This window comes from Schistocerca americana, chromosome 3 (genome assembly GCF_021461395.2).
Source record: "Schistocerca americana isolate TAMUIC-IGC-003095 chromosome 3, iqSchAmer2.1, whole genome shotgun sequence".
NCBI classification, from domain to species: Eukaryota; Metazoa; Arthropoda; class Insecta; order Orthoptera; family Acrididae; genus Schistocerca; species Schistocerca americana.
In genome coordinates this window covers 92,700,701-92,772,789 of record NC_060121.1, presented here as the reverse complement: position 1 = coordinate 92,772,789, position 72,089 = coordinate 92,700,701, and positions in this window count along the sequence as shown.

Below are 72,089 nucleotides of genomic sequence, written 5' to 3'. Positions count from 1 at the left end.
TCACTGTTCGGCAGAGAGAAGCTGGCCATACCACGTATGTTGATTCTAAAGGGAAAAGTTACGTGGCTCACGGAAGGAGGTGCTTGAGCTTTGTCTTATACACAGGGGCACTGAATTGTGTGCAAAGTGCAAACTAGTTCGTTGCATGGACGGGTAGCAGCAAAAGAGCAGTGGTTTTCGAATGTTTTTATTTTGTGCAAAAGCAAAGCTAAGGTACTAGATACTAGATAAGTGAGACCTGGCCTTGAAGTTATAACAAATGGCTCTGACCACTATGGGACTTAACATCTGAGGTCATCAGTCCCCTAGAACTTAGATTGGTTCAAATGACTCTGAGCACTATGGGACTCAACTGCTGAGGTCATTAGTCCCTTAGAACTTAGAACTACTTAAACCTAACTAACCTAAGGACATCACACACAGCCATGCCCAAGGCAGGATTCGAATCTGCGACCGTAGCGGTCACGCGGTTCCAGACTGAAGCGCCTAGAACCGTACGGCCACACCGGCTGGCGGTTATAACAAGATGACACGTATTTAACCTCTGATGCGAGGCACTGGAGGCATCCGCATTAAGGAGCCGATGAACTAACGCAGCGTGTGACAGTCACATAGATTGTCTGACCGATACCATTCCAACTGGCTGTATGAAACACTAAACTAAACTCCGTTCTAACAGGCCAGTAGTACCGACCGACAGCCGTCTCATCCTCAGACGACAGGTGGTGTTGGATGCGGATACGGAGGGCATGTGGTCAGCACATCGCTCTATCGGCCATTGACAGTTTTTGTGGCGGGAGCCGCTTATCCTCAAAAATGGCTCTGAGCACTATGGGACTTAACATCTGTGGTCATCAGTCCCCTAGAACTTAGAACTACTTAGGCCTAACTAACCTAAGGACATCACACACGTCCATGCCCGAGGCAGGATTAGAACCTGCGACCGTAGCGGTTACGCGGTTCCAGACTGTAGCGCCTAGAACCGCACGGCCACACCGGCCGGCGCGCTTATCCTCAATCAGTTAGCTCCTCAGTCGGCCTCACAAGGGCTAAGTGCAACACGCTTGCAAACAGCGCTCTGCGCACTCTATGGTCACCCATCCAAGTCCTAGCCAAGTCCGACATCGCTAAAATTAGGCGACGGGAACAGGTATTACCACGGCGACAAGGCCGTTGGCGGGTGTATGAGACACATAGTGGGTTGTTTCGGAATGACACACACGAGCATTGATCGTTAGTTCTAGCAATCTAGGGCAGTGATTCTCAAACTTTCCGATATTGCGGACCATCTGTTTATTGGGGAAGTGATCTGTTAACCCTTTGGAATATTGTCTGAAAGTTCACATTGTATTTAAGAAAGAATTACCAGTGACAACAAAAACGTCAAGAAAAATAGTGCAATAGTAGTTTATTCTAAAGATTCATGATTATCGCCCAATGAACGAAATTACAGTTTGCAAATGCAGAAACTTACAGTAATATGGTAACAGTACAGTAATCCAGAAAAACAGAAAACGCAGTAATGCAGTACTGTACAGTACAGTGCAGTGCAGTAAGTACAGTAACTGAAAATGGATTTTTGTAAATTTTTTGATAAAGAATGTTCTCAAATGTGGTGCCACTAATGTGAGGAATGAAGTTCTTCGTGTTTTTCCTTAATTCCATTACTATCTGGAATAAGACTCGTCACCATCAAACTTAGGTCCGACTCCACATTAAAATGATTTCGCTTTAAGGTTTTAATACAGGAAAGACTAGAAAAGGTCTGCTCACGTAAAAGATAGGGAAAGGCATCAAATGGTGCAGAGCCTTTTCGGACAACTCTTTATAGTCACAGCACACACGGAACAAAAAATGACTCAGTTCAGTTTCTTTGAAAACATTTTTCCGTGAAGTATCGTAGAATAGTTTCAATAGCTGTTCTTGTTCTGTGTCAGAGAAATTCACACCTTACATGTCATGGATTTCTATACTAGTGAAGTGATTTTGAATCCAACAATTATCAGGTTGTGAGACAGGGAAATATTCTCTAAAACTTGCAGCTAATTCTCCCAAGTGTCAGAGTGTTTTGTGCACTTCAGCAGAGAGTTTTCACTTCAGAAATGAATGGAGGCCTTTAGCACTGGCAATGTTGAAAGTTATTATCTTGTACTCGTACTGGTCACAGTTGCAGTGCCTTAGTTGTGGCTTCAACTGTACTCTCAATCGGTAGAGTATTAACGCTTCATTCTTGAAGGCCTTCTTAAGTTCGTAGAGAAAGGAGAAAATACCCAACACATAGGCCACTTTATACAACCTACGAAAAATTACACAATTTCTCGCGTGAAAAAAACGTCGTTTGTCTAAAAGAAACATGCACACATATCCAGGCAGCCCAAAGAAACCTTCCCTCTTCACAACCAATCCACTTCAGTTTGTAAGAAAATTTGAGTGTGTTCACTGCCAAGTTCTTTTCATAAAACTGTGAAAGGACTGGAATTTAGAGGAAGTGATTCAATGAAATTAACGAGTTTCGTAAACTTCTTTTGAAACACATTTAAAATCCTAAGCATTTTTCTCGCTGCTATAACCTCTCTGTGTATGAAGCAATGTGTACACAGTAATTTCGGTGCTAAAGCTTTCATTCGAGTCGTTAGGCCCGTCTTCAAACCTGTAAAAGAACATGCTCCGTCCGCAGTGACAGCTACACATTTATCCCACATAATATCGTTGTTTATCATGAACTCGTTAAGGTCACAAAACACATCTTCTGTCGTAGTTCGAAGAATCTTCGTACATAAAAAAAGCTTCTCGTAAATTGTCTCTTTACACTCAAAACGGATGAAAACCAGCAATTCTGCTTTTCCGTCTGTCAGCACTTTCATCAAGCTGTAAGGAGCAATGGGATACTTTGAATTTTTGAAATTAATTGGTTTTTCACATTGGAAGGTACATTGTCAATTCTTCTTTTAACTGTATCGTTGGAAATGGGAAACGAGTTCATTTCCCTAGCAGCTCCATCACTTGCCATAATTTCCTGGTAGGATTAAACTTCGCGCAACTGTGTGGCGTTTCCAAGATTTAGCGATTAGCAATGAACATGACATGATGCTAAAGCAGCTGTCGCGTTAGTATTACCTACAATCGTAGTCTTTGATATTGCACTTTTACTGCGTGTCAGCTCCCTGAGTTTGTTTATAAAAAAATCTATCTACTTGCCAACGTGTCATTCATGTTCCTTCCCCAAATGTCTTCGAACATTAACTGGTTTCATGCTTTCGTTTGTCAGTACGTCGTAACACAAGACGCACTGTGGGTGCTGGTTGTCGTCATTGCGTACGTATGTAAATCCATAACGAAGATAGTCACCACAATATCTGAGTAGTTTTCTCTTCTTCCGTCAAGTTCACTTGCAGTATCTTGAGAATATGAAGACTCACTTTTAAAAGAATTACCAGGCATAACATCACCAATATTCTCCCGTTTCATTGCAGACGATTGCAGGCATCGATCCATTGTGATCTTAACAAATATCGCCCCACAAAAGAACACAGACCAGCTCAGGAAACGAGTGGCTGATGACAAATCAGTGTGTGCTCATCTACTGTTTACCCTCTCTATTCACGTACTGTGTGCCATGCCGTGAAAACGTGACATGTATGACTGTCTCCAATAACCATTTTCCCCAGTAAAACTTTTTCCCTCGCCTGTTGTTTCATGGGATGTTGAAGGGAGTGAAACATGCCTAACGCCATTCGTTGGGGCTGGAGATGTGTGTGGTGACGTCATACTTAAATTCCGCTCTAGCTACACTGACAAAGAAAATGCATGTGACAAAGTCTATTATTATGTCTAGCTTGGAAAACCCAGGGTTTAAAACTGTAAGTGGCGATAAAAACTTGAAAAGATTAACGGCAGCTCAACCGTGTGTTTTTCTTATCTAACCACAACAATCTTGCTACTGAAGAAAGAACAGATAGTGTAGTTTTTGTCTGTTGCTTAACAATACAGCATGTCCCTATTTTGATTGTTTTTTATTTTTAAATTCTCATTCACGGAAAATTAAAGGACGAGAAAAATTTTGCTCCAAGAACAACAATAACACAGCAGTGCAGTATTATTGCTTCAGAGTTGTTCTTACCTTTGCTGGAAAGGAAGCGGTTAAAAACCAGTGATGGGTGTTTGTCGCTTTGATATTTGTAATCTCTCCACAGATTGATTGAATGGAAGCACCTTTCAAATTTCTCTGTTTGTATATACCTTGCAAGACAGTTTTACATTAACCACACCGAATTTGGGTCAAGAGTTACTCGCAGCCAGGAATATATTTTGGGAGGTGTTTCTTACTGTTTTTAGGAAATCCTAGAATTGATGTTTATACGCATGGGAATGAGTAACATTTACTTTAAAAAAAATGCTGGATTAGGGAATAATAGCGGGAGTTTGCTGCCACTTAATGATGAAATCCGTGAAATCCCGAAGCGTTGTGCAGTTAATGTACGATTGCTTCAAGAAGTGCCCTAGCAAAGAAGAAATTTCTCTCACTTGAAGTAGACCTACATAATGGTTGACCAGCTTCAGGGCAGAAACTTAGTGAAGTAGGAAAACAGTTAAATTTACAAACGTATGCATGATTTCTAATTGCTTTCCTTTTAGTATCTGAAAAAAGAAAACTTGTTGCAAAACAAAATGGTTCAAATGGCTCTGAGCACTATGCGACTTAAGTTCTGAGGTCATCAGTCACCTAGTACTTAGAACTAATTAAACCTAACTAACCTAAGGACATCACACACTTCCATGCCCGAGGCAGGATTCGAACCTGCGACCGTAGCGGTTACGCGGTTCCAAACTGTAGCGCCTAGAACCTCACGGCCACTCCGGCCGGCTCTGTCGTGTCTTGACACAGGATATGACAGAGTGTTAGAGATCAGTCTGCAATTTTCTGGCGGTGAGGAGAAAATGCAGAAAGACAAATTCCCAGTTAAGCCAAGCTGATGACTTAGATCAGCGCCAAACACTGTCACTTGGAACCTACGAAAGACGCGGATTTTAAAGAGTCGACAGGATGCGTGCAGCAGGAAACTGATGGAATTCAGCACATTAAGTCCAACCTTGAGAGCAACATTCCAAGCGAGGAAAACAGACATATCGGACCTTACCGAGGCTGGCCACGAGCGACACGGAGTCGGTGCCCCAGCAATCTGTCTGAGAACTCCTCTTGAATACGAGAAATGGGTTTTAAAAGAATCACTGCGGCGTACTACTCCTCTCTTCCTATGGTCGACCCACCAATCCGCCGGCACTTAACAAGCTTCGGTCAATCTGTCTAGGCGTTCTGCACCTCCAGCCACATTTAGATTCCTCCCCTACTCCTGCTTGGTAGGCAATGACACTTCTGGATTTTACGTCAATAAATTCCAAGTTTTGGCATCAACAGCTTTCAGCTGAACGTTAATCGTCACTGCCACTCCTACTACAGCCAGCAACAACAGTGTTCCACAGCACTTAATCCCCACCCTTCGTCGTTCTGTGGGCGGCAGCTGTTGTAGTGGCGATCTAACCTTGCCGGCCGGGATGGCCGAGCGGTTCTAGGCGTTACAGTCTGGAACCGTGCGACCGCTACGGTCTCAGGTTCGAATCCTGCCTCGGGCATGGATCGGTGTGATGTCCTTAGGTTAGTTAGATTTAAGTAGTTCTAAGTTATAGGGGACTGCTGACCTTAGAAGTTCAGTCCCATAGTGTTCAGAGCCATTTTTGATCTAACCTGTGTAACCCTGCTGACGTTGCAGTTATCGGAACAAATACCAAACTTGTTGCCTCTGCTAAGACGTGCTTTTTCCTGGCCAACTTCTACAGTGACGTCTTGCTACTACGTCAAGGCGATGGATGGAGTCTGGAGTTGTCAGTTAATTCTCTGAAGTGAAACTTCTCCCCTGGGACATCTGCCCAGAGCGTTTGCAGTTTACAGTGCTCTAGTGTACTATATATATACGGTAACCTAAACACTATCAATTTGGATTTTGTCTGTGATTTACTACCTTGGAGTGCCGCTGATAACTTCCAACATTCTTAAGCGTAACAATTTACAGGTCACTATGTTGTCAGTACATGAAAACTTCACGACGGCACAGAGGCAAAAGGAATTCCTTCCGTACGTGGTGACACTATTCTCTCCCCAGTTGAGATAAACATCCAATGTTACGCCACCGTATTCACCGTCTTGTAGCTTGATACTGGGATGGCGTCGAGAAGACTAGGATGAAAGCGGTCGTGGAATTCTGAACCAATTATTTTTTAAGTGCATGCAAAAAGTAAGTGGAAAATCTTCGCATTAAGTTTGTCCTAGTTTTTGCGTCCATTTGACCACTGAATAAAGATCCTCGTTAACATGGACTAAGGCGATAAGGCTGTCTGGAACTTTACTAAAGCTGTAGTCTTTCAGCATAGAAATGATATTTGCTGGAAAATATCGACGAAATCGAGAACAATAGCTCGTATAGAATTCAGCCCTGCTCCACTTCTGAAAATCATTCAGAGACGATTATTCATTTGCAAAAGGAACACACTGGTTTGTTGTTTCTTACGCCGCTTTCAAACCACTTCTCCACACTATCTGAACACAACGTCAAAGATGTCGTAATCAAATATTTTAACGAAACCTAGTGACTTCAATATTATGGTCTTACGGTTGTCTATGATACATTGCAGGTCATCAGTTACCTTAAGTAGTCCAGGTTTTGTGCTATAGTGTTTACGAAAACTGGACTTACATCTGTCACACAAGATAAATTTACATAAGTGTTCAGCGAGTGATTGCAAAAAGACACATTCCTGAGTGACGGATACAGCAGTTAGGATGCCGATTGGCCGATGATCAAAACGTGATTGCAGGTTTTCGTTCTTAGGAATGTTTCGGAGTGCGCTGCTTTTCCATAAGTGAGATGCATCGTATTAAATGTATTCCGAAACTGGTACTACTGTAACTAGAACATCCTCGATTGTGATAAAGGCTGCTTTTCATGTTGTGTAAAGCAATTTCCGTTGAAATTGTTTGGTTTATAGGAACGTGTTTGTCATACAAATTAGTGAGCTTATCAATAAGTTAACGAGTTTTTCTACGTTTTGTGTGTCCACTGGTTATTTGGTCCTTTATATTTCCGAGCAGTTCACTGTTTGTTTCACGATCTATACGTTTCGTGTTGTTTCAAGTTATGTAGCGCAGTTTGAACTTTGGTGGCCGTGAGGGGAACGTGTGTTCATAGACCACGGCTTTGTTGTAACATGACAGGAAACGCATAGAACGTCATAATAGACAAAATAAGTGATAATTAATTGAAAGCCACAGCTGGCGACAGGTGCTATACTTCGATGGGGACAGCTGAAAATGTGTGCACCGACCGGGACTCGAACCCAGGATCTCCTGCTTACATCGCAGACGCTCTATCCATCCTTTTTTTTTTTGCATTTTGTTCGTTTTTCATCATTGTGTTTGGTCGTTGCGGACGTCACATGACATCCGGTAAAGTTCGTATTTTGATCCTTCCACTCAGTATTTTACTACAGAGGTCAACCAGCTCTCTGACAGAACACGCTGAGCTACCGTGCCGGCTGTCCATCTGAGCCACCGACGACACAGATGAATAGCGCGACTACTGGGCGGCTTCGAGTCCCGGTAATGTAAAAATTTTCATTGTCATTCCCTTACACAGCTCATGGTTGTTCGTATTTGCAACTAAGAGTACATTTCGTGTATAATATACGCAGATGTCAGCATTTCAGACGATGATGTTGGCATGAATGGGTGAACCAGGGCCGAGAACAGCGTTAGGAAGGAAGCCGTCGACCTAGATAGACAACAGAACGTGAATTATCATCGATCCGACGAGTAACTACCGCTTCAGTGACCATGAGGACCATTAATAGGAGATTCACAAAAAGAGGGCTGAGATAGCGCCCCTTGCACCGACCACCATTGACCTCTGTACACCAACAAGCCCGACAGCAGTGGCATCGGGCATATTCGCCCTGGAGTCTCATTGACTGGAGTAGAATTGCCGTCAGTCACGAGTCCCACTTCGAGCTGACCTCCAACGAGCGGCGGAGTCGTGTCTCGAGATGCCCTGGACGGTGGTGGGATACATATCTGACTGCTGCCTACCAGGACTGTGGTCTGGGGTGCCGCTTCATTTCATACTGGGACCCTTTGGTTATCAGCGGTTGTCATCCTTACATCACAGCGTTACGTCGTCGATGTTCTACGCCACGTCTTGTTGCCCTTCATGGTAAAGCAAATCGAGCTTATATTTCAGCAAGATAACACCCGCCCGCACAAGGCGAAAGTTTCTGCTGCTTCTCTTCGTGCTTGCTAAACCCTGCCTTGACCAACAAGGTCGCCTGATCTCTCCCCAGCTCAGAACTTCAGGAGCATTATGGGCAGGGCCCGCCGACCAGCTCGGGATGTTCACGATCCAACGGGCCCGTTTGAAGATTTAAGCACGGTATCCCTCAGGAGGACATCCAACAAGTCTGTCAATCAATACCAAGCCTAGGAACCGTTCGCATAAGGGCCAGAGGTGGATCAGTTCGTCACTGACATCCTCATTTTGTGAAGCTCTTTCTTTTCAATAAATCATCCAATTTTTCTGAAATTGTAATCAACTCTCTCTGTGCATGTTCATCACACCTATCGGTTTCCACCCATTGAGATGATTTCTTCGTGATGCGTCGTTTCTGTCTGCCTAAGATTTCTAGAACTCGTTAAGCAACAAAAAATAATAGTAAAAAAAAAACAATTTGGTAATGGTGCGGAAGAGGGACGAACAGGCCAAGTTGCCACTGCACCAAGCAGTTCTTCTGCGTTGGATAGATGCACTGCTAGCAGCGTTTTACATGTTAAAGGGAGATCATCCATCCACTGGATGACGAAAACCTGGTCACACTAAGTAACTGAAATACTTCAGAATGCGGAAGACTATATGTCTCCGCCACGAAAGCGTATTACGGATTTTTGGCAAGAGAAATGGTAAGATATTGCTTCTTGCCAAATGTAAAGCAGAGACTCCTACCGTTCTCTGACAACAGGGTAAGGTCCATACCCAGAGTATTTATTTGGAATTAAAGGTAAATGTCAGACAAACGTGTGGGTCCTGAAGATGGACAGAAGCCTTTTCAGTAGTTTCAGGGGCTACAGTCTGGATGGTTAACTGATCTGGACTTGAAACATCAACCAAAACGGCCTTCTATGCTGATACTGTGAACTGCTGAAAGAAAGGGTAACAACAGCCGTAATTTTCCCCGAGGGCATCAAGCTCTACTGTGGGTTAAATGATGGAATCCTCTTGGGTAAAATATTCCGGAGGTAAAATAATCGCCCATTTGGATCTCTAGGCGGGGACTACTTAGGAGTATGTCGTAATAAGGGCAAACAAAAAAAGAATCGAAGCGTGGAATGTCAGATACCTTAATAGAGCCGGTATGTTAGAAAATTTAAAAACGGAACTGGATATGTTGAAGTTATACTGGGACTTCTGATCCGGTGAATACATGGTTGCAAATACACAAGCAAATATGGGCAACCCAGGAATGGTTTAATAATGAATAAGAAAATAGGAGCACGGGTAGGCTACTATGAACAACATAGTGTAAGCATTACTGTAGCCAAAGTAGACACGAAGCCCATACCCTACAAGTTTATATAACAACGAGTTCCGCAGACGACGAAGAGATTGAAGAAATGTGTGATAAGATAAAAGAAATCATTCTGAAAGTGAAGACAGATAGAAAATTTTATATTCTTAGACGACATTAGGAAAACGAAGAGAAGGAAAGGTAGTATGCGGATATGGACTGGCGGAAAGAAACGACAGAGGAAGTCGCCTGGTAGGATTTTGCAAAGAGCATAATTTAATCATCGCTAATACTTGATTTGAGAAGCGTGAAAGAAGGTTGTATACGTGGAAGAGACCTGGGAGACACCGGAATGTTGCAGACTGGTTACATCATGGTAAGATTGAGATTTAGGAACCAGGTTTTAAATTGCAGGACATTTCCAGGGGCAGATGTGGCCTGTGACCACATTTCATTGGTTATAAACTGACATTAAAACTGAAGAAATTGCAAAAAATGTAGGTAATTAAAAAGATGGGATCCGGCTAGTAGTAAAGCCAGCAGAGGATTAAATGGGTAAAGAGACAATGTGCAGCCGAAATCCTTTGGTAACACAAGAGATATTCAGTTTAATTCATGAAATGAGAAAATATAAAAGTTCAGTAAATCAAGCATCGGAAAGAGAATACAAACGTCTAAAAATGTGATTGACACCAAGTACAAAATGGCTAAGCAAGGCGGCTAGAAGACAAACGTAAGGATTTAGAAGCATATAAAAATAGAGGAAAGAATAGACACTGCCTACAGAAATATTAAAGAGGCCTTTGGAGAAAAGAGATCCATCTGTATGAATATCAAGAGCTCATATGGAAAACTAGTCCTAGGTAAGGAAGGTGAAGCTGAAAGCTGGAAGGAGTACGTGGAGGTTCTACACAAGGGAGATGTATTTGAGGGAAGAAATGGAAGATTACGTAGATGTAGATGAGATGGGAGGTATAATAATGCGAGAAAAATTTGACAGATAACTGAAAGACCTAAGTAGACACAAGGACACGGGAGTAGACAACATTCCGTTAGTAATACTGATAAATGGTTCAAATGGCTCTGAGCATTATGGGACTTAACATCTTAGGTCATCAGTCCCCTAGAACTTAGAACTACTTAAACCTAACTAACCTAAAGACATCACACACATCCATGCCCGAGGCAGGATTCGAACCTGCGACCGTATCAGTCCCGCGGTTCCGGACTGAAGCGCCTAGAACTGCACGGCCACCGCGGCCGGCCAGTAATACCGATAGCTAGCCATGACAAAACTCTCCCATCTAGTCAGCAATGTGTATGAGACAAGCGAAACACCATCAGACTTCAAGATGAAAATAATAATTAAAATTCTAAAGAAAGCAGTTGCGTCAGGTGTGAATATTATGGCAATATCAGTTTAATAAATCCTAGTTGCAAAATACTAACACGAATAATTTACAGAAAAATTCAGAAACTGGCGGAAGCCGAATTCAAAGAAAACCAGTTTGAATTGCGGAGAACTATAGAAACACGGGAGGCAGTACTGCCCATACGACTTCTCTTTGAAGAGAGGTTGCGGAAATGCAAACCTACATTTATAACGTTTGTAGACTTACGGAAAAATACTTACACGAATTCTCTACAGGCGAATGGAAAAAGTGGTAGGAGCCCTCTGGGAAAGATCCGTAGAAATGTTGGAACACGTTAGGCAATACTGACCCAATGACTTATCTTAGAAGATAGATTAAGGGATGCCAAACCAACGTTTATAGCATTTGTAGACATAAAGAAAGCTTTTGACAATGTTGACTAGAATACTCTCTTTCAGATTCTAAAAGTGGTAGGGGTAAAATACAGAGATCGAAAGGCTATTTCAATATGTACAGAAACCAGATGGCAGTAATGAGTAGAGGTGCATGAGAGGGAAGCAGTGGTTAAGAAGGGTGAGAGACAGGATTGTAGCCTATCCCCTATATTATCCAATTTGTTCACTGAACAAGCAATAAAGAAAACAAAAGGAAAAATTAGTGTAGGAATTAAAGTTCGGAAGAAGAAATACGAACTTTGAGGTTGGCTTATGACATTGTAATTCTGTCAGAGACAGAAAAGGATTTGGAAGAGCAGTTGAACGGAGTGGGCATTATCTTGAAAGGAGCGTAGGAGATGAACATCATCAAAACAAAACGCGGAGGCCGAGCGGTTCTAGGCGTTTCAGTCCGGAACCGCGCGAATGCTACGGTCGCAGGTTCGAATCCTGCCTCGGGCATGGATGTGTGTGATGCCCTTAGTTAGGTTTAAGTAGTTCTAAGTTATAGGGGACTGATGACCTCAGATATTAAGTCCCATAGTGCTCAGAGCCACTTGAGCCAAAACGCAGATAATAGAATGTAGCTGAATTAAATCAGGTGATGCTAAAGGAATTAGTTTAAGAGGCAAGTCCCTTTAAAAGTAGTAGATAATTGTTGCTATTTGGACAGCAAAATAACTCATGATGGCAGAAGTAGAGACAATATAATATCCAGAAAGGCAATGGCAAGAAAAGTGTTTCTGAAGAAGATAAGTTTGCTAACATCGAGTATAGATTTAAGTGTCGCGAAGTCCTTTCTGAAATTATTTGTGTGGAGTGCAGCCATGTGTGGAGGTGAAACATGGATGATAAACACATTAGAGAAGAAGGGAATAGAGGATTTTGAAATGCGACGTTACAGAAGAATGCTGAAGATTAGATGAGTAGATCATGTAACTAATGAGAAGGCACTGAATAGAATTAGTGGGGAGCAAAGAAATTTGTGGCATAACCTGACTAGAAGGAGTTGGTAGGACGCACTCTGATGGTTTAGTATTGGACGGAAGTATGGGGGTACACAGACTGAAGACCACAACAACAACAACAACAAAAAGGGAAAAGAGTAATCCATCTGCGTTGTTGTGTCATTAGTACACCTGCCCAGTATAATGTCTTTGGTGATGGAAAATTCAACCGCTGATGTAGCCCTAAATGCTGCCCAGGGTACACCCGACTGTTTTGCAATCCTCAAAGAGACATGTTGTGTGGAGGGACTCTGCATATGCTAATCATGTTAATGTGGGTTTTGATAAGACAGTTTACATTTGTCACGGGGTGCCTAAGACCAACTATACTCATTAAGATGTTTCCACTCATGGGAGTATCAATTCAAGATGCAAGTAGACAGTTAACAGCAGTGATTGAAAAGAAGCAAGAAACAGTTCAAAGGTATCCATTGTTTGGAACTCATGTTTACCCTTCGCGACTGATATCAAGGAAAAGCTTCGTCCTAACAATAGCCCCAGTTCTAACTTCAGCAGAAGCCTGCTGAACCCAGCTGTGGAGAACATGTCTCCTGGAGGATTATGGACAACAAAATAGAAGCTACAATCAGGCTGCCGTCTCCATTCCAGAATCTGAAAGACCGTAAACAGAATGAGAACAGGGATTACAAGGTGAAAGTCTATACAGTGAGGGAGTTTTGGCAGGACGTGACAAACTTTTAGTTTGCAGTAATCTGAACGAGCCCGGCAACAGGCAAGACTTGTTTACAGAGAATAGCCGTCCTGTTATGGCTGGTGAACATTGGACTCCGAAAGTGTGAAACACTCTGTCATGAATATTAGATTGTTGTTTTAGGATTGTATTGTATTTAAAATTTTTGTACTCGAATAAATAAAAGTATAACCGTAGGAGATGTATAAAATTAGTAAAAGTAATAAAATAGAAGAAATCCTCTATAAGGATGCTCAATTTGGTTCAGATAATGAAAGAATGACAAGATTACATAATTTTGTACAACAAACATTGTATAAACACAATTTTAGCCAAAGCTATTTAAATATTGTGCTCCTGTGAAGCTAAACTGGTCGACGTCCCACAGAATATAATATTACGTACGACCACAGCCTGTCCGAAAACTGTAGTAGTTAGTGACTCCGAACTCTGTGCCATATCTCTCGACGAACTCAGATACCAAGAGGCTTTGTTATATGGGCACAAGAAGATACTGGAAATTTCAGAGCTCCCCCTTCATGAATATATCCTGAGTGACACATCTGACAGGCTAAAGTCCAAACAACCAGCATTAGACATGAACACAAGTAATTGACAGTGTTTGTTATGTACCACGAATGAGATCTAGAACGCACCAGCAGGAGCACAAAAAGTCACGACTCGCAAATGAACCAGCAGCTTCGCTTTGCTTCGATGTACGCGGGAAACAAATAATAGCACCCGCACAAGCCATGGAGTATGCAAGGACTTTCTTTGCAGAATGTCAAAAATGTCCGACTCGGCTTGCAGTTCAGACGTTTTGTTTAACATCGTATCCAGGCAATGCACAGGACTTCCAGTCACCGACCACGGACAGTGTTGACTGTACTGCGAAAGTAAATTTTTAAACAGTTGTCATCCGACTCCACAGTCACATCTACACTCAGGGTTCTACCTTATGTAGTGTGGGTGCGAGTACTTTGTGTGCTCTACTATTCACACACATACACATGCCCTTTTCATGTACCACTCACGAGTAGGGCGCTGGGAGAACGGCTGTCGTTGGCGAGATATCTGCTGGAGAAAGTATTACGGTGGCCGACTCTTCCTGTACCATACATTTTCAGAATCTACCGGTAAGCCTCGTCGTGATGGTCTGCCACTGGAGTTAGACGAAAATGTCCATGACGCTCCACCGCATACTAAAGGATCGGGATTAGCAGAGCAGTCTAAGGCGCTGCAGTCATGGACTGTGTGGCTGCTCCCCCTGGAGGTTCGAGTCCTCCCCCGGGCATGGGTGTGTGTGTTTTTCCTTAGGATAATTTAGGTTAGGTAGAGTGTAAGCTTAGGGACTGATGACTTTAGCAGTTAAATCCTATTTCACACACATTTGAACATTTTAAGCGCCGGCACGGTAGTTCAGTATTGTTAGGGCACCGGCTAAAACTCACAAACCCGTTGCAGGAGAACTACGTGTTCCTGAGTGAATTACTAGTACACTTCCATAGGGTCTATTACTTGAATTTGTCTGGCTTCTTCCATATCTACGACTAGTTTTTTGTATTCATTTGGTATTGTTTCGCTCATTGCGTATAATTCTACTTAATTAACGATTGAGGAAGATTTGTGCAGTGAATTATAGTTGGTTTTTACAATTTTTTGCATTAATTTTTTTACGGTCGGTTGTCAACTGGCACCAATTTCATCATGATGGAATACCGTGGCTTCGATGTTGACGCCTTTGGGCTCTTCTGCGCTGACATGAGCAACGCTACTGAATGACAGTGCAATCTGGGCATAATTAAAGACTGACGAACAGAAGCTCCATACAATAGAAATGCTCGTGTTATGACTTGAGGGTGGGGGGGTCTAGAAGCGAAATGCTGTTGAAAGGCAAAGTGCGCGATGTGGAGGGGGGGAAGGGGGGGAGGGGGAATGTGGTGGAGAAACACTAAAAGATGAAGTTCGTAATGAATTCATAAGAGATAGTTTTAAAGTCGTCCCCGTATGTCGGAAACGGTATGGACGCAACACGAAGACTTGATGGCTGTGTCGTCAAACAGTGCCTCTTCATGGCTACAATTGGGGGAGAGGGCGAGGATGACTTTCAAACCAGCTGGTTGACGAATATCCAAAGATATGAAGAACTAAGCCTTAGTGAAGACCATGCCTAAAAACAGAATAGAACACGCCACACGATTACAGAAGAGGACCCCGAGTTACTGGAAAAGGAGAGGACAAAGAATTTACAGTCGTTTATGATGAGGGCCAACAGCTAGTTGTGGCACCAAACTTCGTCCATTTGTAGACCTTCCCATACTTCACTGCAATTTTCTGGTGTTACGACTTCGTTATATTCAGTCTCATTGTGCGAACAACTTCATTAGACTTCCGCCATCGTGCAAAATGGTATGTTTCTATATAACATGAACAGGAATGGCTGCATAACATGATCCTGGGCACACATCTTTCCACGTCCGGAGATGTCTCTGTGTTAACAACAACGTGCTAAGTTCTGTTTGCTGGGAAGAATTCGAAGGTGGTGCAGCGTTACAGAAGATCATAATTTATTTAGTGGGCGATAGTGCGAATGTAGGTTCAACGCTTTCCGGAACTCAGAGAAAAAAATCAACTTGGGTGCCACTGTCGACTCCTACTTGATCTCGTGAGCGCATAGGGCGAATCTAGTTCGCAAGATCTCTGAGTATGAAATTCAGGTTAACGAGTACAGAGATAACTTTGTGTATTCAAAAGGTCGATAATGCACGTGGATAAAACACTTTACAACATACTGCCATCGGCGAAATAGGCCTATAGTTGTGGTTATCCGTCAGACCACCCTTTAGTGCAACCGAAATGTCATGAAAACACTTTTCATTTTAACGAAACTAAAATTAGAACTTCTTAGACCCATTTCATCTTCTTGTTTGTTTTAAGATATTAACAAAATATTATCAAAATGAAAATGAGTGCAGTGGATTAGTTTCTATATTTTGCTAGTAAGGCTACTGTTGCTTAATATTGTTTTGTTTGATAGAAGAGCATTGTTTTGGAGTGTGAAATATTTGTATGGAGACTGTTGGATTATCTCACTGCAGTCCTAACCCTATCGTCGCATGACTATTCATACCTTCATTAATATTTATGCAATGCCCAGGAGGAATGTTACCAAAGCCTACTGTATTAATAAACGAGGCACACAATTAAAGCCGATAAACACAAACCACTGCTTCTGTTTCCTTCGGCATCTAAGTCTGAGTTTAATTGTCTTCAGTCTGCGAGTAGCCTGCATCTCAGTTCCATAGATTAAAGATGCCTCATCGCTGTTCGACCAAGTAGGCTTTCCTAACTGTTTCCGTTTGTAAACTGTCGACTGCCTTACTACTCCCAAACACACAGTTCTTCAGTTTTTACTGGTCACGCAGATGGACCGCAGCACCTTTACATGTGAATATTCTATGTATCTGCATTACGGTGACATCGTAGTGAACTGTGTCAATTTCTCTGATTCCTCTAGTTGGCTGTTAATCTGTGTTTAACATTTTTTTCCTAATTTGTTGGAAACAGTTTATTTATATGTGTGGGATTTTCGGCTCTCTTGATGCTAATGTCTGTGTTTGTTATATTCGAACTAATTTTAGAGAGATTGCGCCATCATCAGTGGACTTATATTTCTCTCTATCTCGATTTATTTGTCAGCCAGTTCCAAATTTCACGATTATGCGTAAACGTGTAACTACCCAGTCCACTGAAATTTTAGGCCGTATGTTTGCGTAACCTGTAGCTTGGATATCGTGCCTGTCTGTCGAATTCTGGCCCTGGTGCATGTCACAAGTGCACAATGTTTCACTGACGGTGAACATCTATCAGCAACGTTTGTCTGTGAATCTACCGTGCAGTGAAACGTTGCGTCACATGAGCAGATTTTCGCCAGCCAGATGCGATTGCAAGGTTGCAGCTAACGCGCACTAACAGCAACAATGATCTGGGGAACTATGTGTTTCAAACAATAGTGTAGATGCAGGTTTGTTGCCAAATAAATAGACCAATTCTGTAACATGACTATGAAATGCCTCTTGCGGAACTTCACTGAAAATAGTTTGGATGCAGCAAACGAAGTGTGTTGCATTAAGCAGGTCCCACAAGTCCCACAATATTTTTGAAGTCAAGGATCAGTTAGAAGAAAGGAAATTGTTTAAAGATTGCATTTTAATTAAAATTAAATTTTCGATCCCTCTTCCTGATAGCTGGAATTAGTCTAGCGCAATGATCAACTTGCTGGTAAATAATTTGCAATAAACCTACATTGAGTTCATCTGCGACTTGCCTCAGTGTCTAGACGTAAGTCCGCAGCAGTCTGAGGGTTGCGCGAAAGTTGGTGGGAAAGTGGCAAATTCATGATGATATCTGTAAGGGAGAATCTACTAATATAAACTAATGAGGAAAAAATGAAAGAACGGATCAGACAGCGATCTCATTGCCAGTATATTATTGTTATCTCACATAAGACTTGAGTTGTACAGCAGCACTATTTAACCACTCTTAAGTAATGTGTGTTTCGAGCCATAGTACAGAATAAAACTCTAACGCTAATCTGTTTGTTGTTGTGGTCGTGTGGCTGATTGGATGAGTATTTCTACGCTAGTCTATCCTGTCCAATCCTCTTCATATCTGCGTAAACACAATTTATATCCACTTGAACCGCAAACTGTAGTCAAGTCTTGCTCTTTGTATGCAATTTTTATCACCTCCTCTTCCCCCCCCCCCTCCACACACACTTCTCTTTATTATCAACGTAAATGACTTCAGTCTAGATCATACGTCCCACAAACCGATCGCTTGTTTTCGTGAAGTTGAGCCACGAAACTTTCTCCGCTATTCGATTCACTACCACACCTCATTGGTCATTGTATCTTCTAAACAAATCATCATTACGAAAGCCTCAATTCACTTCTTTTGCGTGCTGTTTATCGTCGACGTTTCAGCTCCATATAAGGCACTGCTCCATACATATACTTCCAGAAAAGACTTTCGAACGTTTAAATTTATATTGGATTGTGAAACATTTCTCATTTTTCGGAATCACTTCCCTTGCTATTACCAGTTTACATTTTAATACCATTCTGCGTCGACAATCATCTGTTGCTTTGTGCCCACATAGCAGAATACATCTACTACGTCCAGAGTCATTTCCTAATATATTTCCCTCAGCGTTATACGGTTAAATTCGACTACACATTGTTCCTGTTGTACAAGTCTCTTTGAAATTTATTTTACAACACAATCCTTTCCGTTCAACTAACCTCCCAGGTCCTTCATTCTCTGACGTACTTACAGTTCAATTAGCAAACTTCGATATTCTTATTTCCTCTTCTTGAACTCTGATTTCCATTCCAGCTTCTTCTTTGGTTTCCTTCACTGCTTCTTGAAACTGCTGACTGAAGGACATTGCGAAATTGCTACGATTCTTTATCACTTCCTTCTCAACTGCTGCTTTCTTTGCATGCCCTTCGACACCTGGTTTCTGTAGGCACCCTGCCGAGCTATCTGCCCCTGCTAGTTTCGGTTTCGGCATCTGCAAATACTATTAGCGTAAATTTACATTTCTTCACTCTGTCTTCTAAGATAAAGCCGTAGTGTCGGTGCTGCCTCACTTGGTCCTACATTTTTCCAAAACCCAAACTGAGCTTTCCCCGAGGTTTGCCCATTCTTCCGTAAATAATTCATGGCAGTATGTTGCAACCATGACTTAATGAACGGATAATTCCATAATATTCATAAATATCAGCACCTGCCTATTTTGGCATTGGATTTCCTACACTACTCTTGAAATATGAGGCTGTTTCGCCTGTCTTAAACAGGGCGAGTACGATAACTGTTTACCACGTACCACAATGGTGTCGGGGAAGTCGAGATGAACACTTGATGTCTATCAACCTCGGAAATAAACTCAGTGCCCAGTGCACGAGATTTTCAGTATCCTCTTACGCTATCGGCGTTAACATAATGAATTTAAACTTTCCTATGAGGATAATGAAAGAAACGTTATGCAAAAACTAATTATGTTTAGAACTCGATCTAAACATAACCCTTACAAATGGCTCAAATGGTTCAAATGGCTCTGAGCACTATGGGACTCAACTGCTGAGGTCATTAGTCCCCTAGAACTTAGAACTAGTTAAACCTAACTAACCTAAGGACATCACAAACATCCATGCCCGAGGCAGGATTCGAACCTGCGACCGTAGCGGTCTTGCGGTTCCAGACTGCAGCGCCTTTAACCGCACGGCCACTTCGGCCGGCATAACCCTTACAAGAAAGGTACTTTTGTAGTAAGAAGGTAAAACACACAGTCAGTTTTATATGGTTAAAATTCACAATATTTTGAGATAAAATTTACACAAACTTCAATTTTCATCTTGTAAACACAAGAACTAAGGATTCTTAATATTCAAGGAGGATTTCAGCCAGAATCTCGCGCAGCGCACATGCTTAGGCGGCTTTTGCAGGCCAATGTGTGTCTACTTCCTTGCTTGACAGACGGCAAGTGTCCCACATACATTTGTGGTACGTCGTTAACAGGTATCATTTCCAACTTGTATATGCGGCGTGTCAGGAGGAATAGAGCTGTCAAGGTTGGTTCTTCAGGGATCCTAATAATTCTGAAAGAGTGTCGCCTACATCAGATACATTATTTCGTGTTATGTCGTTCACTGCTCAGTCAAAGACTTCTAGCACTATGACATCATGCCTCGCATCTTCATCTATTTTATCATCTCTGTCTACAATAATGTCTTCAAGTTTGTCCTCATTGCATAGGCTTTCTATATGTTCCTTCCACATTCGAGCTTCTCTTCTTTGTTAATACTGGCTTACCATCAGAGTTTTCGATGTTTATGCAATTACTTCTTTAATCATGAAAGGATCCCTTATTTTTCCTGTGTATGACATCTAGCTTTTCCTTAATTACACATCTGTCTGACAGATATTAATAAACAATCTCTCACATAACTGCCCCTTTCTCTCTCTAAGACATTTGAACCGTGATTTATTTTTCAAAGAATATTCTTAAGAATTTATTTTATTTACTAGCGATTCATCACGAACATTAACACATTTAATTACACTATGTAAGCGTGGAAGTAGTTGCCAGGGAGTAACTGATGAAATCATAACCAAATTCCTTTTAGCAAATGGGAATTTTATTCACTTCAATAGCACCTAAATGCATTATTTAAAAGAAACTGTTTTAAAATTATAATCGGAAAGCACCCTCTAAATATCAAGTTACAATTTATTCAGAGGCAGAAAGAAACAAGTTTTGAATGTATGAGCTTTCGGGCAGAGAACCTTGCCGCTCCCTTTTCACACGGCCGTAGTTACGACCGCACACAACAGACTCTGAAAGACTACACTGGTGCAAATCTGCAACACACCAGAAAACTTTAAACTACAAGTTTTAACAATTTACACAAGCACACAAACTATGCACCCCCGTAGGAGGGATGGAAATGATACAAAACACTAAAAATTAAAATATTAACTTTACCATCGAAGGTGCAACTTGGTTTTAACTTCTAAGAAAAGTCTTAAGGTGAAAGGGTGGCAACTGTATATACTAAAATGATCATTTAAATTAAAGCTCATTAAATGAAATCTTATATAAAATTCTACAAGGTTGGCCAAACAAGTTAAGATGCTCTACAGTACACAGATACCGCCTCTCAAGATGATAGACAAGATCAAAACATATTTCAGGAATTAGGCCGTTACACTCCAAGCAATAAATTCGTTAACACCAAATCCGGCAGACATGACAGAGGCAGCTCCAAACGACAGACAGACACTAACTGTCTAACCAACGCGGACGAAAGGCTGACCAAGAAAACAAGTAGAATTTAAGAAGTGTAAATCACACAACATATCACCAATCACTTAACTTCTAATAAACTGCGATTTCTCGAGAAGACCTGGCGCAGCGCCCCCAAATCGCTCTCACGAAACGTCCGCTGCCAGCCGCTTCAACGGACGCAGGGAGGCACGCCGATCTCCCGTCTCTCGGCGTCGCAGCTCGCGCCGGCCAGACTGATGTCGTGGGTTTACTCCTGTTGCTCTCGTGTCGACCGCGAAGCCACTACCCCCCGCTATACGGCGCGGCCCACTGGACTCACGTGGCGACCTCACATGCGCCGACGCTCAAGACGGACAAGTCATCTCGTGTCTCAGTGCGCGATCGACCAACCGATCGATCCAACAGCCAATGACCATTGCCTGAGCAAACTCGAGCAGACTGGCGGCCTAACGCGCAGACTGAGGTGCAGGAACTAAGCCCCGGCCGGGCGACCACTCGCTGAGTTCTCTTACTGGCGGAGTGGAAAGACACTCATGTTGCCGGCTCTAAAGGTTGATCCGAACGACAGACATACTAGCACTCCGGCCGACAGACAGACACAAACTGCCTAACAAATGCGGACGAGAGCCAGACTAGCAAGATGGGGACGAGAGACTGACCCCAGACTGACTCACTGGCGAGCTCATTAGTGCCCCTTAAATGCACGTGAACAGGCAACCTTTCACCTCTTCCACCAGAGGGAGACACCAAAGCTGCGATTACCACAACGGCGCCACCGCCAGAAACGGAGGGCGACTGCTTCACACCACGCGCTGCGGCGCGCTCTCCAAAACAGCAATTTTTACCACGGCTCAGCATTGTAATGTATCATACATACAGGGTCATACCGCTACTGATGGGCTTTATGCAACCCACAATGTCTTCAAAAACCACACGTGAGATTTTCATATTCTCTCACTTGCTACATGCACGTTGTTAGTCGTACAGAAGAAATCTGAACCAAACTGTGTTGTAGGAGATCTGATGTTGTTAAATTTTGTACTGGGATATGTTTTCTCTGGAGGTCACGGTTTTTGAGTTACTCAAAAAAACTTTTTTCAACGTCACTTTTGTGCGTTTTTCTTGAATAATTGGAAAAGTACGCCTTCTAGCGAAAACATATTCATTAAATTTCTTACAAAAACGTACTAATCATAATTCCTGTAGAACTAATAGTTTTCATGCAGTGAGCGAAAGGCTCTGAGCACTATGGGACTTAACATCTATGGTCATCAGTCCCCTAGAACTTAGAAATACTTAAACCTAACTAACCTAAGGACAGCACACAACACCCAGCCATCACGAGGCAGAGAAGATCCCTGACCCCGCCGGGAATCGAACCCGGGAATCTAACCCGGGAACCCGGGCGTGGGAAGCGAGAACGCTACCGCACGACCACGAGATGCGGGCAGTGAGCGAAAGAATGTGAAAATCTCGCGTGTAGTATTTCAAGGTTTTGTGGGTTGCATAATACTCATCGCTAGGGGCAGGTGAACTACCCTGTATGTAGAAACGAGAGCGTAACACTGGGAAAACGCCGAGGAGTGAGTTGAACTACAGTGTGGGTCACACGTGGCCGCATGGCTACCTGGTGAAGGCGCGGCGTCGCCCCTGAAGGCGCCGCGGAGTTGTTTGTTTGCTGCACTCTCGAGGGAGACGTCGGGATGTATGCGTCCCACAGTCGTCGACTGAGCGGCAGACCCCACAATATAGAGTTCCCCTGTCTTCGCCCGAGACCGATGACTCACGGGGGAAAAGGCTGTTCGTGGTGTGAAGAGAGCCGGCGCGGCGTGGGGAGCATGAATTTTTCACTGTCTTGTAGATACTGTTTTCCCGGGTCCTGTACACCTTGACGTGATGTGTGTGTGTGAATGCTAACACTATTTGCTTGTACTGGTGATCGTGATGAGTGAGTTTTTGCATCTTGAAGGGTGTTCAAGACGTCATTATAATTAGCGTTCAAGTGAAATGTCATGGGATAGCGATATGCACATATAGGAATGGCGATGGTATGGCGTACAAAAAGAAAAAAAGGGCAGTGCATTTGCAGAAATGTCATTTGGACATTTGCATGTGAGATGATTTCCGACCCTTTTATGGCCTCACGACGGGAGTTAAGAACTCTGAACATGGAACGCTAGTTGGAGCTAGACGCCTAGGACATTCCATTTCGAAAATCGTTAGAGGATCCAATATTCCGAGATCCACAGCGTCAGGAGTGTGTGGAGAATATCAGATTCCAGGCATTACATCTCACCACGGACAACGCAGTGGCCGAGGGCCTTCACTTAAAGGCAGAAAGCAGCATAGAGTTGGCAGAGCTAACAGACAAGCAAGTGAAGTAACCGCAGAAATCAATGTGGGACGTACGACTTACGTATCCATTAGGACAGTGTGGCGAATCCCGGCGTTAATGGGCTATGGCAGCAGACGACCGACGCAAGTGCCTTTGCTAACAGCGTGACATCGCCTGCCGCTCATCTCTTGAGCTCGTGACCATATCGGATGGAGCCTAGGTGACTGGGATATTGTGGCAGATAAATCCTGATTTCAGTTGATAAAAGCACAGAAGAGAGACACAAGAAGTGTGTAGCTCATGTAAACGCTAAAGTGTAACGAAGCGCCACTGGTAAGAAAATTACACTCACAGAACATAGGTTAGCAACGACTACAGATTAGCAGCGAAAAGACTTTTCTTACATGCTTACAGTGCGAGAGGCATTGAGTGCGGACAATTTTACGATGGATAATTGTGGTGAATGAACTTTTAACGTATGAGGAGCCTTGTAATTTTTGTTCGCTCCATGTGCACTACGGCGTAGTGCAACGGCACGACCTGGTGTGGGCCCAAGTCCTTGGAAGTCCCCTGCAGAAAAACTGAGCCACGCTGCCTCTATAAGCCGTCCATAGCTGCGAAAGTGTTGCCGGTGTAGGATTTTGTTCACGAATTGACTTCTCCATTATGCCCCGTATATGTTCGGTAGGATCTATGTCGGGCGATTTGGGTGGCCAAAGCATTCGTTCGAGCTGTCCAGAATGTTCTTCATACGAATCGCAAACAGTTGTGGTCAGGGACATGGCGCATTGCCATCCCTAGCAATTCCACAGTTATTGGCCAAACGCAACCACTTCTGTTCAGTGATCTGTTTACATTCCATGTAAACAAATTCGACTCCATTATAGAGAGAGGTACCACCAGGCTGCACGGTGCCTTGTTGACAACTTTGCTCCTTGGATTCGTCGCGGTCTGCTCCACAGTTGAACCCTACCATCAGCTCTTAGCAAGTGAAATCCGAACTTACGTCAACCTGCCGCGGTATTACTGTCGTCTAGGATCCAACACACGAGGTCAGGCGGCCAGGAGAGGCGCTGCAGGCGATGCCGTGCCGTTTGGAACCGCACTCGCGTCGGTCGCCTTCTCCCACAGCCCATTATCGCCAAATTTCGGCACACTGTCCTAATGGATTCGTTCGTAGTACGTCCTACGTTGATTTCTGTGGTTAATCCACTTGCTACTGCTTGTTTATTAGCACTGACAAGACTACCCAAACGCCGCGGCTCTCGGTCGTTAAGTGAAGACTGGCGGCTACTGCGTTGTCGGTGGTGAGAGGTAACGCCTGACATTTGGTACTCCTGGCACACTCTTGACGCTGTGTATCTCTAAATATTGAATTCCGTATGTTCTACGCGTCTCGCTCCTACTACCATTCCGCGTTCAAACTGTGTTAACTCCCTTCGTGCGGCCATAAACGCGTCTGAAAACTTTACACGTGAATCACGTGACTACAAATGACAGCTCCACCAATGCACTGCCGTTTTTTACCTCTTGCACTCGATACTACCGCCATCTGTATATGTGAATAACGCTATGACTTTTGTCACCCCAATGTAAGAATTTTTAATAGAAGCAACACAAATCTCAAGTCCTTGCATTAGATACACTTCAATGGAAAAATATACATCTGAATTACATACTTAGTGTTCTAATGGACACTACGCATATCCTACTTTTGGAATCAGACTTTAAATACTTATCTCACTTTATTTCGAAGCCGAGTATCCTGATTAGCGTACGGCCTCAACATTAGCTAATTCAATAATGCTCCATCACAACACGTAACTCTGTTCGAGACCTCTAATGGCGCTAAAATATGCACGTGGCATTGTGCAGTGTGGAGTGTGATTCATTAAGCTGATGGACGCCGAAAGGTTTTCTACGTTTCGTCGTAATGCGCAGTGCTCGCATTGTCCGTGGGAGAATCCATCACATTTGATGAAGCGGTGTACAGTGTGTATTTAATTAACGAGAAACACCTCCCTGTGCCGACACTGCGTACTGTCTCACTCGTCAGAGCCCGCAGGATTTCTACGAATCACATCGAGTAAGTGGTGAGGCTGGGAAAGTTTGACATACACAGGACGACCCCACAAAAAATTAAAAACGCCAAAGGTGAAATAATCTTGGCGGAACAGATTTCTCACAGAACAAAGTACGCACTAAGCACCCTGAATGTGTCGACCAGTTTTTTTCCTTGGGATTCACCATTCGTTGAGCGTTAAGTATGGCTCACGAAAAAGTACAGAAGTAGTGCGACAGGTTTGATGAATATAGAAAAATTATTCGGTAGACTCGGTGTGCAGAGGACATGGAAAAGCCATAGATTTCTGCAAGCCTTATCTTTTGTATATGTTCGATCACTTGTGTAGCGCACATACTGTTCTCAGATGTATTTTTATGGGTATTACAATTCTTGTACTTGTTCCCCAACGGGTTTACTCCATAATGATTCTTTTCTCTTCTTTTTTTCTTTTCTTTTCTTTGCTGCCAGTAAAAATAAGTTTCAGCTGAACTCTGACGTACACAGTCACCATACGAAACACAAAAATAACTTTCGAGTACATTTAGGTCCTTCTTCTCAGGTTAAGAATGAAGTTTTGTATCCTGGTACGAAGATATTCAACAAGCTCATGTCTCACATAAACAGGAAATGGGGAACATCAAGTTCAAAAAAAAAAATCATTCCTCGTTAGCCACTCGTTCTACAATTTGTTTTAATGTTTACACTGAAGTGACATGCCATGGAGTACATCCTGATATCGTGTCGGACGCCCTGTTGCCCGGCGTGATCAAGCAGCTCGACGTGGCATGTACTCAACAGGTCGGTGGAAGTCCCTGCTGAAATACTCAGCTATGCTGCCTCTATAGTCATCCATGATTGAGACAGCATTGCCAGTGCAGGATTCTGTGCACGAACTTATCTCTCGATTATGTTGTATAAATGTGCGATATACAATTCATGTCTGGCGATCTGGGTGGGCAAATCATTCATCTGAATTATCCAGAGCGTTCTTCAAACCAATTGTGGAACATTCTGGTCCAGTGGATGGCGTATTGTTCGTTAACACGGAGTCCATGAAAGGCTGAAAATGGTCTCCAAGTAGCAAACATAGCAATTTCCAGTCAGTGATCCGTTCAGTTGCACGAGAAGACGCAGTCCATTCCATGTAAACACAGTGCACCCCATTATGGACACACCCCTAGCTTACTCAGTGCCTTTTTCACAACTTGGGTCCACGGCTTCCTAGGGTCTGAGCCGAACTGTAACATTACTGCCAGGTCTTACCAACTGAAATCGGTACTCGTTTGATGAGGTCACGGTTTTACCGCCGTCTGGAGCCAAACCTGTGTGGTCACGAGCCCAGGAGCCTCGCTGCAAGCGATGTCGTGCTGTTAGCAAAGGCACTCGAGTACATCGTCTGCTGCCATTGCCCAATAGCGCCAAATTTCGCTGCAATCTCCTGACGAATACGTCGTCGTACGTCCCACTTTCATTTCTGTGCTTATTTCACCAAGCGTCGCGTGTCGATTATCACCCAGATGGCGCTGCTCTCGGTCGTTAAATGAGGCCGTCGCCCACTGTGTTTTCCATTGCGAGACGTAATGCCCAACATTTGGTATTCTCGGCTTCTCAGCACAGCCTTGACGCTTTGGATCTCAGATTACTGAGTTCCTTAACGAGTCCCGAAATAGAACGTACCAATTGTCTAGCTCCAACTACCTTTCGGCGTTCAAAGTCTGTTACTTGCCGTGGTGCGGTCATATCACGCCGCAAACCTTTTCACATTAATCATCCGAGAACAAGTAAAAACTCCGTCAGTTCATCACTCTTTCATACCTCGTGTGTGGGACACTAGCGCCGTCTGTGTATGTGGCTATCGCTGACCCCCGACTTTTGTCACCTCAGTGTGTATTCTACGACTGTAAAGTTGTGTCAGCTGCAAGTAGCAGTCAAATGATAACGAGACAGATAGGAAAAAGTTAGTAAATTGCGCATTATTTTAAAGCTAATCGCCATAAGTGGTAACATATTTATCGCACTGAGAGACAAGACGCCGTTTTCACAAGTCACCATTGTTGTTTCGAGTACCTTGCAGAAGTTTTGCTGAGAATCCCGACGCATGCTGCATACAGTCCCGATGCCTCCCCATGAGATTTCCATGTTTTTGGAGGCCTGAAGAAAGACCTTCTCGGCCATCGAGTTGATCCAGAGGAAGAGGTCCACCGCTGGGTGTAATGCATGGCAGCATCGTACGTCTTGTTACAGCGGGATAAATTTATTAAGAGTTAGAGTGATTGCTTTTGAAATAACAAACGGCTTGCTTACTTTTTTCATCTGTCTCGTTTTTATTTGACTGCTTGTTATGCATGACAAGCATCAACGATTATTTTAAATCCCCATGACTAGTAGTAATGTACTGTATAAAGCACTCAGCATATACAGTTCAATACGCTTTCAAAAATATAAACGTAAAGAGCAAAGTGTTGGACTGTGAATAAGAGATAACAGAAGCGGTACAGTATAGCTGGGCAGTCAGCAGGTGATTTGAAAGTATCAGCTTCCTTTCCAATTCACGTAATAAAATTTAGCTGTCATTAGCGAGAGTAGCATCAAGCAGTAAATTCTTTCTAGCATACTCTTTCATTTGTCAATGTGTCCTTGACTTATTTCACATCCCTGAATACTCTCATTTCGTGACGGAATCTACGGAACGGGATGAATGAATGAATGAATGAATGAATGAATGAATGAATGAATGAGTGGTCGAATTGCTGACTCTCCTAAAGATTCACGTTTCATTGCCATTAGCCGTCCGGAGTGGAGCTCGTGGCCGGAGGCTGTGCGTACCAGCAGCGCTCTGTGGAAGGGCCATGTCACGGCCGAGGGTTGGTCGTGCTTATCAATTTCATAGCTCCTCCAAATAAAATGACGTGATGATTCCTTTCGAGTTATTGGTCGGTTAGCGTTTATTCTGCTCCACTGTACTACAGTGGTACCTCTGACTCAACGAAACATGCACATTAGCTCGCACTACACAAATACTTGTGTTCATTGCAGTCATAGTTCAGTGCAATTACCCATCTGACACATCGCAGTCGGGCCGAAAGGAAGCAAAGTACGTAAGTGCTTCATTGTTAAAGAACGGCATCATGGAACGATGAAAAGTTGTAGTTGCATGCAATTGTTCGGAGTGTCGGTTTTGGTGTTTATTGCGCAAAGTAGCACTTAAAGTACTACGTAGGTCCACATTCGACAATTGAAACAAATTGTTAGCACATGCATAAACACGTAAAGATTGATAACAGATCACAGTAACACATTGTATAACATACAACAGATGCCTTTAGATCCGTCAAGAAAAATAAGGTAGGTGTAGTGGAAATAGACGGTGTCGCGGAAGTTATCCATATGAAAGGACGACCTGTACTAAGTGCGGGCTATAATCCCTTACAAACTCTAATATAATTCTGTAAGTCTTATTTTCTGATGCAAGGAAAGTACGTGGCAGTTCAAAGATGAGGAAGAGGAGGTGAATAAGAATCAGTCCCTTCCGGGAGTTGTTACTCTGTGTGTGAAATTAATCGACCTGCAAGAAGAATAAATCATTTGTACTTCGCACAAGCAATACAGTCCTTTTTCCCACCTAATTGCACGTGCGATCACGTCCTTTATCTTTTATGACCCAGTCGGGTGTGATCTAAAGGAACCACCCAGGCCTGTTGCTTTGCACGAGCCAACGGGAAACATGTCCCACACTTGGTGAGACGCGGCCGCACAGCGCCGAAAGCAGCATACGTGCCCTCGGTGAGTGCTGTGCCTCTGACACCAGGCTGGCGAATAACGTGGCATTCCTGCGCCATACGGACGGAATCTGAGCCGTTCTTCCCGTTCCACAGCCTTCCCATACTTATTTGCAGCATTAATGGACAAAAGCAGGAGAAGAGAACTGTTCAGACTGTTCAGTGAAGTGACCAGCTCTTCTTGTAACCTGGTCACCACAATTCATAGGCACACTAAACTTTGACATTCGATGGTTCAAATGGCTCTGAGCACTATGGGACTCAACATCTGAGGTCATCAGTCCCCTAGAACGTAGAACTACTTGAACTAACTAACCTAAGGACTTCACACACATCCATGCCCGAGGCAGGATTCGAACCTGCGACCGTAGCGATGCCGCGGTTCCAAACTGAAGCGCCTAGAACCGCACAGCCACACAGGCCGGCGACATTCGAAGGGATAAACTACTTTTATTCGAGCCTCTCGCATTCGTCATACACCAAATATTCATTCCTTGGAGTGGCAGATTTCCTACTAATTTGAGTATTTTACCTATAATTTTTTAAAGAGACGAGCGTTGCTGCAGCGTCTCGCGCCATTTTTGGAAACGACGTGCTGCTGGTGGTGGTACATAATCAGATTTGCATTGTACCTAATCTTTTACCAACTTAGTAAATACGGTATTTTTCACAAGTACACAACATGTTTGCGATGCTGCAGTGATGAAACAGTTTCATTCATTATTTACGTACTTTGCACATGGTAGAACACACATTGTTTAACATATGATACTAACCAAAAACAGATAAAACGCTGGGCAAATATCTTCCATACATGATTCAGTCGTCAACTGAAACTGCACTTGTAATATTAAATTTAATTATTCTATCCAGTAAACAGGATGTGAAGCCAGTGCTACGAAATACGTAACATTTCTTGGATATGATGTTAAAGTATACTACTATACAATATGTTGTATTGTTTAGGTTATCTCACGTGAATTGCAAGACAAGGCAGCCACATTCCTCCGCTTCAAGGGCAAAATCGTTTCACAGTCCAGAGTTTGTGCAGAATTTATTCGTAATCTTCTATGCAAGTCAAGGCAAATCAAAACTTGCTGGTTTAGCGCAGGTCTCTAAGTCCGTTTGAAGTTTTGTTGCTGCCTGCTGAGCCGATATTTGCTCCTGTTTACTGAGTGTATCTAATCCTTCGCCAAAAGGTTTTTATTGTTGATTGTTTTTGGCTCTGAGCACTATGGGACTTAACATCTGAGGTCATCAGTCCCCTAGAACTTAGAACTACTTACAAGGGAACCTCCCCATCGCACCCCCCTCAGATTTAGTTATAAGTTGGCACAGTGGATAGGACTTGAAAAACTGAACACAGATCAATCGAGAAAACAGGAAGAAATTGTGTGGAACTATGAAAAAAAAGCAGAATATACAAATTTAGTAGTCCATGCCCAAGATAGGCAACATCCAGAGTAATGTGAGCTCGGGAGCGTCGTGGTCCCGTGGTTAGCGTGAGCATCTACGGAACGAGAGGTCCTTGGTTCAAGTCTTTCCTCGAGTGAAAAGTTTAGTTTGTTTATTTTCGCAAAGTTATGATCTGTCCGTTCGTTCATTGACGTCTCTGTTCACTGTAATAAGTTTAGTGTCTGTGTTTTGCGACCGCACCGCAAAACCGTGCGATTAGTAGACGAAAGGACGTGCCTCTCCAATGGGAACCAAAACATTTGATTGCAAGGTCATACGTCAACCGATTCCTCCCCAGGAAAACACGTCTGATATATTCTATACGACACTGGTGACGCCATGTGCGTCACATGACAGGAATGTGTTGTCGACCTACCTAACTTGTACACTTGGCGAATGGGTAAAAAGATTCTTCTACCTTGCCCGATTTAGGTTTTCTTGTGGATGTGATAATCACTCCCAAAAAAGCGATGAAAACATAAGAGTTTGTCACATAAACTGCAACAAATGAATGCAACAGTTTCACAGGCACCCAGTTTTCCCTGTGCTCTGTCAAAACATGTTTTTAACGTTTTCAAATTTTTCCGTGTGTAGACTGTCAAATCCTCTAATGTCGAAGCAAATCTGGACATGTCCTGGAATTTTGGAGAGCGAAGTTTATTATGTGTGAGTGCCTGAACTTTGATAATTGTCTGAAAATAAAAAATTAAAATTTTTTACGCGAGGGAAGACTTGAAACAAGGACTTCTCGTTCCGCAGCTGCTCACGCCAACCACGGGACCACGGCAAACCCTTAACTCTCACTGTCCCTGATGTTGCATATGTTGCACATGGACTACTCAGTTTGTATATTTTGCTTATTTTTTTCATAGTTCCACACAACTTCTTCCTCTTTTCTCGATTGATCTGTGTTCAGTTTTTCAAGGCCTATCCACTGTGCCAACTTATAACTAAATCTGAGATGGGTGCGATGGGGAGGTTCCCTTGTTAGACGTAACTAACTTAAGGACATCAGACACATCCATGCCCGAGACAGGATTCGAACCTGCGACGTAGCGGTCGCGCGGTTACAGACTGAAGCGTCTAGAACCGCTCGGTCACACCGGCCGGCTGATTGTTTTTGGGTTGTAGCCTGTCACATGGGACGCTTAGAGTTGCCTAGTATCTTCTTGGACTCAAGTAACAAAGCGAAGTACTTTCTGAGTTCAGGTAGAGAGTTGAGACCCAGTAAGTCGGTGAAGTATGTGACTGTGAGGACTGCTGTATTGAATCGGGTGCCGAGCCTGCTCATGTAGTACCCGTTCATCCACACGGGAGCAGAGTACTTTTCAGTGCTATACATACCAATGTTGAGAAGCGGAGCATTACATCTGTTGGTCCCCTTGTTGTGCAGCACAGAATTTCGAGAATATTACATCGGGTGCAAGATCTGGCTGTAGAATTAGTCACGTGTGATCGGTAGTTCAAGGATCTACGTGACATAACACCCAAATTGTTTTAGATTTGCAACTGACAGTTGACCAGTCTGTTACAGAAGCAAAAGCATTCTATTTCACTTGAGCTGATTTGGAATCGCCATTTGCAATAATCATCTGTCTAAATGAATTTCTTCATCTCAGAATGAGGAGTACCGGCAGGTTAAAAATAATTGGCGCGAGTACGGAGCTCTGTGGGAGTGTAGTCTTCAGAGTTCATCGGTTCCTAAGAGAAGCTGGAAATATTCATCGCATCTCTGGGTGAGGGCCAATGAGGCAATATTACGTAATAATAGATGTAGGTGTCAAATAGTCAACAGACTGAGCGAGAGAGGTACACAGGTACTACGTGATGCACTTTTAATTTTGTCTTCAAAGTCTTCGAAGTAAGTCTTCGAAGTAAACACTCCAAAAACGAATTCGCGGAATTCAGATATGGATGGCTCCAGTTACGAAAGTATCGATGTGTCTGATTGTCCATACATTTAGACCTCTGAATATTATTTCCCTAACAATTTCCGAAATGGAATGTCTCATGCATCTAGCTCCCACTACCATTCCGCGTTAAAAGTCTGTTATTCCAGTCGTGCGGCCATACACTGAATGAAAACAAGGAACTGGTCGTTAGCTCAGAGTGTACGGCAAAATGTCCTTTTTGTCTGCCTGAAATGTTACGATTAATCGTAACTTTAGCTAGCAGTAATCACCAATCAGCAGTGTTTCCATGACAAATAGTGAACACGCCATATGCACCTGCATGCGTTCCGCCACCACTGTCGCGCGCCAGATGCCAGAATGCACGCACTTCTGATACTGAAAAGAACAGGTGCAAGTACAGAACCCTGTGGGAGTGTGTTCTTCGTATTGTTGCGCAATCGTCAAGTGACACTAATCTGGCGACCGTCTGTCATTGCCTTACCTCAGTGAGGAACATAGGTGCAGTGTGACAAAGTAACTAGGGCGAACTAAGAAAGGTATATGTGTGTGTGTGTTTATGTATAATTAGCGTAATGTAAACCCGTTCCTTTGAAAATTTCTCTTCTTCATACCTCCTGTGTTACCACAGCTGACGTGTCACTGACCTCATTTGTACTAAGATTGCAGGACACGCGAGGTACCCATTTGCTTTCATCGCCCTGAGTGGAATGCCTAATTTAATGTTCACCTATCTGCAGTCTTCTATAGTTCTTGTTCACTGCCAAGGAAAACAAACACGTTGGTCATGAATCCGTTATCCTGGGCTGTAATAAATTCATAGCGAGAAACTGGTATTTTATAAATAAATTTCAAATTAATCTGTTTATACTGGATGCCACTAGCTTTCTATTAGGAGAATACGAAAAACTGCACGATTATATTCCACTTTGCGTCACAAATAATCTCAAACGTTCACATTTCCAAAACTGCACATTTTCGTAATTATTAACAAATTGTTCTCAATTACATGTCCACATAACCAAAAAATTACTTATAAACTCTTAACCTGACACCAACCGCGGCAGACAACATGTCTGCCCTCCGAGACTGCCGAACCAGCTCTGATCTTCCAGCCGAACACTTCGCCCGCAATCCAAGTTAGGCGCGATCCCAAGATATCCGAAATGCTTCTTCTGTCTTTTCGTTTAGCATTTGTTTATTATTCTGATAGTTATTCATACTCGTGAAATAATGGAATGATAGCACGTTATTGAGAGATGCTTTAAATTGTCATGCAAATAAATACGCTGTTTAGTTTTTCTATTATTAATAACAGAAGATTACCATATTGACGCGCAACTGCCGAACGCAGCAGCCAATTGCGGAGAAGGACCACAATTTAGACGGTCTTTCTCACGATATCAGTACCTTACAAACCATCTGCCATCGGTACCCCACACCACATTACGTCATCTTGGCAGTGCTGCCTTCTCAATTGCTCTAAGAAGAGTTTCTTGTACCTGTATTGATATCTGCAAAGCCAGAAATGTTACATAATGAATGAACTGCCATTGTCATTCAGTGTTGATGTATGTACACTCTCCCTGAGTAACAAAATCCTGACTCAGTGCATCCGTTAATTTCTCTCTCATTCTGTGGAATTCTATACGTTTTCACAGCTTACTCATATGAAATTCATTAAGAATTTACGCAGTTTTTACCAATTTTCATGTTTTTACAAATCCATTTCCTTGATCAGCCCAAATGATAAAGTGCTGCTATCCTCCCGCCTCTTGCGCTGTGGAATCGATCAATGGGCACACGTTGCTATTCGACCCATGAAGTAAGCTCAAACTGATGCCCTTGATCCAGTGGATATCAGTAGGCAAGAGTGTGATTAATGCCAACAGCCCCTCTTGTTGCCGAATTGTCGAGCGACATTAATCTGGCGACTCTCTTCCCTTACCGGAACAAGTCACATTCGGGACAGTGGCTCAAAGTAGTCAATGAGCTTCTGTTAATTAATAGCGAGTGGAGCACGGTTGAGGGGAGAGTGGCTAGAACTCGCACATAAATACTGTTATTTAAAACTTCCGATGTTTTTCACACGTACAAGCTGTGGAATCTAAGACGGTTGTGTTGCGAAGTGAGGGAGAAAGCAATTGTAATGAATGCGCACCATTGTGATGGACATTAGGTGTCTTGTACCGCGCATGCTCGGTTGGAAATATGTTCTACGTTACGCTGCTGGCAGCGTCTGTTTCTGTCCTTTCCTCGTTTGGGATGCCCTCGGCATAAATTTAAGGATGTGGTCCAAGGCAGTTAAAGTGACATCGTGTATCTGGGCGGACAGTTTCTAAAAACGAGAGAGTTAGGAGATTCCAGCATTGTGAGACAACGCGGTCGATGGATTAATAATTATAACATGAATAATATGATATTCAAAGTGTTTTCTAGATGCGTATTCTTGCGTACCATGGGACACGTGCAGTTTTTACAGTGTACATATGTTAGAAATAATGAAGTCAGATTTGATAGAAAAGGAAAAATGCGAATGAGGAGCGGACATAAAGAAGAGACGCCCACGACCTGCGCGTTTCGTAACAGGTATTTTACTGACAGCACAAAAGGGGTCTCAGGAATCCGATAGCGTCAGAGGGGTGACGTCAGGAGAGATCTTTATTCTCTGCCACGGAAACCTGTTGTCAAAGCTATAAGCGTTTGTAGCCGTCTTTGAAACCTCTGAAAGATATTCCGAGAGATGAAGAAATACATAGGCTACTGCGGAAAGAGCGCATAACATTCTGGCAGAGGAAAATGTAATATCAAAGTGTCTCCTCAGAATGGTTGTCGATACTTGATTCCAGGAGTATAAACGTTACTTAACTGTCGTAATTTTCCTTTAGAGTTAAATTGGCATGTATTTTACAATATTTGTGTGTTAAGTTATCAACATTTCGATTAGAGTTAAATTGGCATGTATTTTACAGTATTTATGTGTTAAGTTATCAACATTTCGATTTGTTTGATGCCCTACTTCATTTCGTTCAATCGTGAGACAACATGTTAGGGATGTCTACTACATTTGTACTGAACCCAAGATTTTCCGATTCTCTTCCTCACATATTCCAATTTAAATCAGTATTACATTTATATTCTCATTCCTACCTCTCCTCCTCCCCTCCTCTACCTATTCTCAACTGATCCATATAGGGCGATGATAACTGCTGTCGCATGACGTGCAAATGTACCGCTAATTAATCCTTACGTCTTCTGTATATCTTGCTACACTTAATGTCTCTGTAATGTAAGTACGCTTGATAGCACAAAGTGGCGCCGGCTGAAATTTGAACTGCCCGCCATGTAACTCACGAGCCAAGCATATTACAGAGTGTATAGCACTAGTCACAAAAATTAACGACATTTGCAATTGTGAGTAAAACTCAAGACGTTACGCCATTCTGATAATCAGCACGGATCTTCTACAAACAGATAAGATGATCTGCTCAACCTTGGGATTTCAGAATTGGAAAATGCAATAGAAGCCGTGAGTTTGGGAAGCCCTGAGTTTGGGTCAAGAGCGGAAAAACGGTCAGAAGCACCTCAACATCACATATTTCCTTACAATGACTTCATAGGTATGACTTGTGAACTAGGAACTTACGGAATCCCTCTAGAACCAGCAGCAGAACCGAAAGGAGAGCAATAAATGTTACAACACGAGTAACTCAATCGAGTAGGGTAGCAGCGGTGTCACTGATCACACGCTTGATGAGGAACACCGGCATGAGACTCTTGGAGTGGAAGAGAATGCGGAGATGGCAGCGAACGTTGGTGAAATTTCCTCTGTAGAGTAAGGGACTGGATAGGAGGGTGGAATATCAAGTAAGCAAAATAAAGTAATAGACGAAACTGCTTTCATCGACTCTGCCAACATAAGGCAACAGGAACATCAGAATGCGCTCCGGGCCGGCCGCGGTGGCCGAGTGGTTCTAGGCGCTTCAGTCCGGAACCGCGCGACTTCTACGGTCGCAGGTTCGAATCCTGCCTCGGGCATGGATGTGTGTGATGTCCTTAGGTTGGTTAGGTTTAAGTAGTTCTAAGTTCTAAGGGACTGGTGACCTCAGATGTTGAGTCCCATAGTGCTCAGAGCCATTTAAACCAATGCGCTCCGGAAATGGAAGAGGTCCACCTTTAGCACGGATAACAGCAGCGACGCGTCATGGCATGTAAGCGATGAGGCGTTGGTAGATCGCTGGAGGGAGTTGGCACCACGCCAGCTCAGACCAGTCGCCCAATTCCCGTAGGTACTGAGGAGGGGCGCGTTGAGCTCTGACGCCACGTTAAATCACATTCCAAATGTGTTCAATATGGTTCATACCTGGTGGGTTGATGGACCAGTACATAAATTGGAACTTACCACTGTGTTCCTAAAGCAATTCCATCACACTCTCGGCCTTGAGACATGGTGATTTATCTTGTTGAAAAAGGCCACTGATGGCGCAAAACATGATCGTCTTGAAAGGGTGTACGTTCTCCGCAACCAGCGTATGATACTCTTTGCCCGTCATGGTGCCTTGCACGAGCGTCACTGGAACCATAGATGCCCACGTGAATGTTCCCCAGAGCATAACGGAGCAGCCGCCAGCTCGTCTCCGTCCTGCAGTACAGTTGCCAACGAGATGTTCCCCTGGAAGACGACGGATTCGCGGCCTCCCGTCGGCATGATGAACGTATCGCGATTCATCAGACCATGCAACGCTCAGCCACTGCGCCAACGTCCAGAGCACGAGAGTCAAGTGCCCATTCTAGTAGTAGTTGCCGCTGTCGTGATGTTAACATTGTCACAACCATGGGTCGTCGGCTGTGGAGGCCCATCTTTAGTAGCGTTCGGTGCACTGTGTGTTCAGACACTTGTGCTCTGTTCAGCATTAAAGTCTATTGGTAGTTCCGCCGTAGTTCGCCATCTGTCCTGTTTCACCAGTCTGCCAGCCTACGACGTCCGACATCTGTAATAGAGGGTGGCCGCTGCTGGACGTGACTTTCGCCATGTGTTGAAGACGCTCACCACAGCAATCCTCGAACACAAGACAAGTCGTGCAGTTTCCAAAAGGCTCGTGCCGAGCCTCCGAACAATCACAATATGCCCTCTGTCAACTACAGATGGCGTCCCTTCCCCATTCTTCACCGACAGCACGCTCATACGAAACGCACTGTGGGTGTGTCTGACTAGCAGTCATCCATTCCTCGCCAGGCGACTGTTATAACCTGGACTGGTTTACATCGACAGGAGATAGGTGGTCATATAGTTCTGGCTGGTCATTGTTATGTCCGATGAAGGCACCAGGCTGGTAATATCCATGAAAAATATACTCGCTGCCGATCTACCGGTACCTATTCTACGCTGCGACAGTCTTCACAATATTTCTGGCGAAAGCAAGGACCAACAACAGCACTTTGTTGAAGACAGACACGGAAAGCAGCGAAGAAACACAGAAGTGAAATCCAAACTCCAGTCTCCACTATCAAGAAACATATAAGGGAAAAGAAGGGCAATGATATCACGCGAATCTCTTTGTTGCATGAAAAGGAATTTAATGAACTGCAAAAAAGTACTACTGAGAAAAAATCGTATCCTGGGCCCTCGAACCGCCGGATCCACCAGATGAAGACTAGATTCGATATTCTGTGTTTTCGGGTATTCAGATTGACAATACCGTCAAAAGTATATAAGCGATATGTATAAAAATGGTTGTCTTGATTTGCAGAATGTCCATGATATTGAAACAGCTTGTGTATTTCTCCGAGAGAAATGGAACTAAAATGAATTCGTAGAATACGGACACACCTTTCCCATTTGACTCTCCATTTGCGAAGGAAAGTCTGGTTAATGGACTGTCCCAGAAACATTGTAATGAATTTAAGCAGCCATTTTGTGATTGAGAGGAAGTAAACGTTGTTTTGTCGTTCTTGACTACTAAACCTGAACTTTTTCAATTGTTTTCTTCTAAAAGGGGCCCAATACTTCCAATGACCTGCATTTTTTTATTCATTCTAACATGAATTAAGTGTACCCCTCTCCTTATTTTATTGGCAATATTGTACAACCTCACTGCACCACTTTTTGAATGCGGTTACGGATAAGAGCAAGAAACTTTCTTTAACAATATTTATTTGCTTAGTGACCAAACAAATATATTGCGAGATACTCAACTGTAGACCTAAGTTACATTTCTGTGGTCCCGATTTCATAAGAGACCTTCACGTGACTACTTTACCTGTCACTCTAGGATTTTTTTATATACACATAAAAAGAAGTTTTGCATCACCCCGGTTCCCAGAATTCTTGAAGATAGACGTTGACTGTGGATATTGTATCACAGTCACAGTACCTTTGACTATTCAGAGATGTCGCTAAACCCGCCCAAAAATGTAAACAACCATGCATGAGAAGCGCCTATTAAACGGAGGGGGTCAGACAGCCGATCGGTTCCAGTCATTCCACCAAGAAGGAGGTGTACGGCTCGTGTTGTCTGTAGCTCAAACGTGCCTAGGTGGCCAATATTGCGGTTCGATCGCGTCCGCATTGTTACTTTGTGCCAGGATGGGCGCTCAACAAGGGAAGTGTCCAGGTGTCTCGGAATGAACCAGAGATGTTGTGCGGACAGGGATGAGATGGAGAGAGACAGGAACTGTCGATGATATGCCTTGGTCAGGCCGCCCAAAGCCTACTACTACAGTGGACGACTGCTACCTACGGATTATTTCCCGGAGGATCCCTGACAGCAACGCCACCACTATGTTGAATAATGCTTTTCGTACAGCCACAAGATGTCGTGTTACGACTCAAACTGTGCGCAATAGGCTGCATGATGCGCAACTTAACTCCCGACGGCCATGGCGAGACCCATCTTTGCAACCACGACACCATGAATCGCGTTACAGATGGGTCCAACAACATTCCGAACGGACCCCTCAGGACTGTCATCATGTTTTCTTCACCGATGAGTACTGCATATGCCTTCAAGCACACAATTGTCGGAGACGTGTTTGGAGGTAGCCCGGCCAGGCTGAACACCTTAGATACACTGTCCAGCGAGTGCAGCAAGGTGGAGGTTCCCTGCTGTTTTGGGGTTGCATTATGTGGGGCCAACGTACGCCGTTGGTGGCCATGGAAGGGGGTGTCACGAGTGTAAGATACGTGAATGCCATCCTCCAACCGATAATGCAACCTTATCGGCAGCACATTAGCGAGGCATTCGTCTTCATGGACGACAATTCGCGCCCCCATCGTGCACATTTTGTGAATGGCGTTCTTTAGGATAACGACATCGCTCGACTAGTGTGGTCAGCATATTCTCCGGACATGAACCTTATCGAACATGCCTGGGATAGAATGAAAAGGGCTGCTTATGGAAGACGTGACCCATCAACCAGTCTGCCCTCTACGCCGAATCGACGTAGAGGAGTGGGACAATCTGGACGAATAGTGCCTTAATGAACTTGTGGATAGTATGCCACGACGAATACGGGCATGCATCAATGCAAGAGGACGAGGTACTGGGTATTAGTGGTACAGGTGCGTACAGCAATCTGGACCACCACTTCTGAAGGTCTCACTGTATGGTGTACAACATGCAATGAAAAGCGAAATAATGTTTATGTTGACCTCTATTCCAATTTTCTGTACAGTTCTGGAATTCTCGGAACCGAGGTGATGCAAAACTTATTTGATGTGTGTTTGTGAAAGCTATATGCACTACTAGCTGTCTCTCTGTCCTAAAATGTAAAAAGAAAGTTTTAATGTAAAAAAGAAAAGTTATACAAATAATGCTACAACGTCTTTGTGTTAATCCCTGAATGGAATGGAACGCGAACAAATACCTCAACTGCATGCACACTTTTTCTTTTAAACGTGACAGATTCGTCACTGACTGTAAATGTTAGGTAATTGTGTGACGATTATCAGATTGCATCTGGGAAGTCCTTTTGTGATTGAATGTACGTGCAATTTACTGTGTTATTTCTGACTACTAAATCCATCTTTTTTTTTTTGGATAATCGTGTACAATGTAGGGATGCCACACTTTTTACGTGGTCTTGCAAATAGTGAGAAGTACATTTAAACCATTAAGGTATGCAATCGATTGCTCTTCTTAAACACGTTTATTAGCTTATTAACAAAATAAGTATGCAGTGTGGGGCTCAATTGTTTGATCATGGAGCCTGGGGTACATCTGTTGTGGCCCTGTTTACACAAGACGCATCTGGCTCTATGGCTTCCTTACGTCTGTAAAATTTTAATGTAATAACAGCCGTAACTGTATCCTAAAATGTAATTAAATGTTTTTAGTTCAAAAAGGAAACAGGTTGCTGGCGTACTCGAACACTGACTGGTATGTAGTCACCTGCACGGTTGGGAGCGAACCTCACTTTCTGCAAATAACTTTTATTTTACTCCGCTCATTTGCTTAATCTATAGAAAACACGAAAGTAAAAGAACGAACAGTTCACAGTCCTTAATAGGATTTGTACGGCACTCAACTGGTCATGGCAATGACCGTTCACATTCTAAGAGGAAGGCAGTCAATGAGGTGAGAATAAATCTGTCATCTTTAGCTAGTTTCTTCCTAAGGTGACCACGAGTTTCTCGAGCGGGCTGAGGCCACTTTCCACACACGGTCCGTATCGTTTGGCACATACGTATCTAACAGGGTGGACGTCCGGTGCAGGTTATGACAAGCCATGGTGAGAAATCTCATTTCGTTTTGCAAAACACAGATGAGATGTGTATGAGATTCATCATGCTGGAAACAAATTATTCCCTTGGCATGTAACTGTGATACTGAAGGTACCATAACATTATCTATAGTAGGCAAAATAGCCAACCATCTGCCCTGTAAGACATCCTCATCCAACCTGCCACATACAAACAAAAGTTTTCGTTTTTTTCTAGCTATCGATATTACATTTACCTGTGAGCAAAAGAAAATTTAATGATACGCCGCCATTCCATAAATTCAGAAGCCGCCTCAAAGAGTGGGGCCGACAGTGTGTGTGTGTGTGTGTGTGTGTGTGTGCGTGTGTGTGTGTGTGTAGCGCTGGTACCGCTTGCGGCACTTGTCTCTCCAGGGTGGCGGCAAACCCGTCGGTCGGGAGTTTGTATTTCGACATTGAAATTTCTGTTCCCCTGATAATCGAATGCAACTGTCGGCTCGTTTATCAGGACCTGGATTTGAATTGGAACTCAGTGTGTTGTGTTGAAGACCATTCTGTGCTCGGTCCTCGACTTTGTGTCGATTTCGGTTCCCGCACGGTACGTGGTTTGCGTCAGTGGACTACCTAGTTTGTGGCACAAAACTTTCAATACATATACAGCAAATTGCAATGTAATTTGAAGTTCTCACACGAATATAATCGTAAACGTAAAAAGCCACCTCAGTATGAATGTTAACTGTTTGCAAGGTCACAATCTTTGTGTGCCATATCTGCAGTTGTCTCTAATGTAGTGACGAACAATCGCCGGAGCGTATCTATGACGTGCGATGCGAATTTGTGAAGAAATGTAATACGAGCTGCAGCATTGAAGCGTACGTGTGAAAGTATACCTTGGCAAGAAGAATCAATCGGGATTGCATCAGGTGAACACCGAATCTGTATACCACATCCCAAATATTACCAGCTGGGAAATCATATGCCGCATGCCCCGACTACATGAACAGTTTCAATAATTAATGCAAGTGAAGAACTTGAGAATTAAATGCGAACAAAATAGTGACTATAGCGACGCACTGAATTTGTTGGTACGATGTACCGTCAGATTCAAAACAATTGTGTAATAAAGATCACGCCCTTTTAATGACAAGTTATACCACGTCAGGAGTGCCGTCCCGGTAAAACGACCTAGAACTAAATGTAAAATTACGTATTCGGAAGTAGATACGGTGCACATAACATATAATGGAAGTGAGAGCAGACGCTGGAATATACTAGTGCCAAATAATTATGGAGATTTTCATTTACACTCAAAGTGTATGCTGTTCTTAAGTTACGTGATGCTTTGGAAAGAAAGAATTGTCTTTCCTACGTTATAAATGGTGTCACAAATTATGAGTTCGTAATTGGAACTGTCTCACAGCTTGGTTAAAGTTCGAAAGAATGTTCTTAATAAGGTGTATTGGTTGTTAAATTTGCAGCCATCTACAGTGGAAAGACGAAAGAATCTATGACTAATATTGTGCTTCTGTAAAAGCAGTGTCGTGTGAGCCTTAATTTCTGAGTTTGTACTAGAAATAATGAAATTTACGGATCTGAAAATACTCCGGCGAATTGCAGAGTATGTGCCAGAGTTGATTGGTGAGATTTATCCACGGTGTCATCTGTCAATTATTGTACGCTGTAGAGGATAATATATTGTTCTCATGAATCGGTTTTGCACTGATGAACCCGCTTATTGCTCCGACGTTGATGGCTCGTGAGGATGGTGTTACATATAAAAAAATTATAGATAGAAGTAAATTATGAGGAACCATTGTTAGAATAATTTTACTTTCAACATGTAAATGTACAATGATTTCCACTGAGCGTGACCTGGATATTTTTCAGACACCGCAGTTTTTAACTGCGTAGATTTCAAATTTGAGGTCTCCGTTCCGTGAGGGGTAATACTAACAATATTCTCAGCTGCCGGGCGGATTTCCCTACACTTAAGACAGCGATAGGTCCATTAGACACCTCCATAAAATCAATTTGATTTATACTCGGCACGTTGAGCTTAAACTATGAACACATGGGATAAGTGATACGTAAAGAAAGCCAAGATAGCTATAACAGCATTTTAATGGATGACCGGTATCGACAGAACTACGCTGTCACCATTTGATGTGCAAGAGGATGAACCGAAGGTTATACGAAAACATTTTAAAATCGATATTACTACTGGATAAACTGTCTTCTCACATAACCCATAGAATTGTAAAATACATTTTCCTTTAAAATTTTTATAACTTTTTGTGCATCAGCGACGCAAATCGCTTCACACTGCACGCGCACTTCCCATTACCATGAAGATCACTACACATCAGCACGTCAAACATGAAAGTATTATGTACAGACGTAAACATAACTATGTTGCGCCGATTACAAGTGTTAATGTTCACTCCCAACCGGCGGCAGACAAGTGGTGTATACAGCGACCACCGTGTGCATCCACCAGGTGGAGGTACTGTGGCGGTTGAATGGATTGTCGTCTTGTGTACAGCATAACACGGAGGTACTTAATTCTATGTAACTGATCATATATTACCAGTGACCATTTTTGTTCACATTATTATAAAAATGGTTCAAATGGCTCTGGGCACTATGCGACTTATTTTCTGAGGTCATCAGTCGCCTAGAACTTTGAACTAATTAAACCTAACTAACCTAAGGACATCACACACATCCATGCCCGAGGCAGGATTCGAACCTGCGACCGTAGCGGTCGCTCGGCTCCAGACTGTAGCGCCTAGAACCGCATGGTCACTCCGGCCGGGCACATTATTATACAATCGAACTCTGACAAAGTAATTGTACATATAATTAATGTACGTACTTTTGATAATTTTGTACTGTGAAGAGTGTATGATATCTCTTCATATTTTAGGCATACAGTCATGTAATAATATCTGAATGGTATTTCCCCAATTGTCTGTATAAACTTCTTTGTTTTATATTACTATAATGACTTCGAACTTCAGACATTATCAGCTACAATACTGAAAAAAAAAAGTTTTGTACAGATGTGTAGAAACTTCTCATGGTCAATGTTCAGTCATTTAGAATTCTTAAGTGATATCATATTCGCCGTTGACTGTCAACAGCGAATATGAAGCTCTTCAACAAGGCATAGAATTGAGAAGGACCAAAATTTAACATCAGTTTGCACAGTCCGGCGTCAGATTAAAAATGATCTAAATAATACTACCTATACGTTACGTACAATTATGCTCTGTTAAGTGAAGTCATCGACAAGATCTAGTGAACTAGGTGTCGCAGCGTGTAGATACGTACAAAAATCAACGAAACGCATGCCAGACAGGTAGGAAACATTTTTTGCTGCCATAAAACAGTTGAGCCACAGGATGAACATCAATACAGTAGTTACATGGGCAGCGAACACGCTCTGAAAATATACAATGACTGGTTGACTGGTGGTCAACGATGAACCGCGTAGGTTGTGAGTTTGTTACATAGTTAGATAGATACAGCCAGTCTCGCCAATATCTGCAACTTAGTAATACTTGGTTTCTTGTTTCCGTTGGTGATTTTGGTTGAGACATCATGGTCATAAACTGTTAAACTGAATACAGTATACACTCTAATAAATTGTAGTGGTTTTTCAGGTGAACTACATGTAAAGCACAACGTGGTAGTGAACTATCACTACCCAGTCGTTGCAGACTAAATTATAAGGAAACGAACAAACAAGTGACAGATTCCCTATTGCAAAACAAAGATGTAGAGAATAATGACTGGAAAGTGGGAAGGCCAGCGCTCAGCTGAAATTTTAGAACTTTACCTGAGTAAGCATTGAGGGTGGCAATCTAGAAATAAGAGCGTATCACTTGAGGCACAGCGCCACATGCAAAGCGACAAGTGTCACTAACTAGTGAAATAATCAGCTGGTGACAGACGGAATCAAAAATGTGTGGATGCTACTAAACTGAGCACACCGTGCGTTGGTCCTCTCTCTCTCTCTCTCTCTCTCTGTTCTTCTTCGTTTTCTTCCTAGAGACAGTTCCGTGGACCTGGTGTGTCTTTATAGAGTGTCATGAGTGACAAGTATTTACTTTAATGTTATGCCTGGATAACTTTCATACCGCCACAGTCGTCAAACAATACAAGGGAAAGTATGTCTGTCTGTCTGTAGGCATGCGTATAAACTTTGTTTTATGTCTGATCGTATTTTTTCTGTTTGTGTATCGTATTTTCTGAGGCAGAGTTCGTGGACCAGCCTGGCATTTGCCTGTGAGAGCGTTCAAAAATGCCCAAAAACCACACTCAGGATAACCCGTTGTAGATCACCATCGGCCTTTATACCGATGGGTAGATTTGTTTCGGCTCGTATTTTACCTAACTTGTCGTACGCTGTACAGTCACTTTGAGAATAAGAAGAGCTATAGCTCGACAAATTGCTGATCAGCTTGTGGGCTTATCCTACCAATAGTACAGCTGATGTGTTGCAGTTCCTCACAGTACACACATCTGTGAAAGCTTCCTCATCCCTCGATAGTTGTTGAAACCCTCAATCACTTGAGTTCACCTCCTATTATCAAGCATTTCTCCACCTCTTCAATATTGCTTGCCCCCATCGCTCCCTCCTCCTCCACACGCACTTCCCTCCATTACAAAATTGACATTTCTTGATGCCTCAGGATGTGAGCTACCACTCCAGCTCTTCTTTTAGTTAGTTCGTGCCACAAGCTTTTCTTTCCTCCACAAATTCGATTTAGCACCTCTTTATTAGGAATCGATCTACTCAGCTAAAATTCAAATGTTTCTAGATTGCTGTAGTTTACTACATGGTAAGTCATCAGTAGATCAGAGAAAACTGTAAATGATTTAGATGAGATACCTACTGCTTCTAAAAGTGACAGACACTAAACAATTAAAGGTGTGAGGTCCTAGATATAAGTATCAAAGATATTCCATTACATTTCGGCTACACGATAAATACTACTAAAGGTTCAACATTGAGCTAAATATCTAAGAACTACAGTTACAAACATGTAAATTGGAAGCATCACATACAGAGAGGTCCAGAAAAATTTAGACAGTCCTTGATGATCAGCACGATGGGAAGGTTATTTTGTGTGTTCAAAGCGACCCCCATTAGCAGCCAAACAACGTCGAAGCCACTGAAGTGTTCACAGAATGAGATTTTCACTCTGCAGCGGAGTGTGCGCTGATATGAAACTTTCTGGCAGATTAAAACTATGTGCCGGACCGAGACTCGAACTCGGGACCTTTGCCTTTCGCGGGCAAGTGCTCTACCAACTGAGCTACCCAAGCATGACTCACGCCCCATCCTCACAGCTTTACTTCCGCCAGTACCTCGTCTCCTACATTCTAAACCTTACAGAAGCTCTCCTGCGAATCTTGCAGAACTAGCACTCCCGAAAGAAAGGATATTGCGGAGACATGGCTTAGCCACAGCCTGGGGGATGTTTCCAGAATGAGATTTTCACTCTGCAGCGGAGCGTGCGCTGTTATGAAACTTCCTGGCAGATTAAAACTGTGTGCCGGGCCGAGACTCGAACTCGGGACCTTTGCCTTTCGCGGGAAAGTGCTCTGCTGAAGTGTTGACCAAACTACGGCTGTCAGTGTTGCGGGCGTGATAACCACCCATTACACCTCGAAGGTTTCTCGAAGCTCTTTCAGTGTAGTTTGGTTCTGTTGAGAAACTTCATTTTTACAAGGCCCCCCATAAATAGAAGTCAAGAGATGTAATGACTTGAGACCACGGTGGGTACTCAGCACCTCCTCTTCGACCTGTCCATCGTCCATGCAGATATTCATCCAAGTAGGCTCTGACATCTCTGTGGTGATGACACAGTGCGCCATCTTGTTGCAGGTAAAATCTGTCAACACCTTTCGGATGGCAGGTAAAATCAATGTTTGCAGCATATGAGGCTAGAGCTCACCAGTTAACGTACTTTCAAAGAATGGGCCAATCAACCCACGTAATGGGAGACCACACCACACCACACCACAAATTGACACCCGGTATATTGACATGTTTGTTCTCATGAACGTCAGGATTTTCTGGATCCCAGAACACGCAGTTGTGGCGATTTACAGTATCATTCAATTTGAAGTGTGCCTCGCGAGAGCAGATAACTACCCTCGCAGACCATTCATCCTTGCGAAGCATGCCTTCCAACAACTCTAAGAACTCCATTCTTCTATCTGGGTCGTCCTCGTTCATAGCGTGCAGCGATCTTGGAATGTACACTTTCTACTTTGCAGTCTTCAGAATTCGTCGTAAGATTGATCGGCTCACCCCGGTTCCACGTGTATCTTGCTTCGCAGATTTTTGAGGTGACCCAGTAAAATGCTACAACACAGCAGCGTTGGAAGCTGGACTTGTTGACTTTTCTGGTCGGCCAGACGTTTTCTTATATACGTTCTGAACAGCACCATCGCCTTCAAATTCATCCCGAATATGATAAATTGAAGGACGTGTTGGTGGCCGAGTTCCGTACTCATTTCACCACTGCCGTTGTACCTCCATGTTTTCGTACGTCCAGTATCAGTACGACATAAGCGCTCGTGGCGCGCGTGTGCCTATACGTTACTTTTTTACTTGGAATATCATTTGAACAGAAAGGATAGTGTCTTCAAAAGAGGTTGTAAGATTAACATCAATAAAAGTAAATTAAAGATAATGATGAGTAGCCAAATTAAAAACGTTGTTGTTCTTGGCAAATCCACTTTGATTATTTTGCGACGGTTCCACACTACTATATCACGTAAGAAAAATGACCTCAACAAAATATTTTTGTATTTTAATTTGGTGATAATTTCATGAAATGATTTTGCCGCAACAAAGAACCCCTCTGTTGTCCGACGGTTGCCCAGAAAGTAGTGCACCGCATTTAGTTTCTTCAACAATTTTTAACTGAACGTAATAAGAATAACACACACGAAAAAATGGTGTTTTATCTACACGCCCTATTTTCCCACGTAATCTCCATCTCGTTCTATGGCCTTCCTCCAGCGTGAAACATTGGCGTGTATGCCCTGTCGGTACCAGTCATTGTCCTGGTGGTGGAACCAGTGCTTCACTGTGCGAACTGACTGACAGATGCAGTGCCAACTGCCGGGTCGTAATGCGTCTGTCCTAGTGAATGAGAACATCAGCTCGCTGCGATATGTCAGATGTGACAGCCGTGTATGGTCTTCCCGACCGTTGCAAATCGTGGAGCTCCGTCGAACCGCCTTCTGATGACGTCACCCCCCCGTGCACAAGGACTAGCTGCACTTCTGTCGACAGCAGACGCTCCATGGACTTTGCACAAGCGTTTGTGAGTACGCCCCACAGTTACTCTCTCTGTGCAGTGAGAAGTTCAATGACGGCCCGCTGCTTGTAACGTACATTACCTGCAGACATCATTTTGGGACTGTCCTGCAGCTACGCTATCTGCCGGAAGTGACGGAAATTTAGCGTGCTCAGTCAGGAGACTTCAGATAATACACAAGTAACGTTTCGCATTCGTAGCATTGTTTTTGGCTTAGAAAAAAATAATGCGGTGCATTACTTGCTGGGTAACCACACCATATCATATCAGTGATACCTTTTCACTTATTTCGAGATAATACAAAACAAGCTCCACTTCTCTTAACTTTTCGATGTCCTCCGCCAATCCTGTCTGGTAAGAGCCCATACCAAACAGAAATACTGTGGTGTCACCGCCAGACACCACACTTGCTAGATGGTAGCTTTAAATCGGCCGCGGTCCATTAGTACATGTCGGACCCGCGTGTCGCAGACCGAGCGCCACCACAAGGCAGGTCTCGAGATACGGACTAGACTCGCCCCAGTTGTACGGACGACGTAGCTAGCGATGCACACTGACGAAGCCTCGCTCATTTGCAGAGCAGATAGTTAGAATAGCCTTCAGCTAAGTCAATGGCTACGACCTAGCAAGGCGCCATTAGTAACATTGCATGTATCTAAAGAGTCTCACTTGTATCGCCACAATCTCCAGATGTACCAAAGGATGGATTAAAGTTAAGTATTCCAGAAGCTACGTACTTTTCTTTATAGCATTCATTACGTATCCTGTTTCAGACCTCACGCCCATCTGCGTGAGCGTAGCGCGTGCCTTTCGGCTTCCTCTCATTGTGTCTAGGCTGTCTTGTCTAGACACAACAAATACTGCAAAAGGAGACGGGTAAGTGAGGTGTGCACAGTCTCTTTAGCAGATATGTTGGATCTTTTCTAAGCGTTTTGACAGTAAAACTAAGTCTTTGGTTTGTCTTCCTCACAACGTAATCTACAAGGGAACCAGAAAAATGTAAACGTTCTTTGATAATTAATAAAAAATTGTTCAAATGGCTCTGAGCACTATGGGACTTAACATCTAAGGTCATCAGTTCCCTAGAACTTACAACTACTTAAAACTAACAAACCTAAGGGCATCACACACATCCATGCCCGAGGCAGGATTCGAACCTTCGACCGTAGCGGCCGAGTGATTCCAGACTGTAGCGCCTAGAACCGCTCGGCCACCCCGGCCGACGATAATTAATATTTCTGGAACAAAACGACATAGCGTTGCAGTTTTGTGCGGTAGCCTAGTCCATCTTGTCAACATGTCTTGGCGCACGTTTCCCAGCAGATGCCAGCGCAGCAACGAATGAAGTAAGATTGTCGTTTGAGCAACGCTGAGCCAAGGGTGTGCGCGTCCGGGGCCATCCATCACTTGAAATTTTCTTATTGCGTTAAGTCTTACGGTTAACAGCACGCTACGGCCCGTGGCTGGTTACTTTTGGTTGGTTTCGTCAGGTAGTCTCTGTGCCTTAGTTCCAACTGCTCTACAGCACTTTCCTCTAAACGGAAACTCAGCTTAAGGAATTCCTTAACTCCAAGAGTGGAACGCTCGGGGAGCTCTCTGGATCTCTTCGTCGTCGTCGTCAGTGGACGCATCTGAATACTCAGTTATCCGTCAAGTAAACCGAGGGAAATAATGAAATTCACATAGCATATGGCTGTTGCACACAGAATTTTGTGCTACAGTGTTCATAACGCTCGGAAAATTCAGAGTGTGGTATGGCTTCTGTGGTATCGAATGGTATGGCGGGGTACAGTTGTTACAATCATCTTTGTGACAAATACAATAGAGAACGTAGTAACAAATGGGGAAAAATCCGAGAATTGACGTGGATTTGAAGACTAGTTCTTGTGCACCAAAGTCCATGATGAAACCCTTTTCTCAGCATCATGTTTCTGTTATCCTTCAATTGTTTTTGTTTCAATTGTTCCTCACATTCGAGAATATACAAAACACTACAAAAAAAAAAGAAGCTACTGCCACCGCCACTTTAACCCTAAATTTAAGCAGCAGCCCCCAAAAAACCACCTCCACTTGTGGCATTGGCCCCCTGTCATTAAAGACCCCACTAAAGTGTACAAAACAGGAAAGGAGGATGCAAGGAAGATTTTTTAATTTCTTAAATTCTTTAAAATCCATCTGCGTCTCACCAACATGTCCTCACATAGATTGGCGATCGCCGTCGGCATCAGGGCATCAGCGGGAAAAAACCCGAATGGTGGTTACATATCAGTAGATCATGGATTCACATCTTCTCACAAGTGTGTGTGAATAACCATTGACAGGGTCGGATCCGTATGAAAAAAAGAGGGACGTATATCAGCTGCTCCTAGCATGGATGATCCAGCAGAGAGGTGGGGGTTGCGGAAAGCACTCCGGATAAAGTTCGAAAAATATTGTTGATATCTACTGTTCTTGACAACTACACAAAGTCGGTCGTTAAGATATTGCCAGAAATCGAGGGCTGATTTGTCACCGCCACCAAACAGGTAGTTGAGAGCGTGCCCGCTAATCAAGTGATTAACTGGGTCTACGCCCGGGGAGGTAGTCCGTGTCCGGCGGGAAGAGGAGCATTATTGTGCGATGATTCTGTCAGGTGTCGTGCGTGTGATGAACACCAGCATCTGGCGGACGAAACGCCAAACATCGCTCACCTCGTCGCAGACAATTCAATGGTGATTGTCGTCTCTGAGACACAATAACGTTTCATAGACTGTAATATGGTTAGTTTATATTAGTAAATACTTGCTTATATTCTGGTGCTTAACGTGAGTGCAGTTATCACTACAGTTTAAGGACGTGCTCGGTAGTTAAAATTTCAACACGAATTGCATAGCTACTGCTACTCGAGGCGAGAAAGAACATATACAACAAATGTTGAATCGTTATTGCTGCTGTCAAAATGTCCATTCTTAACTGTTCACTGCAAATATTTCGAATTTTCCATTACTACTCTGCTGCTAGGCTTCTATAAAATGCCTATGAACGAATCACACAAATTACGAGTCGTCTCTCAAGAATCGTTATGAGATTAATAATCACTTACACACGGTTGCTGGTAATTTTTCATTAACCGAACCTACCAGATCGAAAAGAAGTATTTCCAACATCAGCGGCGTGGGAGTGACGTAGTCAGATATTTACCAGTTGTTGTTGTTGTTGTTGTTGATAACAACTTGTTAGTATTTCATTCTGTATCTATTTTTCGTCATACCGCTGCACTATAAAATGACAATTACTGATAAAACTGACATTGAAACGTGAGCTTCCACCAATCAAATACCATCTGCCCTCAAGGCGATATAATCTGGAATTAATGTTTATACAATGCATATTCCCAGGTGAAACTTGATCAAACGTCATTTTCTGTCTTAACCCAAGACTAAACGCTTTACACAGTGAGCCGTTAGACAACGAAAATGAGAGGCGAAATTTTATGTTACGAAACGACAGTGACTGCACGGAAAGGAGGTGGCTTTCAACCGATTTCTCACATGATGGAAAGCCGAATGGTTCTCAAGTAATGAATTAGATGTTTTAGCGTAAGTAACTTTCCATTTTACTATAGAAAACTTCCATGAATGGTTTTTAAATCCCTAGTTAACATGTGACAGCGAAAAACTATGTAATATTCCAGGACGCGCACTTAAGATATCGCGTTAAAAACGTGTCTGCTTGCGTAAATAAAACAAAAAAAAATATGTGCAGCATGCTGAAGGCGTTTTCCTTTCTGTTGTAAGCTTGTAAGTTTATACAGTACTGCTGCAAGAAATGGGCTCAACAAGAAAGATGATATTCCAAATCCCTTACCATCTCTGACACAATTTCAGCGTAAGCCGTGCGTAGCGAATTCGCATCGTACAAAATAGACGCTAATAAATGGAAGGTTGATTGTTTCAAGTACCAGTGACGCTAGATGCAGATTATACACGAAGCTGCCAACATCTGTGATACGTGTTTCCGTCTCCTGAGCGTTTTAGGTACTTCCAGAGCGACTTGCTATTCGCGCCTTAGATCACCACACAGCCACCCACCCACTCACCAATCCACACTCCCACCCACACAAACACACACATACACACACACACACACACACACAAACGAGAAATTATTGTAATTCTCTGGACACTCACAGCTGGATGCAGAGGTGAGTTCAGTTCTGAAAATTTGTCGTTTGTTATATAGTATCTGTGACGTGACGTAAATCACTTTTACACTACTGGCCATTAAAATTGCTACACGAAGAAGAAATGCAGATGATAAACGGGTATTCATTGGACAAATATATTCTACCAGAACTGACATGTGATTACATTTTCACGCAATTTGGGTGCATAGATCCTTAGAAATCTGTACCCAGAACAACAACCGCTGGCCGTAATAACGGCCTTGGTACGCATGAGCATTGAGCCGAACAGAGCTTGGATATCGTGTACAGGTACAGCTGCCATGCAGTCATTGCTAACCTGCTAACAGTCATTGGATCTCGATCAACGCGAGCAGCAATGTCGAGATACGATAAACCGCAATCGCGATAGTCTACAATCCGACCATTATCAAAGTCGGAAACGTGATGATACGCATTTCTCCTCCTTACACAAGGCATCACAACAACGTTTCACCAGGCAACGCCGGTCAACTGCTGTTTGTGTATGAGAAATTGGTTGGAAACTTTCCCTATGTGAGCACGTTCTCGGTGTGGCCACCGGCGCCAACCTTGTGTGAATGCTCTGAAAAGCTAATCATTTGCATTTCACAGAATCTTCTTCCTGTCGGTTAAATTTCGCGTCTGTAGCGCGTCATCTTCGTGGTGTAGCAATTTTAGTGGCCAGTAGTGTACAATACTACAGTGCCTGTGTTATTCGGAATACGATGCAATTGGACATGCATGCGGTTCGGCGTATAAATTCAGTATTCCAATGCCTGTATTAGTCCGAATAGGATGAATACTTCATTGCGTGTCCAAAGGATATTCGCACAGTATGCGGAATACTACAGGCACTGCATTATCGTGGTTATCCTCTGACACCGTGCAAGCGACTGTAAAGTAAAATGTCTCGCCTGTATGGGAATATACCTAATGGATGTGCTAGTACAGGTTGTTGGCAAATGATTGACGACGTATGGAAGATTGGTTCAGACCGTGAGTGGTGCACGGATAGCCAAATAGTAAGGCGGCTGTCCGACACAAGCGGGAAATGTGGCTTCGAGTCCCGGTCTGGCACAAATTTGCGTTGTCACTCCATTCTGCAGCCGATGTTTATCACATTCGCAATTATGAATACATTTTGTGCAAACCGCAGTTTGGTGTAATAAACTAGTAGCCCATGGAAGTGAATTCGAAAATACTGTTTATGTAAAGTACTCGTCAATAGACGTTTATGGGAGAGATGTAATACAGTGAAATTAAACGAAACATTTCCGTTGATTTGTAGCGCCAGAATACTTCAGTCACCAGTTGTATTGTTTATTTGTACGCATGTATACTTCAGTCCATGTGAGCATGCGGCGTCATAAATGTTTAGACTGATTACATTTCACTTTTAATACGACACGTAAACTGCCATGAACTGCTGACTGTCTGAAGCTTTTGTTTTATTAGTGATGGACCCCCGAGGTTTTATGCTGAGGTTTCATTGTTCATGTGCCACTTAATGAAAGGGAATGTCCCAAAAATTCCCCTCAATAAAGAAAATAATCTACAAAGATGTTAAAGACCAAACTGTAAAGGACAGATAGCATTCATGTCTAGGAAGTGTAACGTCCATTTGTGTCTAAACAACAGAAGGAATTGTTTCCATCAGTTTAATGAAATAGGGTGTATTTTGTTGTATTTACGGTATAAGACTTCATTACTAGTTACAAAATATGACTTTTTATTTTTCTTATGAATAAAATGTATTCAAGTATTGAGAATTTTTTTATTTCTTCGTCTCGAACTTTAATTCCCTTTCCCTGTTTCCAGACGTTACATAAATTTAAACAACTTCGTCTATGGAGCACAGCGACCTGGTGCTATATTTAAAGCCAACAGTCGAGATCGCAAAAATATTTGTTTGTTTACCGGTTTCGGCTAATGTTAAAGCCATATTCAGAATTTCTGCCCCCCCCCAAGACTGGTTGCTTCTCGGTTTTCTCGTGATACCACGAGTGAGTGTACGAGAAAACCGAGGAGTCACTACCACCAGTCAAAGGGGACAAAAATTCTGAATATGGCTTTAACATTAGCCGAAACCGATAAATAAATATTATTGCCATCTGGACTGCTGGTTTTAACCCAAACGTTCCAGTGCCATAACGGTGCATTGGCAGCTGACGCTGTTAAATGCCTGGGTGCCGACTCAGAATGGTGAGCAGGGCTTGGGTGCTAGGAACCACTTCCTTTGCGGTCGTGGAAACAGAAATGCTATGAAGTCAACGACATGCTTTATTCAGTAAGAATTCGTACGGTATCCAAATGCGGCATATCGATGACACACTTTAAAACCTGCTCTCCATTCTACGTATAGCGGCATTAAAGCTCACATGCTTGAAAGCTGAATGAAACGGTTTGTCTTCACTGACCTACTGCCATCACGGTGCTTTGTGCTGACGCATGACGTCGTTCATTGTCCTCGCCTAGTTCTGACCAGTTCTTACGATCCACAACTGTCTCCATCGGACATTGGCAATGTCAGACGCCGACTGAAAGTAGTAAGTTCGTCGGCGGCCATGGAAGCAAAAGTGCATTGATGTCAGCACCATGCTTTATTTGGCAAGAAGTAGCCCTTTAGCTGAATGCTGCGTGTCGATGCCGGCTGAGCCCGCCTCAGCAGAACATAAGGCGGCGTGTTTGGCTTCAGTTGGAGCCAGAAAACCGGGCAGGGAGCGTCAGCGGGTCTGTGCCACGTGACTGAGTCAGGCTCTCAAAAAAAAAAAAAAATGGTTCAAATGGCTCTGAGCACTATGGGACTCAACATCTGAGATCATCAGTCCCCTAGAACTTAGAACCACTTAAACCTAACTAACCTAAGGACATCACACACATCCATGCCCGAGGCAGATTTCGAACCTGCGACCATAGCGGTCGTGCGCCTAGAACCACTCGGCCACACTGGCCGGAAGTCAGGCCCTCCTCTGGCAGCGAGGCACGTGCAACAGCGAGAAGACGCGCGCAGTTGCTCCGCCGGAGGGCGTCCGTTCAGACACCGGCCGTACCAAATGCAGGACCAGCCAGCATAGGCGGCAGCCAGTTGTAGACGCGGCAGGGTGAGCCGCATAGGGCTGGCGCGGAGCAGTTCTCGGCGTAGGCAACGAGCGAAGACAGGTACTGCTAGTTCCAGTGTTTGTATCAGATTTGCCCAGTTTCCAGGCCCAGATCTACGGGAGGGCAAACCGGAGTATCTGCCCTGGGCGGCAATTTCAGGGGGCGCCAAATTCATATTCTTGAAGAAGAAAGCCTTGGTTCTCAGAGCACCTAGCACCCAGCGCACGTTGTTCATATGATTTTGAACCGAATCCCTGTTGGTTTTTGAACTTTTCTGAACACGTTTTAATTTCTGAACGAATCATAATGTCTCTGACAGGGGAACCCCGTCGCATCTAGAAATAAAAACTTCTCGCAGACAAAAGGCAACAACGCTACACGAGCTGAGCCGAATAAACCGGAACGGGTGAACGCTAATCTCTGTTTGTTTATGTGGTTGACTCGGTGTGCAATGCTAAGCGTTGTTATAATTATTATCGAAATCCTTAGATTCAGACGACCAGAGTGGTAATAAATGACTAACAGGTAAGAAAGATTACATATTACCTTCTCGGTGTATCCAAGAAAATGAAATTTTGACAGAATATTTTTGTCAGATCGCTGTAGTTCTAAGGGCCAGTTGTGCAGTTCCCGGTTAGCAGCTGCGTAATTCTAATTTCGGAATAGCGTGGAAAACACGTTGTACGGACACGTAATAACGCCTAACCGATGAATAAATGCGGGTTACTGAAGTTCACCAAGGAATATGTTTTGACAGTGGCAGGAATAGTTAAAGAATTGGTGATGACAAGATTATTCGTTAGAACGAAGAAGGAGAAGAAACTAGGACAACACGCAAATAATAGGAAAAAATTAATATAAAAATTTCGTGCTACTGCTACTTTTCGATCTCATGCTTGAGATACTGGAAGATGTGAGACTCATTCCAACATAAAGCTTTTTGTTTCTAGTAGGCCTTTGTGAATTATGTTCTATCGTCTTGTTTATGTTAGAAAGGCGTATTTTATTTTATGTAGCAGACATTGACAAAATAGACGTAATCGAGAAGCCACACCAGTCTTCGGCACTATTCGTATTAACTGCATTTTCAGTATTAGCCAAAGACATTTTTATTTTTCATGTAGGACAACGTTTGAAAAATTTTCGCAGGAAAGAAAGAATGCCGCGTAAAGCTGTAGCAAGATCAGAGAGAGAAAAAGTGTTGGGACCTAAGGACTGAAGAAATGTGTATTGTCTTGCTTGTCTCTTGTCTTCGCTTGTTTCATGTTTCCTGTATTTAATTTTATGTCACACAAAAGAGCGTTATTAGCTACTAGGCAATAAAGAGTGCAAATTTCCTGAAGAGTTCTCGTTCTCCCAGTCACATATAATCCCACTCAGTATTAATTGTGAACTTTTTGAAGGGGAGTACGATGTCAGACCGGCAGACTGGGAACAGGAGAGGCACCACAGGACATTTTAATTTCCACAGTCCTGAATAAAGGTTTGATGGGTTCCATTACAAAATATACACGTTCGAATTCCACAGAGTGAAATGACTGCTATAGAAGAATGATGTGTGAAGAGGCGTGCACACTTAAGACCAAATAACATGTCTTACATTTCCTCCAACATATGTTTTACATATAAAACTCTTCAGAAAGATCTGTGCTACAAAATAAACATAATTTTGAAAAATTTATTTTTTTAAATTTTTGACCTATCTCAAATGCTCTGCTCGAGGTGGGGGGGGGGGGGCGAGGGGTTTCACTATAAAGTTTTTGTCCCGGTTCGGAAATATGGTAGATCCGGGGCTGCGTCGTGGCGAGGGGTGAGGCAACACCGCTGCCCAGTGCTACGAGCTGGCGCCCTGCGCCGTCCTGCCCCAGAATCACTCCGATGTCACAGCCAGCATGCTGGACCGTCTGACCACTGGCTATGAAGTCCTCTAGAAACGGTGTTGGCGCAATACTTTGGTTTTCTTTGATACTTGCTGAAAGTATCGGTTGAATGAGATACCATGCGCGGTAAGCTACAACCGTCTCACACTGCGTTCGCAACTACAGCTTCCATTTCATGTCCTTCCAGATAGCACCAATGTGGGCCGTAAACACGGACACCTAACACTCCACATATTCCCAGCGCAGTAAGGACGGGAACCACAGCCCAGTAAACATTAGCACTGATATACAATTTTTTAAATTCTTTAACAGCTCAGCACAGAAACCAAAAATTAAACAGACCCACCACTTACAATGAGGTGCAGTAGACATAGAGGAAATATTGAATGAGTACGTCACAGCTACCTGTAATGTAGCTCTATTTGATCTGATCAAATTGTATACAGTTGTAACAATGTGAAAACCACAATACCACTGTTAAACGCGTAAAACAAAAATAAAAATCATTTTCTAATCTTTTACAGTCATAAATTTAGAAATTTCAACGAAAGTAGTACATTTATCAACCAACAAGCACGCACAGTTTTCGCAAGCAGTCACAAAAGCCGTACCTCAAACTGAGATACATGTTTAAAAATTTTGTTCGTATGTGAACAACAGCCTACAAAAAATCTTTGTGAAGCAAAACACTGCCCGTAGCGGGCATCTAGTCACTGTGCGACTCACACACAAGCATTATGCAATTTGTCGTATGTGGCGCGGAATATTATCGAAAAGTCATTCATACGTGAAAAAATTCATTTGCATTATACTATACGAACGAAAACGTCCTAGAACCATAAAAGCACGTCATAACAAGCGTGAACCACAACACTTCCACTTGCAGAGTACATACGTGGAACCATGAAAGTCTTGTGATTAAGTATGATATGGCGTGGCAATGGAATAACTTTTCCATAGTATGCCACATCACGGAACCATATTGCATAATACTTAAGTATAAACGCTTGAAAATGGACATAGCACAAAAATAAATAGTAACGACACTTCTTATGTGGGTGAACCACACCGACATCACTAAACACATTTTGCTTTCCGTGCTATACGCACTACACAAAAATGGTGAAAGTAAACATGGCTGCCCAGCTATTATTCCGCACACATGCAAAGCGGATGCTGAAGAAACTTTCACCCGTCTCCAGCAACAGCTTTTAATAAGGTGTAGCATTGTTCCGGTTTCACTTGAACAGAAAACAAAAGCGTAAAAGCGGCTCCAAGTTTCACAGTAATTATTCGTTCTATTCTCTCTCGAGGAAGAAGTTAGTTGAAACACTTCTCGCACTGATTACATTTAGGTTGGCTTTGGCGTTGTACGAGGCCGCAGCCAACGAGAACTGGCGTCATCGCAGTTTCTGCGCAAGATACAAAAATGCAATGGCCGAACATCTCTCTCATACTTCCACCTGTTTCAGAGTTTCGCATTTGATTTTCCTTAACCAATAAATTCCTCACATAACGAACTTGAGATAAAGGATTGACTCCGTGCCACATGAACGCGTGTTAAGGAAAGTACGATCAGTACATGTGACTGGTTTGACGATTTTTTGGTAGGGAGCACGCAGCTTGTTACCTCGGACAGAGAAGTAACTTCAGGCATGCCCCAGGGAAGAGTGTTGAGAGGGTTTTTGTTCATCTTGTATATTAATAACGTGGCACATAGTATTAAAAAAAGCTAACAGTGAGTTTTCCTGATGCTTTTGGTATAGCTAGGGGAAGGCTCCGTCATCTGTTCCGTTATTACGATAGTTGAAATGCATTTTTGAGACATTAATTAACTAAGAATTATGAAACTTGATACATACAAAGAGTCGCTTCAGAATTATATTCACATTGAGACAATAAGTTCAGCTAAGTCAGTTTTCACTAACGTCATTTGCAATCTACAATATTATTAAAGCAGTCCCATGGCAAGTTACACGCTTTTAGCTGCAGAACTCAGTTTTTCAACAAAGCTGTCATTTGTAGCATTATTTGCATGTATTCTGGTTAAACGCCTGTCCTTAAGACAAGTAAAGATGAGATAACTTTCAGTTTATTTGAAATTTGGAAAATAACAAGTTTGGAAATGTTTGGAGTAAAAAGTACTAGGAAGCTGATTTTTGAAAAACTATGAAACTGATTCGCTACAGTGTGTTCTCGTCTATCAGAATAGAGAACGTTCGTGCGTTATGGAGGAGAGAGGAGCTTGCGCGCGCTCGTCTCGATGGGCCATAATTAAGCTCCAGTAGGGAAAGGAGCTACGTTTAGATATTCAAGTAAAATGATGTTATTTGATTTCGATGATAAATGATGTGGTTCTGGAAATGTTGAGAACAAGTGTAAAGAAAGTCCCCCTAAGTTTTCATATTTTTGGGCAATTTTGTGACTTGCTTCCCGCATCGTGGTGTGCTAGGCAGTTGTACTACCGAACTTCAAATTGCTCATATTGGTCAACTGTTAGGTATTGAGCGCTCAGCAGAAACTGATAACCGTCGTTGAACTTTCAAACTTTTTACTAACAATTAAAAGATGTGGCTGTTAAGAAAGAAGGTCGCGACTTCGACATCTCTGCTGGCATTAAAGAGGCAATACACTATGTGAGTGAACGGTATAGTGTAGAATGTTAGCAAATACATTTTTCGTCAAGGATTGTGTATCACTGTTAAATGTAAAGATGAAAATGTAGGGCAAATATTTAAGACAAGAACTTACTTTACTCAGTATCCTCACAAGCGAAACATCCCCCCCCCCCCCCCCAAAAAAAATCAGATTTAGTGGTAAACACTCGAAAAGTACGCAAGAATGACTCACACAAACTTCTGTAAGCCGTATTCTTAATGGATGAGTTACACTTGCTAATAAAACGAAGTCGAGCGTTCACGTTCCCTACTACCAACCTGGCATGCGAATTCCATTTCATACCGCTCTGCAGCTTTTACCTGTAGGTTCGATCAGCACGCAGGTACTACGGGGATGCTTCGTGATCTCAAATGGGAATACCTGGAAGGAAGAAACTGCTGTTTCCGCAAGTCGCTACTGCGCAAATTGAGAGAATCGGCATTGAAGACCGACAGCAGAACGATTCTGCTGCCGCCAAGGTACATATCGCGTAAGAACCGCGAAGCCAAGATGCAAGAAATTAGGGCTGGTAGGGAGGCTTTTTGACAGTCGTTTTCCCCTCGCTGTGTTTGCGAGTGGAATAGGAGGGGGAACGGCTAGTAGTGGTACGAGGTACCCCTACTATGCATCGTGCGGTGGTTGGCGGAGTATCTATGAAGATGTACATAGATTTTCGTGATTTTATCTTGCTCTGTGTCAAAGGTTTCGTGTTTACACAAGTCAGACAAGACGTTTTGCGAACGTCGGTATACCGCTTGTTGGTCTACTGGTGACTGCGAAGGCTGTAGACGGGAACTGTGAACTGAACTGGTCCTTCTGGACTCGCCTTCCCCGCATCCTTTTCGTTTCTTTTCTTGCCGCCGTGGGGCATCCTGCCTGCCTCCTACAAAGTGTTAGGATATTTTCTAGCAAGGATGCATTGCAATGCGCAGACACGCGAGGTTGTTGAGGCTTAGCACCAGCTCTGTTGCGGATATCTGAAGTTTAATTATGGACGTGCGAACCAAACATAAACCAGTATGACACGGTGGCATCACTCACGCTAAACAGGCTTCGACGAAATCAAGAAGGGAGTCCTCAGTCACAGGTAGCTGCAGTAATCACCAGAGTGCACGAAACCAGAGCAGAGCAGCAACATCATCACCCAAACGACAGTTAACACCGACAGGGCGAGGTTAGTGTCGGTGCAAGAGGAAGAAGTTCAGACGACGAGGGAAAGCTGATCATCGACGAAAGCTAGAAAGACACAGGGGGGGGGGGGGGCAGATAGGGTACAATAAGTGGTAGCGAATGTGCAGACTAACTCGTTTCCTGCTCTAGAATACAAGGAGGTGGAAGGTGTGCGTGTTCCTTCGTGTGTGTGTGTGTGTGTGTGTGTATGTGTGTGTGTGTGTGTGTGTGTGTGTGTGTGTGTGTATGTGTATGTGTGTGTGTGAGAGAGAGAGAGAGAGAGAGAGAGAGAGAGAGAGAGGGACAGAGAGACCTTCTGAGTAATGCCGAAGCCGGCGAAATAAAGGATGAACTGATTGGTGAGGGGTTTTCAGTGACCAGTGATCATCAGTTCAAAAAACCAGCGCCTCAAGAGGATGAGAAAGACCGTCATAAGATAGGACCAAACTTTTTCGGCGAAGCCGTGAACAACAACGAAGCCCAGCATATATTTAAAGTGCGGTTTATTCTAGGTCTCTGGGCCAGGATAGGTAAATACAATAAGCTTGAAGATCCTGGACAATGCCACTGCTGTCAGATGTACAACCATACCAGGCAGGACTGTAGTTTGAAGTCGCGATGTGTAGTATTTAACGGCCCACATCAGACGAAATTCTGTAAGGATGAGAGGAAAGTCGACCGCACTTGTTTAACCTGCAAGGGAAAACACATGGCCAACAATCGAGGTTGAGACGCACATCATTAACTGCGGCGTAGCCAGGGGCAGAAAAAAGCAGACCCCTCTGCTTCGGCTACATCTGCCCAGGAAACTCACTAACAACCAGAGTTTAAAATGGAAGCGGAGCGGTTCGCACCACTACGGCCTAGAAAAAATGTTGGATATGTAGGAGGACGGTGTAGGCTATCTTAAATCAGAAAGATTCCCAACAACCAGTATTATTAAATATGGGGTATTATTAAATATGAAGAGATTCTTAGACGCATCATATTACTTCCAGTTCTTTAATATTTTAAAGTCCTGTCACAGTGCCTCTGAGTGATGCCTACATAGAGTCCAGAGCTGGCCTACGGAGCCTGAGCCTTTGAGACTACGGTCGAACACTGCAGCTCGTAGATTCGGCGGTAACTGAGGACTGTACACGATTCGGTCCAGTGAAGAGAACAACTGTCCGCCGTTGCCCAGTGCCCCGATATTTAACGAGGCAGCCACCAATCGCTGTCCACCCACGTGACAGCCACGGGTTGCCAGCTGCAGCTCGGTACATTTTGTACTGCCAACCCATGCTGCTGATGCGCTACGAGAGTTCCGAGGCGACTTCTCGAGTGTGGTGCGTTAATCTCTGGTGACATGAGTTTCCACACCACACGAAATGCGTGAGTCCTCCCCAACCCGCCCCCTTTCCCAAACATTCTACTGCAGGGGAGTTCCCTCCAGCAGCGCTGAAGGCGGTTTCATTCCCATCACCGCTACCCCCACCACCAGCAGCAGATATTAGCAGCAGCACGGCCAGAGCTGTCCCACAGAGCTATCCCAGCCGCATCCGAGGAGACGTATGGGACAGGGGACCGAACTTGCTAGCTTGATGTGCGAACTGTAAGAAATAAGGTTTGCTCGGCTTAACATGGACAACATTGGCAAGAAAATCACGAAGACCTTGACAGTGGTCAGAGAAGAATCCGATAAATTCACAAAGGTGACGGTAATGGCAAAAGCGTTGATGTCACTTCTTGATGGCCCTTAGACGCAGGAATCTTAAATTTTAATACGATGGAATTTCTTATAAAAAACAAAGTTGCATTCATTTCGAGGCCGGCAAGCTAAAGATGTTGCCTGCATTACGGAGACGCATCTATCATCAAGCGATCGATTCAAGGTGCGCATCTGATCTGTCAACAGGGTGGATAGGCTCGGTCGTTATCGCATTGTCAGCGGGGTGGCCGACCTTGTGAAGGCAGATAATTTGCTACCAAACAATCGATATGCCAAATCTGGTCGTGGTAGAGGCTTCTGGTATATATTTAAAAATAGGTAATCATGTACTCCCCTTCCCCCCGTATAGCTGCATCACAGCACAGGGCCTTCAGGCTATAAACAGGCAATTTCGATCGTGTTATAGGAACAGACACGTTGACCGACGTTGCAAATCGATTAACGCCGGCGGGCGGGGACTGCGGCGTTTTGTCGCGGGTGGTCCCTTTCTGAGAGGGAGTTCAGGCTGGACAACGTAGTTATCTTCCCGCCCAAAGGCCTGACGTAGAGAAGTGCAACCACAGCTGTCCATTGTAAACTTGACATAGACTACATCCAAGTCGATCTGGAATGTGTTAAAGACTCAGGCAGGAGGATGACAAATGTAACGTATACTAATGACAGACAGGCACCTGGAGGACGCACCACAAATGCGGAACGAGAGAGAGGTGAACTCCGCACTCGAGTGATTTACAACCGTCCTCCAGACATGTTCTTGAGAGAAAAGCAGCTGAATAACCACCTAAACTAGTGCTAGGGACATGCCCGCTGTCACCTGAGACCAGATCCTCACGCGGCGGCTAGCAAGTAGAGATTGACAGAGTTACCGCGATCCCGCCGAGTGTCGCTTCCTTAGGCGGTAGAATGCGAGGTGAATGAAAAGCCAGAGAACAGAGGCCTCTGGAGACAAGAAGAGTTGGGGAACAAAACGTGAACAATGTAAGGAAGATCATGAAACCTCAAAGACTACAAATGGTTCAGATGACTCTGAGAACTATGGGACAACATCTGAGTTCATCAGTCCCTCTAGAACACAGAACTACTTAAACCTAACTAACCTAAGGATATCACACACATACATGCCCGAGGCAGGATTCGAACCTGCGAGCGTAGCGGTCGCGCGGTCCCAGCCTGAAGCGCCTAGAGCAGCTCGGTCACACCGGCCGGCGCAAAAGGCTACACCCAGGTAGACAGGTCTCTCTGAGGTGAAACTTTATTAGTTCATGCAGAAAACGGAATTAATGGCGACATCGTACGAGTCACAATTCCTAAATCATATCACCGAAGATGACGAATGTGAAAGGCAGGACAGAGAAACAGTCGAACGAGTGACTCAGCTGAGAGACAATAGGCCGGAAAGGTAGCCCACACCCATTTCCAATCGCACTATGCATGCGTCTAGGGAACAATAAACCACTGGGTCCTGACACGATCAGCATCCTCTACCTAAAACACACACCTCTTTCTGCAGTCACCTACATCACTACAATCTACAACCAATACCTCTCGTAACGTACTTCCAAGCTGTCTCCAAATCTACTCAGGCTAGAACCATACCCAAACATAACAAGAATCTCGCCATACCCCAAAGTGCTTTCTAGGGAAAGTACTGGAGTCTCTTTTGAACAAAGCTCTCACTCAATTTCTCAACAACAGCGAGACAGTCACCCCTGAGCAATTTGTATTCCATCCAGAAGATGGCAACAACCATCAGTTCCAGCGTCTAGTGGAATACAACTGCAGGGCGAGGGAGGAAAGACAGTACCGAAGCGCTTCTTCTCGAGATCAAGAAATCATGCGACGAAGTCTGGCATGATAACTTAATTTACATATGACCTCCGTTAGACACATGAGCAGTATGATTGACACGTTCCTAGTGGGGAGACGACACTCTGTTAGGTGCGGAAGACATGTCAGTACCATCAGGAATGTTGTGGGTGGGATCCCACATGGGTAGGTTTTGGGCCCTATACTTTACATGCTCTATACCAACGATACGCCAAAATTTGAGGGTGATGAAATTGTCCACTACACAGATGATACTGTGGTGTATAAAAACAGTAGCATCCTAATCATCATAGCCCGAAAATTGCAGGAATACAGTACCTCAGCAGTATCACCAAATGGTGCAACAGCTGAAACGTTAAGAAAACCCAGAAGACAGCGTCGCAATCATCTTCATGCAGAAGATAGCTGCCTCTGAGAAAGAAATCTCTGTTGCTGGCAGGTTGTTGGATCGGAGCGACTCGGTGCTGTATCTGGTCTCACAGCGCGATAGGTGCCTAACGTACAAGTAACAGTTCAGCAGGGAGAGAAGCAAGGGTTTCACTGCTTCCGCGCGTAGAGGGTTTGGAGGTTATCGATAAACAGCAAGTTAAGGATGTACAATAGTGTTAACCTGCCAACGGTCTTGTATGCACCTGAGCTACTGCCTACGTGGGCGAGTACACTTGAACAAACTGTCGTGTTTCCAAAGTGAAGTCCTTCAGATTATCGGATACGCCGACCGATACATGCCAAACGCACACATTAGCGGCGTATTAGGAGGATCAAGCATCTTCACATACATAGTCAGAAAATCTCTATGGGAAGGCATCCGCTTCGCCCCACCATCTCGTTCATTAATTAATTACGCATTACCCCAGTGCTTCAGATAAAAGACGTACAGCCACACACAAACGACAGATTAGGCTGTAACATATTACAGGTATCAATGATACATGCAGACAAACATTGAGATACATAAACACTCCCATTTTCAGTAATCATTAAAGCCATGCTGGAAGTCAGACGGGCATTGACCTGTGGTGCTGGAATGAGACAAAATACGCAGACAAAAAGACTTGTCAGGCAGTTCGCAGCCTGCCTCCTACGTGGGAATGGAGCCAACCACAAGTCACAAACTATCCACTCCTTCGCCACCGTGCAACTTGGCCTCACAGAGCCCTGATATCCTAGACTGTGGTGTATCGCGGTTGACTACTGTGTTATGTTCCAGGAGACCATCATAAACAATGGCCTTTCTGGACATAGAACTCAGACAACAGATTTAAACTTGACTAGAGTGTTTTAGTGATTGAACAAGATAAATCTCTCAACCAATCGAACATATTGTGACTTTGTCTTGTGTATAAATAAACTGTTTCCAAATCATAATTGCGATATATGTGTGACATTATTAGCAATCAGTACCACCCAGGGGGGCATCATCCCGGTATACGAACTTGGCAGTAGTGGTTACGCAGGTTCCTCCAACCACCAGCCGCTTGAGAGGCACGGGCTCTTGGTCGATGCTGCCAGCGCCGCGCACCACGGCGGTAGGAGGCCAGGTCGCCACAGGGAGACTCCCGCCTCCAGTGTTCGGATCTCCAGAGTCTTCAATGTAGATGCAAAGTCAGCTCAGTTGAGGTACAGTTGGAAGTACAAGTGTAACAGACCTCTGCTTGTTAGGACTTATTAGTAGCAATGCTTGTACATACTTCAGGCTTTTATCCGGATTTCAGCAGAATTATATTCAGGGAAAGCATTGTACCACGTTAAGTATACAACTTTATTAATCTTTTACCTGTGTATCTGTTTTTAAACCTGTATTTCTAGCATACAACCAAACGCCGTCCCAGCGGGACACAATATCACGTGTTTATTACTAAATAAATTGTTCTTTGTCTATCTTGGAGCAAATTCTAGTGTACTAAGCCCATCAAGGGCCACTTCAAAAATAGCAACAAAAAATGGAATGATGTTAAAAATATCATTATTCGTAATTTACAAAAATTTAATTTTTTATGTTTAGAAGACTGTAGCTGACGTAGGTGTAAATATTCGGCAGATAACGAAGAAAGCAAGCTACCAAGAGTAGTCTGTGCTGTAGAAGGGACGCGAGACGTGCGTCCACTTTAGCCTCCCCTGTTTGTTCCATTCCCGAATGGGCTGGGAAGAACGGTGTCCCCAAGTCGTCTTATGAGCTCTAATTCCGCTGATTCTGTCGTCGTGGTCGTTTCTCGAGGCGTATACGGGAGGACACAGTACATGGTCCGAACCTTCCTGGAACACATACTCTCGAAATGTCAGTACACTAAATCCCTCCGTGATCTACGATGCCTCTCTTGTTACGTCTGTCACTGGGGATTTGTTTATCGTCTCCGTAACGCTCTCACGTTTATTAAACGACACCCTGACGAAAAGCGCTGCTCTTCGTTGGAACTCCTCACCTCTTACATCAATACAACCTGGTAAGGGTGGTGGACTGATAAGAAATACCCAAGAATCGGTCGAAAGAGTGTTTTTTAAGCACTGCTTCCGTGTTTCGGTTACATTTCCTTAAGATTCTTCCAAAGAATCTGTCTGGCGTCTGGTTTTCCTTCAGTTTGTTTTATGTGCTCATTCCATTTATGGTCACGCATGACGTTTAGGCGAGCAGGAGTGTTACAGAAACATAATGCTCTGTTTGTTCATGCGATTCGAAAAATGTAGATGGCAGGCCACCTGTTTGTGCCATGAATCTTGACCTCCTAACAGCTTACTGGTCATTCGAATTCGTATGCTCGATTGCACTGATGGCTTCGTACTTAACAGTAATCCTTCAGGATGCTATTTTTTTTCCTGACCTTTGGAATGAAGTCGATAATGCGCCCCAGTATCGCTTAGTGAACAAAAACGAGCTTAGAAAGTCTCGGGCTAGCTTTGTGATTGCACTCAGGACGTCCTTGCTGATGCACGCTGTTCTTAAAGGAACGAAATCGACAATTGTAAAAGTAATTTGTAATTTGAGTACACCATAGAACTATGATAGGGTCGCTTCTCTTTATAAGAAGAGGAGCCGTCAATAATCAATCCAACATACTTTTTATCGGCCAATTTCGACTGAATAAATGCGGAATTTGTATGGCACATTGTGGAATAGCCCCTGTAGCTGAGCGATGTGGCCGAGTGGTTCTAGGCGCTTCAGCCTGGAACCGCGCGACCGCTACGGTCGCAGGTTCGAATCCTGCCTCGGGCATGGATGTGTGTGATGTCCTTAGGTTAGTTAGGTTAAAGTAGTTCTAAGTTATAGGGGACTGATGACCTCAAATGTTAAGTCCCATAGTGGTCAGAGCCATTTGAACCATTGTAGCCCCTGTACGTTCATGAAGTTCCGATAGGTGGCAGCGATATACATAACTTCAATATCGCGTCTGCAGAGGAGGTGAGTTCAAAGCAGAAGGGTGTCATTGAGTTTCCTTTGGTTGAAAACCAGAGCATCGCTGATATTCAAAGGCACTTGTGAAATTTCTACTGAGACCTGGCAATGAACAGTGGCAAGGTGAGTCGTTGCGCGAGGCATCTTTCATCACTGCGACAAGGTCGTGCGAGCGTTTCCGGTCTCCCATGTGCCGGCTGGCCCTCAGAAAATACCGAAGAATAGAGTTAAGCGTGTTCGTTGCCACATAACTGCAAACGAACTTCTCCTTCTCATGACAACGCAAGCCCTCACAAAAATCTGCGCATCCGAGAAGAGCTCACAAAACTTCATTGGGCAGTTCTTTCTCATCCACCCTATAGCCGCTATTGGGCACCTTCTGAGTTCCATCTATTGGGCCCAATGAGAGATGCACTCTGCGGGAAGAAGTCCGTGGAATACTGGGCGGATACTGATGCAGCAAGGCGCTGGCTCCGACCTCGACCAGCAGAGCGGTACCATGCGAGCACACGGGCACTTCTAGCGAGGGGGCGTAAGGCCGTCGCAACGGACGGAGGTCGTGTGAAGAATGGGGTCGGCAGCCAAAAGGGTGAGGAATCCTAAATAAAACCGACCTGATTTCAGAAAAAAATATGTTGCATTACTTCTTGAACGCCGCTCGTATATATAAATGATCTAGTGGATAACAACGGAAGTCCATGGCTCTACCTTCCGCCGTACAACGTAATGTGGGTCATGGAGTATAGGTGGACATAAACACATGATACATGATATCCAGAAACGTAATGTTGTTTGAAAACTGTTGCGAAGTACAGAACTACCAAAATATGAGCGGAGCATGGTTCGAAAAGTCGAAACTGACTTAAAAACGTGTAATAATTTGACAGTGCTACCGGTGACCACTCACTGAAAACGGATAGAACTGAGAAGTATTTAGACTTATCTGTACACGGTAATTTAAGCTGGAAAAAATGTGTCATTCAACCAGTTCACTGAGTAATCGCGGTCAGTCTGGGAACAATAACATTATATGTCCTTCACTATTATGTCAGTGGCAGTAATACATTGAAGATCTTCGGACGAGAGCATTTATAAATTATACAAGCGTAGTTTTCTAAAAATGTTAAAAAAGTTGAAATATGTCTAAAGGTATTAAAACAGTCTGCTATACATACAAGAATGTAGGTAACTTCTTGTCGCCTTCTTTTAAAATAAATCTGTGCTCAGGTTACAGAGAATAAGGAGAAGGTGAGGAGAGTTGTGTGTGGGAAGAGTGTTTTAGAGATAATGTGGTATGAAAGAGGGGCAGAGTAGGGGAAGAGGACGTCGAACAAACAGTTTCGAAAGTGTAGGTGGAAAGTGCGAAAAATAGCCAGGGGCGGGACGTTAAAGAAGAATTCTGACATGCAGAAGAAGAGAAGTATTCTGTTAAAGCTTGAGGGGGGTGGGTAAGGGGGAGGGGGAAAGATCTCTGGAAGGATTTTGCGATCGTTTACAGGAATCGTGTTAACGTTTCGTTGTGATAGGGAGTGGAGGGAGTGCGGGTGTAAGGTGCGCTAGTGCAATCCGAGATGAAACAATGTGGTTTGCGTCAAGTTTGCAGTACGTGCGTTCATTGTGAAAAACGAAAGGCAGGAAATTTATAAGTTCTTAGAGAATCGTAGTGACAGATGATAGCCGGTAGATGTAACGGTATGCGAAGAGGCGTGCACGGAGTTCGACAGTTTGGAACAAGTGTTAAAAAATTGGTCGTGCAGAAATCGAGGCGACATTGGCATGGTAGAATATTACACAGACAAAGACTTTGTTTGTGTGGCGTCTAGCGAAGCGTTACAGTCCTCGTGTTCGGTTTCATAGTAGTTTTAATCTCTTGTGGACTGCTTGATGGATGGTTAGCAGATGCGGTTTTCTACACTCCTGGAAATTGAAATAAGAACACCGTGAATTCATTGTCCCAGGAAGGGGAAACTTTATTCACACATTCCTGGGGTCAGATACATCACATGATCACACTGACAGAACCACAGGCACATAGACACAGGCAACAGAGCATGCACAATGTCGGCACTAGTACAGTGTATATCCACCTTTCGCAGCAATGCAGGCTGCTATTCTCCCATGGAGACGATCGTAGAGATGCTGGATGTAGTCCTGTGGAACGGCTTGCCATGCCATTTCCACCTGGCGCCTCAGTTGGACCAGCGTTCGTGCTGGACGTGCAGACCGCGTGAGACGACGCTTCATCCAGTCCCAAACATGCTCAATGGGGGACAGATCCGGAGATCTTGCTGGCCAGGGTAGTTGACTTACACCTTCTAGAGCACGTTGGGTGGCACGGGATACATGCGGACGTGCATTGTCCTGTTGGAACAGCAAGTTCCCTTGCCGGTCTAGGAATGGTAGAACGATGGGTTCGATGACGGTTTGGATGTACCGTGCACTATTCAGTGTCCCCTCGACGATCACCAGTGGTGTACGGCCAGTGTAGGAGATCGCTCCCCACACCATGATGCCGGGTGTTGGCCCTGTGTGCCACGGTCGTATGCAGTCCTGATTGTGGCGCTCACCTGCACGGCGCCAAACACGCATACGACCATCATTGGCACCAAGGCAGAAGCGACTCTCATCGCTGAAGACGACACGTCTCCATTCGTCCCTCCATTCACGCCTGTCGCGACACCACTGGAGGCGGGCTGCACGATGTTGGGGCATGAGCGGAAGACGGCCTAACGGTGTGCGGGACCGTAGCCCAGCTTCATGGAGACGGTTGCGAATGGTCCTCGCCGATACCCCAGGAGCAACAGTGTCCCTAATTTGCTGGGAAGTGGCGGTGCGGTCCCCTACGGCACTGCGTAGGATCCTACGGTCTTGGCGTGCATCCGTGCGTCGCTGCGGTCCGGTCCCAGGTCGACGGGCACGTGCACCTTCCGCCGACCACTGGCGACAACATCGATGTACTGTGGAGACCTCACGCCCCACGTGTTGAGCAATTCGGCGGTACGTCCACCCGGCCTCCCGCATGCCCACTATACGCCCTCGCTCAAAGTCCGTCAACTGCACATACGGTTCACGTCCACGCTGTCGCGGCATGCTACCAGTGTTAAAGACTGCGATGGAGCTCCGTATGCCACGGCAAACTGGCTGACACTGACGGCGGCGGTGCACAAATGCTGCGCAGCTAGCGCCATTCGACGGCCAACACCGCGGTTCCTGGTGTGTCCGCTATGCCGTGCGTGTGATCATTGCTTGTACAGCCCTCTCGCAGTGTCCGGAGCAAGTATGGTGGGTCTGACACACCGGTGTCAATGTGTTCTTTTTTCCATTTCCAGGAGTGTAGTTAGCTTACGATGCAGTGTTAGACCAGGCTATTTAAATGTGTTAGTTAATTGGAGAGGACGATTGTAACTGACCATCACGAAGTAATTTGGGTGGGGCTGTAGTTATCTTGAATGGATCGATTTTGTAAAGCAGGACATAAATTGGTTGAGATGGAGTTGATTCGATCGCTGGAATTTCTGGTTAGGGTATAGGGCCAGGAAGACGATGTCGTCCACTTGCTGAATGAAGCAGAGAGAAAGAGGAGGTGGAGAGCCAGTGTATAGGACGCAAGGGTGGAGAAT